The sequence below is a fragment of the Hirundo rustica genome, chromosome W (genome assembly GCF_015227805.2).
Source record: "Hirundo rustica isolate bHirRus1 chromosome W, bHirRus1.pri.v3, whole genome shotgun sequence".
In the NCBI taxonomy this organism is placed as follows: domain Eukaryota; kingdom Metazoa; phylum Chordata; class Aves; order Passeriformes; family Hirundinidae; genus Hirundo; species Hirundo rustica.
In genome coordinates, this window is record NC_053487.1 from 2,687,697 (window position 1) to 2,748,644 (window position 60,948).

Here is a 60,948-nt window from a genome sequence, read left to right on the forward strand (position 1 = left end):
AAACTTACACAAATGCTTTTTCACCTAACAAAACGTCAGCAAAATCTTGTTGCCAAAAGCACACGCTGTTCAAGCTCACACACAGTCTAATTCCCCTACAGCACACAATCTGGATACAATACAAACACTTTAAATCCTTCCGCCCTTGCAAACAGAGGGATCCCTCCGCTGCTCAGGCGGGGAATTCAAAAGGCTTTTACAACTTCAAGCTTGCAAAACTCCTAAAAACACTTACACAGGTTACTAACACACTCCAAAATCACACAAATCAAAACGCTTACACAAACTCCCACAGACCACGATACATACGGTGCACCAATAATTCTTCCACACCTGAAGACACAAACACACAAAACTACGAGACCACAGAACACGGATCCGTTCACACCACACACCCCCCGTGCACTCGGGGCCGCAATCAGGATTTTCCGCGACCCACAACGGGACCCTTCGCGTCCCAGAACGGGCTCGCCACACGGATTACGGATTGTCAAGGTACCTTTGAACCACAAACTGTAACCGGAGCCACCACTGCTCCTAATACACAACAACAACACCGGTTATTTTACTGCCGCCGCTGCCCCCTCACGGGACACGGACTACCAAGTCATCTTTAAACTGCAAGATGACATAACAAAAACCAGCTGCCGCTGTCCCCAGTACGGGACACGGACTACCAAACCACTGATACCAAGCTCCGCAGAGCTGTCACAACTTTTACAAACAAACCCAAGAGGCGTATGTTGTGCACGAGACGTTTCTCAATATCTTACCAACCGCCTATACCAAGGTACCTATTTTCAAATATAAACATACCTTTTGTCCGTAGTTCCAGCAGGTTCTGGTCTTTCCCCGGGTGGTCAGCAGGACCGCAGGAGCCCTCTGCCCGAGAAAATTCCGAGTGGGCGCCCACAGGGGTCCTGGACCCCGCTGGCCCCACGGCCAGAGAGAGCAGTCCTCCTGGCTGGCTCGCCAAAATGACTTATTAAAGAAATATGGGTATTGATCTAATATCGATACCCAACTTCGATGGACAAAAACTCTCTAACAGTTTAAAGTTAGAAAGTGTATGTTTATTACGGCCAGGCAGCACGCGGGATAGTTCCCTAATTCGCACTGCGAAATTCACAGGTAATTACAAAGCCTTTTATTTACAAAAGTGTTGAATATCCAAAATACAAATGCATATTCATACCCCTGTCACCTCCCATTCCTCGCTTCATATGCTAATTGGCAAAAAGGCTATTAAGCATGCGTACTTTGTTTCTTAAAATGAGTCGGGGGTCTATTCTGGGGAGGGGTCACCCAAAATGAGGAAGTAAGATGAGTCTTCCTCGTCCTGACCTTTCTACCTTTTCAATGCATTCGTGACAAATGATTCCTTGGTAGAACTTATAGTTTCCTGCATTGAATGGGTTCTTTAAGCAGGAAATCTGCAGCTATCTTATGTCTTATTTACCACATTTTGTTTTTCATTACAAGGACAACTACATAAACATAAACCTGACAAGAAATGAGTTACAAGATCCGGGGTAGCTTATCTAAGATCCGGCTTCTGTTAACTGCGAACAAAGATTACCTATCTACTTCAGCTAATTCAGCAACTTATTATCTTAACTTTCCTAAAAATCCTTAGTTCCTCAAAATTAACGTCTCAATGGGTTAGCACAATTTTGCTTTCTAGATATAGAGAAATGTAAAATGTTTTTCCCTGCCCTGATTGTAGAGTGGGTTGAGGGGGGGAGGACAAGGACCTATCAAAAAGCTGGCTGAGATATTGGCAGCTAAGTTAACCAATGAGAAGTGTCGATGCGACTTTGGCAGGGACACTTAAAACTAAACTGCTGTTGGCCGCCGACTCTCTCGCTTTGGAAATCAGCAATGAGGTAACATCGTGGGTGGCGAGCGGCCTCGGGTCAGGCCTTGCTGCCCTTTTGGGCGGCCGGGCCGGGCCTGGCCGGGTGTCTGAGGGCCGCTGCCTGCACAGGGAAGGCCTGGGCCGGCTGAGCCCCTTTTTCCCAGCTGCCGGCAGGGGAGAGGGGTGGCTGCAGCTCAGCAGTGTGCGGCCATGTGCTCAGACCACGGCAGAAAGGGCCAAGCCATGGCTCAGCTTAATCACCGCTGGCAGCGGAGAAAGCAAGCCTGCAGCTCCATAACAACTTTGAGCTGGACCACCCTAGATGAGACCGAGGGGTGGGAAAAAAGGACATCTACCAGCTTCCTCTATCAGCACGGCCTTGCATTTTTTCTTCAGCCCTGCAGCCAGGCACGTGCACGTGGCTCTTGCAAGCCCGGGCGGATGTAACCCTTTCTTAGCAACATGGAACTTTTAAAGCACAATTCTTCCTTGAGAGAAAGAAGAGAGAAAACATAAGGGTTGTGAAAAATGCATATTATATGGCTCTACGCAAGATATTTACTATATGTATTATGTTGTATTAATTGTTAATGTTGTATTAATAGTTGGATAGTATGGTAAATGTAGTTTTGTACTTAAAATGTAGGTTTTTTTTTTTTTTTATGTACTAACCACAGGAAAACATAAATCTTTCATCGAAAAAAAAATAAAAAATTACTACTTCCTTTTCAGAAGAGACCAACTCCTCCTGCCTCTCTCAGCCTTGAGGATGCCATAGATTATTAAAAAAAAAAAAATATATATATATATACTAACCAGAGACAATCCTTTGTTTGAATGGACTTTATGCATCATGTATGAAATGTATGAATATTCAACAGGCTATTGCTTTTAAGAGATAATCCTTTCTTAACAAGTGTGCTTCTCCGGAGCCTTTTTGGTCGAGGAGGCACCCAGACGTCTGAAACTTTGTTTTTATTGTCTCGTATTGTCCTAACTCTAATTGTTCAATTTTTTTACTCTAATTTTATTTTTATAACCATCTTATTTACTATTAAACTTTTCAAATTTTAAAAACAAGTGATTGGCGTTTTTCACAATTATGGTAGCAGAGGATGGTTAGAACACCTCACTGCCGGTGCCTCAGTGGAATCAGGGTGAGGACGGCGAGCCCTGCCCAGTTTGGCAGTTTCGCTCTGTGTTCCCCTGCTGTGACTGGCAGATGCAGGTTACGATCATTGGACAAGAGGAGGCAATAAAACAAAGAAAAGGGAAAAGATTCCCTAAAACTGCAGTAGTTAGCCCCTAAGACCAAAGTGTACACAAAGACAAAGACCCAAGGACAAAGGACAAATAAGTATTGGTTTGGACGGGGCGGTTAAGGGGGGGGGGATGAATGTGTGTGAATGAGAGGCAGCTGGTTATCCCAGACCTGCTAAGCGAGTGCGGAGTCTCCTATGCTGTGTTTCCATTCTTTCGCGAGAAAGATGGCCAGTAAAGAGACGAAGCGAGTGATAAGAAGAATGAGAGAATCCCCCCCAGGGAAACTGGGACTGAGTTTTAGAGAAGGGGTGGGACCCCTAGGAAGTAAAAAAGTCTGCTGGATTTAGGGGTTATTGCCCAAGAGCATCCAGGACTGAAACCTGCTGGGTTGAGGGATTAATATCCCAAGAGCACCCAGGGTTCTGCTGGATTGAGGTTATGCCCAAGAGCATCTGGGGTTGAACAACACAGCTGGATTGAGGGGATATCCAAGAGCACCGGGACTGGCCAGTAACACCTAAAATTGTAATAGGTGATTTGAGAGTAAAAGGTACCTTATTGTTGTTTTGTTGTGTGAGAGTGAGTCACACACAAAATCTGCCTAAGTTTCCCCAGGCGGGTGGGGGCTGTGGCAAAAAGTGTGTGTGACCTGCGATTCAGCCCTTTTCCTCCGGGCGTGTGGAGGGGGCAGTGGTAAAATGTGACACGCAATTCAGCCCTTTTCTTCCAGGTGTGTGGAGGGGGGGGCAGTAGTAAAGTGTGACACACGATTCAGCGCTTTTCCTCTGGGCGTCTGGAGGAGGGGGGTCGTAGTAAAAGTGTAAGTGACACGAAAATTAGCCTCATAGGTGGACCAGCACCAGAGGCGACCAGATTCTGGGCCCTCCTCAGAGGCCCAGCTATACTGGAACCCAGAGACCAAACCCAAGGCGAAGGGGGGCCACACAAAGCCACAATTCTCTGGCGACAGGCTTCATGTCCTAAGAGTGTGAAAGAGTGTGTAAAAGTGAAGGAGGAATGAAGTAAGAGTAGATGGAAGAAAGCACATGTAATGTTGACTGTTATATCTCCTTGGAGGGAGGTGTATTGTATTAAATAGTTGTGTAGGATAGAAGGGATTTTTTTGTGTGTGTGCATAGATAGAAGTAAGTGGTCTTTAGGTTGTAAGAGAAAGTGAAAAACAGAGGTGGGGGACAAATAGATAAAATCTTGAAAAATGGGACAGAAAAACAGTAAGTTGGATACAAGGAAGAAAAAAGGGTGTAAAAAAATTACCAACGGAAATACCTCAAGATAGCCTTCTCGGCATTATGTTAGCTAACTAGGATAAAAACCCTTGTACAAGAAGAAAGGAAAAGATAAAGATGATACAATTTTGCATGATAGAATGGGCAGAGAAGGAAATAAGATCTGACTCCGTTTATTGGCCCAGATACGGCTCTTTTGAGAACTGGATTTGTCAGGCTCTAAATGTATTTGTAAATTCAAAGGAACCGTTTAATCCTGAAGAAAGAGAATATGCCACATGTTGGACAGGAGATTTTAGGAGAATAAAAATCTTTAACGTATCAGAAACCCCCGAGACGAAACAAGAAAAGAAAAAGGGAAGGGAACAAGAAGAAAAGAAGGAAAAAGAGTGGGATCGTTTGCAGGCTTTGTCTCGCCCCAGCTGTCCTATCTCCAATTGCTTCCCCCACTGCCCGATCCCCGGCTGCCCTGCCCGTGCCGGCTGCGCTGGGAGCTGCCGCTGCTGCTTTGTCTCTGCCAGGAGCCGCTGACTCAGCTGCCATTAGCCCCGTGCAGGCTGCCCACGCTCCCCTCTGGTATCCCCCGGAACTGCCCCCTCCTCTGCCGGTCCCGGCAGCAAACCCCTCCTACGCTCCGCCCTTGGAGGACCAAGCCTCGGCTCTTTACCCTCCTCTCAACCCCCTTCCTGCCCTGAGCTCCGTTCCCTCGGTAACCACGGCTACTTCTCCCTAGAAATACCTTACCGAATCACTAGAAGTTCACTTAAAAGACAGCCCTCTCTGGATTCTTTCTCAAAACACAGGAAAAAGACAACAGAGGATGAAAACCAAAAATGGGATAAAGAAATTAGTCTATTCCCACTGAGAGGAGTTCCAATGGGGGGGGGGGGGTGTGTGGAACAGGGTTTGTAAATGCCCCTTTGACTTCTTCTGAGGTCAGGAATTTTAAAAAAGAAATCAAAGGAATTTTAGAAGATCCTATCGGCACAGCTGAACAACTAGATCAATTTTTAGGTCCGAATATTTATACTTGGGAAGAGATGCAGTCTATAATGAAAATAATATTTTCTCAGGAAGAAAGGCAATTAATCAGAGCAGCTGGAATAAAAGTTTGGGAAAAAGAGAACCCACAAGGGCCCCCCAGAGAAGACAAAATGCCAACTGCGCCTCCTGAGTGGGGTCAAAATAATGAGGAAGGGAGGAAACACATGAATGAATATCGTAATTTAATAATCAAGGGAATAAAAGAGGAGGCACCCCGAGGGCAAAATGCTAAAAAAGCTTTTGAGGCACAGCAAGAAAAAGAAGAATCTCCAACTGAATGGTTGGACAGACTTGAAACTGGTGTGGGAAAAGCTTTGTTAAGGATTAACTTTGTTACAAATGCCTGGCCAGATATTAGAAAAAAATTAGAAAAATTTGAGGATTGGCATAATAAATCATTAGATGACTTATTAAAGGAGGCTCAAAAAGTTTATGTCCAAAGAGATGAAGAGAGAGCTAAACTGAAAGCAAAACTTATGGCAGTCACCATGCGAGAAAACAATTTCCAAAAAAATCAAAAACATACAGGCACTACTTCTAGAGATAAAATTAATAGAGACAGGGGAAAGGAAAAAATAGAATCCCAATACAAACCAAGTCTCAGCAGCATTCCAGGAATGTCTGCTTTTACTGTGGGGGTGAGGGACATTATAGGAGAAATTGTCCTAAGCAGGTAATAGATCTGAAAATCTTCAAAGAGATGAGCACAGAGGAGGAATAGGGAGGTCAAAGGCTCTATTTTTTAGGGGACAAATACCATCTAGAGCCTGTGATAACTCTAAAAGTGGGTCCCCACGGAGAAGAATTGGAATTTGTAGTAGATACGGGGGCAGAAAGAACCTGCCTGCTAAATGTACCAAAAGGTTATAGTGTGAGTAAAGATACTGCAAAAGTAACAGGGGAAAAAGGAGAAACTTTTACAGTTCCAGTCATTAAAGACGTAGTAATTAAAGGGGAAACTAAAATTTGGGTGGGAGATGTTTTATTGGTCCCAAAGGCAGGTAGCAACTTACTAGGAAGAGACTTACAAGTGAAATTAGGAATAGGGGTTATACCAGAAGATGGGAAAATGACAGCTAAAGTCTTAAAATTAGGCCAAAAGGATGAAGAAAAAATTAACAAGTAAGTTTGGGCTGGGGAAAGAAATGGGGGAGGATTAAATATTGACCCTATAAGTGTTACAATAGAGAGAGAAGATTGTCCCATACATGTATGTCAATACCCCATTTCTTTAGAAGGATGGGAAGGTTTGAAGCCAGTAATAGAAGGACTAATAAAGGATGGGACACTAGAACCTTGCATGTCTCCCCATAATACCCCGATTCTCCCAGTAAAGAAGCCTGATGGGAGTTATAGACTAGTACAAGATTTAAGGGAGGTTAACAAAAGAACTCGGTCTCGTTACCCAGTGGTACCCAATCCCTATATACTTCTAAGTAAAGTTCCACCCCAGCATCAGTGGTTTAGTGTAGTGGATCTTAAAGATGCTTTTTGGGCCTGTCCACTAGCCAAGGAGACCCGAGATATCTTTGCCTTTGAATGGGAGGATGCAAAAACTAGAAGAAAGCAGCAATTAAGATGGACGAAATTACCACAGGGGTTCACAGAGCCTCCAAACTTATTTGGGCAAGCTCTCGAAAAAATACTGCAAGCCTTCTCCACTCCTCCTAGAACACAAACTATCCAATATGTGGATGATATTCTACTATCTGGGGAAGATTAAGTTGAAATTAGAGAAGCTACAGTAAAACTTTTACATTTTCTTGGAGAAAAAGGATTAAGGGTATCAAAAGGGAAACTGCAATTTGTAGAACCAGAGGTAAAATATCTTGGACACTTGATAAGTAAGGGTAGTCGAAGGCTCAGTCCAGAGAGAATTGCAGGAATTTTATCCCTTCCACCTCCCTCTTCAAAGAGGGAAATCAGAAAACTACTCAGATTATTGGGATATTGTAGATTATGGATTGAGGGGTATACACAGGCAGTAAAATTTTTGTATGAGAAATTGACAGTGGGAAATAATATAAAATGGACCAAGGAAGATGATGATAAATTAGAAAAATTGAAGTTAAAACTAGCCTCAATATCAGCTTTAAGCTTACCTTCACTAGAAAAACCCTTTCATCTGTATGTGAATGTAGAAAAGGGGGTAGCTCATGGAGTTCTGGTCCAGGAGTGGGGAGGAGTAAAGAGACCAGTAGCTTATTTATCAAAGATGTTGGACCCAGTGAGCCACGGCTGGCCAGTATGTATTCAAGCTATAGCCGCTACTGCAATCCAGGTAGAAGAAAGTCGTAAACTTACTTTTGGAGGTAAACTAATTGTGTGCACACCTCATGCGGTTCGAAATGTGTTAAATCAGAAAGCTGAAAAATGGTTGACAGACTCTAGAATGTTAAAATATGAAGCAATCTTGATAGATAGTGATGATCTGACATTAGAAGTAAACAGGAGTTTAAATCCAGCTCAATTCCTATATGGAGAACCAGCAGATAACCTAATACATAATTGTTTAGCAATTATCCAATACCAAACAAAAGTTTGGGGGGATCTTGAAGAACAAGCCCTTTCAGAAGGGGAAATAATCTATGTGGATGGTTCCTCCAGATGTCTACAAGGAAAAAGAATGTCAGGGTATGCAGTAGTTGATGGAAAAAACATGCAAACTATTGAAAAAGGAAAATTACCTTCAAACTGGTGTGGTGGTTTCAGGCAGATTTTGGGAGAAACCCTCCCACGGGGCCCCCCTCCCCTCCTCCAACTGGTTCGGGAAAAAAGATTTCCTCAGAGAGAAGTGGAAAAAACCTGTTTATTAAACAGGCAAAGCACTCCCAGCACAATACCCGATGACAAGAGCTTCGTGCCGCTTACGGAGGGATAACAAACTTAAAGAAAGTCTCCTCGAGGGTCGTCACTGTGCTCCACCGCTCCGTCTCCGCTGACGCTGGGAGAAAAGGAGATGTGCAGGGCTGGTCTTGGTGGGGTGGGTCCCCTGTGGAGGCCCCCGGTGCTTCCCCAGGTCCTTAGTCCGGAGAGGTTGGAACAGTTCCGAGGAGAGGGCAAAAAAAGCAAAAAGGAAGGAAAAAAGGACAAAAAAAGAAAAAAGAAAAAAAAAGCAAAAAGCTTCAGCTATTCTACAGCGTCTAACTACGCTAGCACTAAACTAACTAACTAACTGCCGGGGAAAAAACAACAGAGCTTCTTTTGTCTTGCTGTGTTCCAGCTCCCCCGCTTCAAGGTCACTCCGATGAGCAGAGTTTTCCTGGGGAAAAACAAACCGCGCTTGCCCTCCCCCCTGCACCCAACAGACGATTGGGGATACACAGTCACCCCATGACAACTGGTCAGCTCAAACTTGTGAATTATATGCTCTAAAAAAGGCACTGGAATATTTAGCACACAAGAAAGGAACTATATACACTGATTCGAGGTATGCTTTTGGAGTAGTACATACTTTTAGAAAAATTTGGGAAGAAAGAGGATTACTTAACTCAAGAGGAAAAGGATTAGTACATGAGGGACGCATTTTAGAGAATTTAGAGGCACTAAAACTACCTGAAGAAATAGCTATAGTACACATTAAGGGACACCAAAGAGGAGTGACCCCAGAAATAAGAGGAAATAATTTAGCAGATCAGGAAGCTAAGGATGCAGCAGAAAATGGAACTAAAAGAGTTATGTTAATATTAACTCCAAATGAGGAAAAATGGGAAATCCCAAAGTTTAGTGAAACAGTGAAAAAAGTATTAAACAAGATAGGAAGAGAACAGGCTGAATCAGGGAAATGGAAACTTCCTGATGGAAGACAATTACTTAATAAAATACTGGCTAGAAAAATATTAGAAGACATGCATCAGAAAACCCACTGGGCTACTCAGGCCTTGTGTGATCATTTTTTAAGGAACTATGGATGCATTGGGATTTTTGGAGTAGCAAAGCAAGTAACTGAAAAATGTATAACTTGCCAAAGGATAAACAAAAAGGTAATGAGAAAAACAACATTAGGAGGTCGTGAGTTAGCTCTTCGACCATTTCAAAGTATCCAAGTAGATTTTACTGAACTTCCTCAAGTACAAAGATGGAAGTATTTATTAGTTATAACAGACCATTTAACTCATTGGGTAGAAGCAGTTCCCACTACCAAGGCCTCAGCCAACATGGTAAGTAAGACCCTTTTAGAACAGATTATTCCCAGATATAGAATAGTTAATAGAATAGACTCAGACAGAGGAACGCATTTTACGTCAAAAGTGTTACAACAGATAATTCAATCTTTAGGGATAAAATGGGAGTTGCATACCCCATGGCATCCACAGAGTTCTGGTTGTGTAGAAAGGATGAACCAGACTTTAAAGAGAACTTTGACCAAATTAATAGTTGAAACCCAAATGTCATGGGTACAATGCCTACCTTTGGCCTTATTCAGGATCCGAACACAACCCAGGCCAGACCTGGGAGTGTCACCCTATGAAATGATGTTTGGGTTACCCTTTTTTACCACCCAACATGAAAATGCTACCTATGAGGTAGGGGAAATGAGTGTTAAAAGAGATGTTAACACCATTGCGAAACCTCTTGAAAACCTACGTTTGAAAGGAATAATCCCTCAAACCACACCTTTAGACTTTAAAATCCATAATGTTCATCCAGGGGAATGGGTGCTAGTAAAAACCTGGAAAGAACAATCTTTAACTCCTCAATGGGAAGGTCCTTTTCAGGTATTGCTGACGACCGAGACTGCGATCCGGACCAAGGAACGAGGGTGGATCCACGCCAGCAGAATCAAAGGACCTGTGGATGAACCTAAGGAGTGGACGATTACATCTGAAGCGGGTGATACAAAACTGATCCTTAAACGGGGACTGGGTGGTAATGAACTGGGAAGACCCAAATGATCCAAGAAACATACCCAGGATCACACCTAATTGGGAGATAAGGCCAAGCTTATATCAGTGGTTTCAAGTACCACCTGGACAAGCTTTGAGACGCCTCAGATACCCTCCTTGGGGAGGAATACTTCCACTCCAAACAGGAGGATCAGGACTGTTTCGGACAGAGAACTCTTGTATTCACGCCTTAGCCTGTGATTTATACAGGGAGGAAGAGGAGTTGCAACTTCCATCAGTGCCAGACCAAATACCCTGTTTGATCCACCCAAATACCAGACATGCTAGCTAGGTTAAATGTAAGTGTTTAAATTGTGGGACGAATTGGTATTGTCGTTCACACAAGCGACGCTCTCGTTGCAGGAAGTGTCAAGGGCCAAATCGATCTCCTATCCAAGTAGAATTTGAAGAAACTGAAATAATATCTTTGTTTTGTGGATGGGAATTATTAGTGCCTGTTGAATGGGAGACACCTGAAAAACAGTGGGAAATGACAGTTAAGGAGTGTCAAAAACAATTTGTCTGGAAATTAGCTAAGAGGAAGTGACAAGGAAATAGAGGGCAAGACCAGATTGGCCTCTGTATTCGCCACCAAGAAGATCAAATACACCTGCTGTGGGTTGCAACCCCATAGGCATGGGAGGTGGGAGTATAAGCCATACTGGACCTCTGTTACTCCTTTTTCTGTCACTCAATTTTTGTCTTTTCCCTTTTGGGATATCGACAAGGCCATGCTATAGGTGTTACCAAAAGCTGTACATGGAAAGTCACCAAGGTTCTTTTTTCATTTCTCACAGTCATGTCAACAGCCACTGTTATAACCCATCCAAATTGGGCAATTGCATACATAAAGGGAAAAAGTACTGGATTGCAGAGAACTTAGGAACAAGTGGTAGCAGGGTGGGAAGTCAGTGCCCAAAAGAGGAGAGATGGATTTGTTTTACCTACATTACTGGGAAAAAAGCACCGGATTTAGTAAAAAAGCAGTTGATAAGCAAAAAGGCTAAGTCAGTACAACCACCTAAGCCTGTGCCAATTTTGATCAACGATTTGTATACCAAACTTGAACAGCAATTAGAAAAAGAAATAGATATCTCAAGGATGGGTAAAAATCAGTTTGTAGAATTGGGGGAAAGAATAAGTAAGAAACTTAACATAACCAATTGTTGGGTCTGTGGAGGAGCTTTGATGTCAGAAGAATGGCCATGGAAAGGCAGCAGCTTAGGCCCAATTGAGCTTCTAAAATGGAACCAAGCAAGTACAAGTGGAGAAAACAGACCAGAAGGGTGGATTTTAAGCTCACCAGTGATAGGGGAAGAATGTCTCTGGCGCACTGGGAAAAGGTTCCTTCATGAAGTAGGAAAAACACCCTGTAAAAGATATAAGGTTAGTAATGGAACTTCTGTATGGTGGGTCCCAGAAGCACCAACCGTGTATTGGACCCAAGAAAAAGCAAAAATAAGTGAATTGTAAGTATGATAACAAAACAAAACTTTTTCAATGTAATGATACAGGCAAAAATCCTCACTATGGCATCCCAGAAATTTCCAAATTTTGGGAGAATATAGATCAACAAAAATTTAACTATTGGAAAGCTCCAGATGGCTTATTTTGGATATGTGGAAAAAGAGCATACCCAAAACTCCCCTCTCAGTGGAAAGGGAGCTGCACTCTGGGAATTATACAGCCAGGATTTTTTCTTTTACCAGGACCTGATGGGGATCAATTAGGGATACCAGTTTATGAGGATCTAAAGAGAAACAAAAGAGAATTGAATGGAGGATTCCAAAAATGGGGAGATGAGGAATGGCCCCTTGAATGCATACTAGAAACATATGGGCCAGCCACCTGGGCACAAGATGGGAGTTTGGGATATCAAACCCCAATTTATATGCTAAATCATATTATAAGACTTCAAGCCGCTGTAGAGATAATAACAAACAAAACTGGTCAGGCAATGGAATTAATATCAAGGCAACAAACCCAAACAAGAGCGGCTGTGTATCAGAATAGGTTGGCTTTAGACTATCTATTAGCTGAAGAAGGGGGTGTTTGTGGAAAGTTCAATACATCAGATTGTTGTTTAAAAATAGACGACAATGGAGATGCTGTCCTGGACATAGTCAATGATATCAGAAAAATCGCCCACGTACCAGTTCAAAAGTGGGAATCAATGCTAAATACTAGCTGGTGGGATAATGTGTTGGGAGCAGAATGGTGGAAAAAGTTAGGCTTCTTCCTTTTATGTGCTACAGCTGGTTTAATATTTCTTCCTTGTTTGATCCCCTGTTTCATTCGGCTCATCACCAGTGTGGTACAAGGCATGCAATTAGTGAACATTGACCAAAAGTTGCCTACAACACCACCACCACAAAGGATTATGGTGTTAAAGAAACAAAATAATATAGAAGACCCCTTCAAAGAAGCGAGATTGATTTGTGAAAAAAATGAGTGAATAATGAAGGCTAGAAAACAATGAATATTGCTCGAGCCAAATTAATTATAAAAAGAAAGTGGGAGGATTGTGAAAAATGCATATTATATGGCTCTAGGCAAGATATTTACTATATGTATTATGTTGTATTAATAGTTGGATAGTATGGTAAATGTAGTTTTGTAGTTAAAATGTAGGGGGGTTTTTTTATGTACTAACCACAGGAAAACGTAAATCTTTCATAGAAAAAAAAAATAAAAAAAGAATTTACTACTTCTTTATCAGAAGAGACCAACTCCTCCTGCCTCTCTCAGCCTTGAGGATGCCATAGAGATTAAAAAAAAAAAAAAAAAAAAAAAAAAAAAAGTGATACTAACCAGAGACAATCCTTTGTTTGAATGGAATTTATGCATCATGTATGAAATGTATGAATATTCAACAGGCTATTGCTTTTAAGAGATAACTTTGTTAACAAGTGTGCTTCTCCGGAGCCTTTTTGGTCGAGGAGGCACCCAGACGTCTGAAACTTTGTTTTTATTGTCTCGTAGTGTCCTAACTCTAATTGTTCAATTTTTTTACTCTAATTCTATTTTTACAACCATCTTATTTACTATTAAACTTTTCAAATTTTAAAAACAAGTGATTGGTGTTTTTCACAGGGTACATAGAACAGACACTGCATGAAGTCAGTTAGATGAGAAGTGAAAGAACTGATAATATTGGAATAGGATTGAAGAAGTGGACATTTTTAACCGGACTTTTCTAAGGTAAATTATGAAGAAATGAACTGTTCTTTGCAGCATCTTAGTATTATTTGGGTAGAATGCTATTCTAATCAAAATTAAGGACTGATGTAATAGAGATTTATTTGGGAACTTTGAAGCCCCCGCTCTTGGGTTAAAAAAGAGGTCTCAGCCTTTGAGACAAACATGATTTTGGACTAGAAGAAGTATTCGTAAATAATACCCCAGATACACTGAGAAGCTTTGCTGATGGAACATCACAGTCTGCGAAAACTCCGGGCGGCAGCAGATGTGTGACATTAGGAGCACTGGACTATTTTTTCTTGTGGCAAACGTCTTCATAAAAGATCCCAGAAAGACTCTTCTCCTAAGATGATGAGTGGTTATGTCTAAATAGTGAAACTGATTGAAAATCCTAAGTTGTGTCTTTCTGTGTTGTTCAATAAGAAAGTTAATAGTTTGTAGAAGGAAAGAAGCGTGTTTTAAAGCATCATTCTGTTTTAGTTTAAGCTTTCTTTTTCTCATTTTTTTTCTCCTTATTCTTTTAATATATGTTAATAAAACTATTTTTGTTCATTTTTAAGCTTAAGCCTGCTTTGTTTATTTTTCTCCTAATCTCTCCCTCCCACAAAAAAAATTAATACTAAAACCCCTACATTAATTGGTGTTTCTGCTTGGTTTTATTAAATTAAAACCATTACACAAGGCTACCACCTCTCCATCCCACTGGCCAGGCGAGAAGTCCATCAGTTGACTATCATCAGAAAGGAATGTGGAAAAACAAGATGTTTACATCAGGAAACTGTGGGAAAATTCAGTCAGAGTTGTAAACATCTCACAGAAGCTCACATAATATGGCAACATACAGCCTTGCAGCCCAGAGCAGAGAGCACATGGCCCCTGCAGACCTGGGAAGATTTAACCCTTTCCTAACAACATGGAGCTTCTAAAGCACAACCCTTCCTTGAGAGAGAGAAGAAAGAAAACAGAGGGTACGTAGAACATACACCAAATGAAGTCAGTGGATTAGAAGTAAAAGAACTGATAATATTATTGGAATAGGATTGAAGAAGTGGACATTTTTAACCGGACTTCTCTGGGGTAAACTATGGAAAAATGGACTGTTCTTTGTAGCATCTTGGTGTTGTTAGGGAAAATGCTAATTCTAATCCAAATTGAGGACTGATGTGATTGAGATTTAATTGAGAACTTTAAAGCCCCCGCTCCTGGGTCAAAAGGAGGTCTCAGCCTTTGAGATGAAGATGATTTTAGACTAGAAGAATTATTCGTAAACAGTACCCCAGATACACAGAGAGGCCTTGCTGATAGAACATCACAGTCTGCAAAAACTCCGGGTGGTTGCAGATGTGTGCCATTGGGAGCCACTGGACTATTTTGTCTTGTGGCAAACATTTCCATTAAACTCTAGAGAGACTCTTCTCCTAAAGTAATGAATGATTATGTTTAAATAGCGAAACTGACTGAAAATCACAAGTTGTGTCTATGTTGTTTTATGAGAAAGTTAATAGTTTGTGGAGGGAGGGAAGAGTGTTTTGAAGTTTCATTCTGTTTTGGTTTGGTTTTTCTTTTTTCTCAACTTTCTTTTTTTTCATTCTTTTAGTGTGCATTAATAAAACTATTTTGTTCATTTTTAAGCTTAAGCCTGCTTTGCTTTTTTCCCTAATCTCTCTCCTGCAGAAAAAAAAAAAAGAATAAACACTAAATTTAGCAACTGGAATTTGGCGAACGTAAAGCCACTACATTAATTGGTGTTTCTGCCTGGTTTCATTAAATTGAAACCATTACACTTATCTGTTTTCTGCACAACTGGTAAGCATGACTCAGGGTTGGGCCCACGATTTGCGTGGGACTTTAGTCCAAAATGTATCCAAAGCTCTTAAGAACAATTACTGGATTTGTACTCAATTGCCACCTATAGATGGGAGTATTAACTCACCACTGATTGGCATTTTAATGGAAGCAAACTGTACCGAAAGGTGGGAACGAATCAATACCCTATACCTATATACCTGCCTCCTATATCCCTGAGTGGCCTAATTGATCACGGGAATTATACGGTTCCCTGTGCAATTGTAAATGCCACAGGAAAAGCCATTCTTCCTTCATATTGCCATAAGACCAAATTAATGGAAAGAAAAAGCCCAAAAATTGTGATAAAAATGTGTAGCAATAAGAAATGAAGACACATGGATCTGTCTTGGCAGTCACAGAGAGAAATCACTTATTGCAAAAATCCAGGCCATTTTATGCTGTATTCAGATGCTGAGTTCTTATCTGTTTACATTCTTGTGAAAAGACAAGTGTGCATTGGCTGCCTGCCACTGCAGGTGTTGCTGTTCATATGTTCCTTTACCCAATCAGACCTTTGATCATGCAGTATTCACGCTGCCCTGATTTGAAAGACAGGTGTCTGTTAAGGAAGGCAGGAGCCTCCCTTGGAATGAAAAAAATGACTCCCTCCCCTCCAAATTATTTTAATTTTAAAATTAAGGGGCTTTCAGGCAAAGATATGAAAAAAGGAATAACAGTTCTTTACTAGTGTGTGTATGCATAATGAGGCATGCAACAAAAATGGTAACAACATGATGCTTTGGAAGGCTGACCTGAAACAGACACTGGACAGAGCTAGAGAATAAAGTAGGTATCTATTGAAAGGCCTCCAGGATCCACCTTGGGCAGGACAGGAGCCCGACCAAAGTTGCACCTAAGGTGGACTAAGAATGGTCACAAAAATGACCGGTTACAAGATCTTACATTTTTATAAGTTTTGGTCCATTTGCATATTGGGATTTAATTGTCCAATTACAGCTTCAGGTTGTGAGGTCTCATCCTTCTTGTTTTCTCCCTTCAATCCACCATTGTTTATGCTGTTGAGCTGAAAGTTGTCCTTGGTCCTCAGCAGGAAAAAGGTTTGTTTTGTCTACCTACTCTGTGAAGAGAGCTTACTGGCACTTAATATAAGGCTCAGAACTACATCCCTAGGCAGCACAGAATCTGCAAATATGAAAGCTAAAGCTTAAGGCATTGAACAAAAACCAGAAAACCCAATAAACAGTATTTTTCCTCTATTTAAGCACTTTCCCTTTTGGTGTAGTTACGGCTGCAGTCGGCAGGGGCGCTGATGGCTCCCCAGTCGGGCAGGGTGGGTGCACTGATTCCCCCACGGCTGCAAGGAGCGCTGTGGCACGAGTTTTGGCTGTCTCCCTCTAACTTGGGTGATGGCAGGTGCAGCTGGCGGAAGGGATGGAAAAGGGGTTTCCTTTATGATTTTCTCACTGATGCTGGCTGGCCCTTCCAATCCGGGCTGTGCGGAGGGTGGGGGCAGCCCCCTGGCGCGAAAGGAGGGCGGTCCTGGGTCCTGGCAGGGCATGCACTGGCTCTGGGCTTCCCGACAGCAGAGCAGCAAAAGAAGCCTAGCCGGCAAGCTCAATCACGGTGCTGAAGCAAAGAAAATCAAAAAGAAGCAGACAAAACCCACAGAAACAGCAGGATCCCCGGTCAGAGATACCGGCCGTGTGTGTCCAGTGGAACAGCCCGCGCCGGAAGAGGGAGGCTACCTCTCCTCCTGCCCCCTACTCCCCCCTGGAAACCCTGGCTCGGCTCCCATTCATTGCACCCTGGAGCCAAGGAGGATGGGGGGTGAGGTGGGGACAGACACCACCCCTGGGCACAAAACAAAAAAAGACAGATCAAAAGCCCCCAAAATGGGATGGGATAATAAATCATCCCCAAGACACATACATACCCTTGACCAATCAGAACCCAAACCATGAGGTGACCATACACTGGTTATACAACTTGTTTTCTAGGTTATGTAACTTGTTTTTTGTTATCCTGTTAGCTGAACCTTTCCCAGAGTGCTTTCTGGTGAGAGAAGTGACAGAAATGAACAGAAGTAGACAGAGGCCTATAAGACCCTTATTTTATAAGATTTTTCTTATCTGCTACAAAAGTGGAATGGACATCATAGAGACTAGTTCAACCACTCAGGACAGGGTGGTATATGTGAAAATAAGGCCTAGAAAATCCTGTCCATAGACAAAGATCAGGCCTGTGCCCTTGGGGCTGTAATTCCAAACATAACAATATTTGATCATATTGAAAATCCAAATGGGAGGAGGAAAAGATCTATTAATTCCCTTGTTGAATGTCCCACACTTCTCCATAGTATAATCAGAGCTCTCAATCCCTGTTTCAGAATAATCAAGCTGGAGAGGGCAGTTGTAAACATCTTAGCCATTATTGAACATATTGAACAGCAGACTACAGATGCAATTTCGGCCTTACAGGAAGAAGTCCATGGTCTGTCTTGTATGGTTTTGCAGAACAGAATGGCTCTCAATTTCCTACTGGCTGCACAAGGATCTATCATTAACACTACTTGTTTTTATGTGGACCAAAGCAGAAGAATTAGGAAGGATTTCACTGAAATTCAGAAGCAGACTCAAATTTTACATGAAGTAGCTCTCAGAAATAACACCTTGAACTTTGACTGTTGTAGTTTTCCCCACGAGACTAGACAGCCGCCGATGGCAAAAGTAAGAGTCTGCTCTCTGGCACCGGGTGGAATTTTACAGCTTTTATTCTCAAGTCCTGCTCTGCTTTGCTGGAGACCTTTCCCAATGACTTGGCCATGCCAGAGAGCCCTGGCCCCTCCCCCATCGTGGCTTTTTCCCCCATGGGGCAGGGCCCAAAGGCAGGGCCCAGAGGCACCACCCAATCAGGGATAAGTGGGAGGGAACAGAGGTTACATTTCACTGTGGGGGATGGGCACTGCTGGGCAAGGACAGATCACATGATACATAGAAAAAACATTACAAATCCGATGAAATATAAACCCAATTAATGCATTACAACAGACTGTGTCTTCAGCACCCCCACTTCATGGTTACCAAACTGGGCCTGCATAAAAGAAGTGTTCATAGTAGCTGTAATCATAGTTGGCATCTGTGTGATAGCCAATGCGACAGCCAGTTGTGTAAACCAGTGCTGTGGTTAAATGTGGAGTAGAGAGTAGACAAGGTAGAGTCTTGTTAGTCTCTAAAAAGGGAGGGAAATTCTGCTGAATTGATTTTTGCCTTTTTTCTTTTATATAGTCTCTGTATTCTTTACACATATATTTGTAGCTCTATTATTATATTCTAGCTAGCTCCAGCACTTTTCCTTGCCCTACCCAATAGGCAGAAAGACAGAACACATTCCAAAAGGTTACAAGCTGAGAGTCCGAGGATCCTTTCCTATCTTGGTTTTTCCTGGCAACCCAGGTTGAGATCAGCTCTTCAAGACATATTTTTATAAACAAAGTTTAGTTCCTATCTGAGGGGAGAGGATTTAGAAGGTACTAGAACCAGGGTGGAAATAAATCACCAATTATAATTCTAACTGGTGATTCTTGTCAGATATGCTTATTTGCAAAACCTATAAAAATTGTATATGTGTTATGCAGTGTGTGCATCTTTGGCACTTACCACCTGGTGAATCGTGCACCTAAGGATCCTTATAAAGGTAACCCCTTTTTATCACCCTAACTGTGTCTGGCTTGTGATTTTAGGATCAGTGAAAAAGGCATCAACCCAAAACTTTAAAGAAATCCAGAGACTGCAGGGAGTTTTCTCCCTGATTCAAGTATTGCTGGTATATCACAGTGCTGTATTTTTTGCTGCATCATGAGGTGGAATTTCTGAAATTCTGGCTGATTTGACCCCACTAACAGCTGTGGTACCTAATATTGCAAACCTAATAGTCACACTACAAGCAGCTGCGTGCTTGGGCATTCATGGGGCAGTGACAGTTTTGGATAAAAGAGGTATTATCACTTGATCATGCTCCTCTTATAACTCTCATGTCTGGCTGGTGAAAGAGCCAAACAGACAGCCCCTTTCCTCCGGCTGCTAGCGGGAGAAAGGGGGTGCTGTAGCTCGGCAGTGCTGGCCACATGCCCGGGGCTGCGGCGGAGGGGGACAAGCCATGGCCAGGCTTAGTAGCAGCTGGCAGCAGAGAAAGAAAGCCTGCAGCTTCATAGCAACTCTGAGCTGAGCCACCCTAAATAAGACCAAGGGGTGGAAGGGAAAACATCCACCAGCCTCCTCCATCAGCACGGCTTTGTGTCTCTACAGCCCTGCAACTAGAGCTGCAGCTCAGCAGAAATCATGTGACCACCGCAAGCCTGAGCAAATTTACCTCTTTCCTGACACAGATGAAGCTTTTAAAGTTCTAATCTTTCTCAGAGAAAGAGAGAAAAGGCCAAATTTGAGATATGTAAAGAGACGATATAAAGATATCTAAGTCAGTGAAAGAAGAGTGACCCCTGAGGTGGAAGAGATGACAAGTTGCCTTAGTTCTAGGCTGAAATTTCCTACAAGTTGTGGTAACAAACTGTAATATGAATATGCTAAAGTATTCCTTTAAATCATGGATAATATGAATTGGGGAGATGATTTGTAGATTTCTTTTGAGCAAAGGTATCTGTGATTTACTGAGTGAATATTAAACTAGAAGCTGTAATTTAGTGATCTTATAAGATGTTTCAACAGAGAAAGATGAGAAGCCCTCTGTGCTAGTGAAGAATTGAAAAAATATCTGTTCTTTGAAATGAAAAATCCTTTGCCTTTGAGTTGTGCATCTTTAAAATGTGACACCCCAATATGTGTAAGTATACGGCCTATATGTAGTCACGGGAAAGGCTACGTGATATAGGCAGTCCACAGCTGCAGAAGTTCCTGGGCAGGCTGCTTTTGTGAGAAGTAAAGGCCACAAGCAGACTGTTTCTCTTGTGAAAAGTTACCAGAACAAATAAGGAAAAACTTCTCTAACTCAAAAGACTAAATGAAAGACTATTTTATAAGTAGTACTGACCTAGAGTTCTAAGTTTTGCCTCTTTGCATTGTTTGTAAAAAAGTTAACAGTTTGTAAGAGAAGGGAAAGGTATTTTGAAGGTTTAATTTGATTCTTGGGTTTTTTTAGTGTGTTAATAAACCTGTCTTTATACCCCTTAAGTTTGAGCCTGCTTTGCTTCTCTCCTAATCATATCTCAGAGTAAAAAAAGAGAATAAATAATTCTAATAAACATTAAAACCACTACAACTCTAATTGCAGAAAACCCCCTGAAAAAGGTGAGGAAAGCAACAACAATAGTGCTGCAAGCACTCTATGAATTAGAAGTTGATATTCTACCTGAGGAATGTCAAGGCCAAACTGGCCCTGACAGACCAAAGAGATCTTTATTATTCAGCTTGACTACATTTAAAAAGAGAACAAAGACACTCTGAGTGGGAAAAAGGACTTTTGTCATTAGTCTGTGTAGCAGGACATCTCGCCCTCAGAAGGGCATATCTGTTGCTTGCTAGCTGATGACATAACTCAGGCCATCTCGCTCCTCACATGAGTCTTATATGAGCCTTGATGAAATAACTCAATCAGGACAGCTTGTCTTGTAGTAAGTTATTTTGGCACCATGGAATTAATGCTTTGTTCTGACAATAAACATCTTGCTGCATAAGCTGGAATTTCTGACTGACAGACACTTCACTTTACAAACTATAAAAGCTACACCAAACTTTCATAAAGCAGAAATCCTCTGCACATTTTCCTGAAAATGTGCAGGACCTTCTCCTCAGAGTTTGGGATGCTGACTTTTGTGGTTACTTTCCTGGGGTTTGAGTGAAGGGAGTCTGTGTACACTATCATCATTTTGGTGGTAAATTATATTTTACTCCTAATCTATACTATATTTTTGCTAGCTATAACATAGGTACCTTGATATGGTGTACTGTTTTATGTAATCTACTTGTAGGTTTTTGTGGTTTTTTTATACTGTGTAGTAAGTAACTCGGTTGAAGGCCTTTTGTAAATCCCCTGTTATAAAATAAATGTCATTCATAGTAGACCTGATCTGCCATTCTTAAGAACTTGCAGGCCAGAGCGATTTTGGGTGTGGGCCATCTAAATTTAAGCTGCTGTCAAAAATCTGAGCTTAAGGCAGGGCTTGTCTGAAGCTCCCCTTCGATCCGTAACAGTTGGAACTGCTAAACAACTTGAACCACTAAAGGGTAGCCTGTCCAGAAAAACCTCATCAAGACTTGCATTATTTTCTCTTTCCAGGAATGACACTGGGAATGATGCCAGCACACCCCAACTGGGGACCCTATGACTTTTGTCATTCCCTTCAACCACAAGCATCTATGAATCTTGGGTGTTCCCTTCCCCTTAAGGGTTGGTGGTCACATCAATTGTTATTAGCAGAATATTGGCTCTCCTTACAAGACACTGTGCCTGGATCATGCTAGGAAGTAGGCACAAATGCTGCATCTAAATAGCAGGAAAGAGGACTCACAGGGAACATAGTGGTGTATTGTTAGTGCCTCATGATTTCAAGTACTTTCAACTAGGCTGCAAATCAGAGTTGTTGCAATATGTTGCACTAAGAATCCCTGTGATGGCTAACAGCTGGCCTGAAGGCCTCACAGACACAAGTAACCCTGACCTTGACTTGATCAGCCTGTACTTATGAGAAAAGGAAATAAACAACTTTAAGGAAGAAGGCACTGAAAAGTGGAATGACTTAACTGCAAGGAATGGATGCTGGCCAATCTTTGGCAAGCACATACGCAGGCAGCTATTGGCCAATGAAGTGGGTGGTAACAAGTTGCTAGCCAATTGGGATCAAACGCATGATTTTTGAAAACCATATAAATGTGAGTTGTGAACAATGAAGTTTGCTATTGCTGCTTGAACCTTGGAGTGTTGTGTCATGTCAATCTCTACTGCGACAAATCCTCACATACAAAATTTGTTTCTGGGGCCAAATGTGACAACAAACTGTAGAGTTGTTTTGTATAAATTGCCCAAGGTTTGGCTGCATCTTCTTCTCTTACTTTGATAAAACACTGATATGATGTTAACAAATGATAAATTTACCAGGAAAAGGATATGCACTTAAGAGAGATTGCCTAGTCCTAATCCTTAAAAAGAATAGAAGCCCTAGAACATTTCAGGATGTTTTACATGTAAGGTCTGGATCCTTTAAGCAGTTGTGCACATGCTCACCTTCCTTTCTGCCAAGTGTTAGGAACTTAATGGATGAACTTAAATGTGTGTGTAGAATTTGACCACTGCTCTTAAAAATCTGAAGCAAGTGTAGCAAACAAAGCCAAATATAGAAAGATTAACATTTATTCTGACCAGGATAATATAAATTTGGTTGTACTACAATGACAGAAAAATAAATTGTGTAAAAGTCTTCAACAAAATTTAGTAAATGTCGTTAAAGCCCTATGTAGTTTTTAACAATGCAAATGTCATCCTTCTGGAGAAGAGGGAACACAGATGATGTGAGGACACTTCAATTTCTAGGATGTTGTGCTACTTATTTTGCATAATACATAATACTGAAAAAAATGTCCTAATGGCCTCTTCTTTTGTTAATGTTTCTTTGTTATTTCTTGAAACCCCATAAATTGAACATATACTTGATAAATGAAGCCATTTCCTATAAATCATCATATCCAGGCTTAGTTGCTCTCTTTACCTCTCTCTGCAGTTTGTTAAAGGATTAATGCTAAGAGATATATGAAATAATCTTAAAGATCAAGTAGAGAATTAACAATCTGAACTTTAATAAAACTCATATTTATATGTTTTTATGTCAATACATGTAATTACACTTCATTTAATAAAACATAGTCCTCAGCCCAACAGAAAAAAAAAAACAGTTGGAATTTAAGAAGTTTTTACTACTATAAATTATTTTTTAAAACATTGACAGAAATTGTACACTCACAGTGAGATTAAGATTTTAGTACTGAATCATGATTTTAAAGAGTTAAGATTTTAGCTAAGGGTTAGAAGTAATTTATATTGATCAAGATGTAAGTTAGATCAGTAAATGGTAGGTTAATGATTATTAGATGCCTAAGCTAGAGCTAATTGTTATATTATGGGCATGTTTATAGAAGAAAGTGGAGTAAGTGAACCATTATAAGAACAGATTGAAACCAGTAAGAACAATGGTGTAGTGGTTTCACATTTGCCAAATTCTGGTTGCCAAATTTAGTGTAGTAGTCCTAGTGTTTATTCTCTTTTTGTGGGAGAAAGATTAGGGGAAAAGCAAAGCAGGCTCAAGCTTAAAAATTAACAAAGAGTTTTATTAACACACACTAAAAAAATGGAAGAAGAAAGCTGGGGGAAAAAACTAAAACAAAACAGAATGAAACTCCAAAAACACACTTCCCACCCCCTACAAACTGTTAACTTTCCTAGAAAACAACATAAAGAGACAAAACCTGTGGTTTTCAGTCAGTTTCACCATTTGAAAATAGTCTTTCATCAATTCTTTAGGAGAAGAGTCTCTCTTAGAGTCATGGATCCTACTGATAACCTAAAACAGTTCTCTTGTGGGTTTTTTAACTGTCACAAAAACAGCCGCCCGGAGAAACCTGCTTTCATGACCCCTCCCAGTAGCAGTTTCCCAAGCTGCTTATGGGTCATGGGTCTTAGACTCTTGCATACTGGGGTGTCACCGTTTAAAGATGAATAACTCCAAAAGAAAAGGATTCTTCTCTCAAGGTACAGAGATATCTTCTCACTTCTTCACTGGCGCAGAGGACTTCTCATCTCTATCTCTGTTCAAATATCTTATGGGATTAATATCACTTAGTCCATCGCAAATACCTTTGCTCAAATCCACAAACAAATCTAAGCAATCATCTCCCCAAATGCATATCTTTCCCATGATTTAAAGGGATAATCTACATATAAAGTTCATTTCCATGGCTCAATAAGGATGGAATGACAAACTCCTCAACCCCCTGTCCCAATAGTCTTTTCACTCTCACTCCACTGACTTCATGCTGTGTCTTTTCTATGTTCACTCTGTCCCCTTCTTTTCCCTCTCAGGGAAGGGTTAGGCCTTGGAAGCTTCATGTTGCCAGGAAAGGGTTAAATCTGCTCAGAGTCTTTTTCTCTCTCGCTGCAGCTCATGGTGTTAAGATTTTCAAGGCCACGCTGGTGAGGCGGGGGAAGAACTCACGCAGAAAGATCAGACATCAGAGCACCCGGGCAGTCCGGAATCAAAAAAAAACCAGGCAGGATCATAAATGCCTGTCCTGGTTGCGGGACAAATTTGGGAGAAAACCCCTGAATAGGATCCCTCCAGGAAGCAAACCCAAGTGGCCCCTCCCTCCAACTGGTCCGGTAAAAAAAACCCTCTTTGGAGAAAAGTGGAAAAAACTTTTACTTGGCAAACAAAGTGCATACAAGTATAAAGAATGAATAATATGAAACAATAAAACCCCTCGTTCTGGGGTGAGATGGCAAATTGAGAAAGTTCTTGCTGTGGATATAGCTCGGCTCTCTCTCAGTCTTTTATCAGTCCCAGTCCCTTCGGCGCTGCTGGAAAATGCCGAGGTCCAGGCCTCGGTGGGCTGCAGGTGCAGCCCCCAGTGCTCCCCTGGGTTTTCTGTCCAGAGCAGGTTTAAACAGTTCCAAGAAAAAAGGAAAAAAAAAAAAAAAACAGTCCAGGGAACTTCTCTGCCCTGGCTAGCTGAAACTAACTAAAAGTAAAAAAAAAATCTCTGTCCTGCAGTCTCTCCAAGCCTCCGCTGAACACCCGGTCCGGAGAAGAATGTGGAGGAGTCAGGCAGTTTTCTCAAAACAAACTCCGCACTTCTCCTTGCTCTTAGAACCAGTCTTAAAGGCACAGGACTCAATATACAGTCCAAACAGAACAGACTATTGGAGATACAAGCATCATAAAAGTTACCCTAGGACAATGTCATTTTTGCCCAACCCTCGGTTTAAATCGGGGAGGGCCCTGGCCCAGCCAGGCCCGTTATTGGTATCAGGGGCCTGACCGGCGGGCCTGCCCGGCTCCCCTTGCTGGCAGCAGATGGGGCCCAGAGACACAGCCCAGCCAGGCCTGCTCCTTTAGGCCCGGGTAAGCCCAGCCCCAGCCGCCCGGCCAGGGCAGCAGGGCCTGGCCAACCCTCGACTGCCGCATGATGTTACTTTTCTCTCTCTGGCCAAAGGGAAAAAAGGGCTGACCTGCAGGAACTCAGGGTTTTATATGGGTACTTCCCAAAGTCGCATTTGACATTCTCAGTGGTCAAAACAGATGCCAATATCCCAAACTAGCCTTCTGATAGGTCCCTGTCCTTTCTAAAGCAATTCTAAGGTCCTGACCCGGAAAAACAGTCCACATTCCTCTATAACTAAAAAAACCAAACTGTGCCAACCCATGACAAATGGCCAGCATGTGGACTTCATATCAATCAGTCACGAAGTAGGGGAGCTTGGATCATGCCAGAGGGTCACAGAGACCTGATGAAGACTCTCCTGACTTCATCCTTTGAGGCCACTGACCCAATTCGAGACCACCGACCCAATTCAAGTGAAGAACTGTACACGCGTGAAGGACTAATAGCCTCATTTTAATACCGAACGGGAATGGGAGGTGCTAGGGTTATGCATATGTATCATATGTAAGATGTTGGAAAATAAATAGAGGGCAAAGAACCTTGTTCAGGGCGGCCATGCCTTTTGGAGATGACTTCCGTGCCACCCGCCGGTGAATAAACATACCACTTTCTAACTTTAATTAGTTAGACAATCTTCATTATTGATTATATCGGTTTTTAATGACTCAGCACCATCCTGATTGGTGAAGGCACTGTGAATGTCTTACCCCCTAAGATGGATGGAGCAAAAGTATGATGCTATGCCTACTGATATCATGTACGTATTGTTCATGTCACAGGCATGTGTTGGTGTTTTTGAAGGGTTGTTACTGGGTTACTCCCCCTCTTCTTTGCTCAGTCATATTACATCTGAAAATGTTTCAGGATCTGTTTACAGAATGACAGTCACAAGGTTGGAAGAGACCTTCAAGATCATCGAGTCCAACCCATACCCTAATACCTCAACTAAACTATGGCACAGAGTGCCACATCCAATATTTTTTTAAACATATCTAGGGATGGTGACTCCACCACCTCCCCGGGCAGACAGTTCCAGTGCTTTATCACTCTTTACGTAAAAAACTTTTTCCTAATATCCAGACTAAATTTCTCTTGGCACAGCTTAAGACTGTCTCTTCTTGTTCTGTCAGTTAATTAGTTAGAGGGTCTTTGTCCGTGATTATATTGGTTTTAATGACTCAGTACTTCCCTGCAGCTTTGCTGAAACCTAAGCAATCAGAAAATAACAGCTACTCATTTTAAAACAGTAAGGTGCCTGAGAATTTCCTTATTAAAAAGAGTAATAAATAAATAAAATAACTGAACTTTGTGAAACTTTCACTGAAGTCATTCATGATTCAGTTTTATCTTCTGTCTTCCAAATGACATAGAAGTTAGCTGAAAAAAAACCCAGCTAAGTGGCTGCTATTCCCCTAGCTTGTTACATGTCTGTGTAAAATCACATTTTCTTCCTATAAAGTGCCACTTAGATCTATGTAAAAAAAATCCATTTAAAAATGCACAGAACAGAGCAATTGATGAAGGCACAGTCAAATCCTACTAGTTGGTTCTTAGCTGCAGCTTCTTAGTTGAAGCAGTGATGGTGTGACTTCCTGGCATGACATGGGCAGTGGCTGGAAACTTGTGGAGACCCAGTGGTGGCAAAAGTCTGAAGAAAACATATCCCCTGGCTTCAAAAAAACCCCAAAAAGCCCCGGTGGTTGCTATAACAACAACAGCAGACAGCCTGAGTTACCCACTTTCCCAAGGTTATTGAGAATCTAGAGAAAACAAGAGACACCTCGTTGCATGCCCATTCCCTGTTTTTATAGGGACCCAGTATGCCTCCCCTTCCGTGAACTGAGGTCAAACACAGAGGCTCTGCTTCTGACTTTGGGTTTTAAAGAGACAGTAAACAAACTGCATGGATTGACATAAAGAAGATATGGAATACATGATATTTTGTGTCACCTAGGGCAACAGTCTGCAGTTGTTACTCCTGACAATTCAGAATATTAATCTCCCTCTGATGGGTCTTCCTGTGCAAGGACCAGTAGTTTCCGCTTCACTGGAACACCCTAAGAAACAGCATATTGTGGCTAAATTAGCCACTGCGTTTCAGTTAAAAAAAAAAAAAAAAAAAGTCAGATTTGGGTGCATGTATACTTCATTATATATCACCCTGGTTTTTCTGAGTTTTTTAAAGCCTTTTGATTGTTCATAAAATGGAGTCAGACTTTTTAGCTACTGTACAATATAAGGAGCAGTTTTCACTTTTTCTCACACATGTAACATAAACAAATCCTTTGTTTTTCATTCTCTGTCCTTTGTTTGCATATTTCTAACCTCAAAACAATTGTAACTGACAGTTGGTCTGGCCATTCGGCTGAGGGGTGATAACTCCAGAAGCCAATCTTCAGCCAGACCCACAAATGTATAAAAAGTAAGAAATAAACAGGCAGAGGGTTCTCCACCTTGGTTCTTGGCCTTAGCTCTCTCGGAGGAACAACTCTGCCCTGTGAAATTTCTCATCTACGTGTGATTGCTTTGCGTATCCCAGTCACAATTATACATTTATTTTTCAGTGTTTTTCAGAGTGTGCAGTTTCAGTATCATGAAACAAAACTTACTACTTTATATCCATGGTAAGCAATCAGTTTCTTGAAAACATATGCCTACAAAAAAATGTGTTACTAATACCATCTGATTGATCAGCAGTTTCCAAAACCACTTTAATGCCAGAACAAAATGGAACTTCTTGTGACCATGTTACTGAACAGGTTATTTTTTCTGTCAGAAGCCTATCCTGCAGTGGGAGAAGATGTTGGAAAATTCTTTTAACTATAGCACATAATGTATGATCCCTATGAGACATGGGCTTAGGAATTAGCGGGGTATTGGTTAGAAACAGATATTTAGATGATGTATATTGCATAATATTTGCTGCATTTTACTGTGCTAACTGCCTGTAAAGGAAGACAGGGTGTACATGCAGCAATATGAAAGAATGCAAGGATGTGTGATAAGGGAAGGATTATGTTCACCAAAAACAGGACAAAGTATGCCAAACTTACAAGGCTACTGAGATAACAAGGCTCCTCAGACCCCCGGAACCAGATTAGACCAGCCTCATGGTTTGGACTGTGACCAAAGGATCAGTAAGCATGCACAAGGAGATGAGGTGAAAAGGTCAACTTTGATGAAGACCACTTACTTCATCCCCTGTGACCCCCAAGGCGACCACCAGAGACAAGTACGCAGGCCCAAGGGACCGATAAGTGAATTAGCATACGAGTCTTTCCACGTATCACCTATATTCATGGTTAATGCCTCGTTTTGTACCATACAGTGCTTAGTGTAAATACCAGATTAATGTGGCCTGGTGTTAACTCCCTACATCTGTGACTAATAAGTCTTGTGTCAGTGAATGCTTCCTTATTTACTTATATTAGTGATTAATATGTATTACCTGATAGTTTTGAGAACAAGGATTGTGTCAGAGCAAAGAATGACAAGAGAAGTACATTATGACTCGACAGCCTATTTGACATATTCTCAAGGAGGAAAGATTCATCAGAAGATCCAGAACCATATCCAAATAAGTCCATGTAAACAATTAGCATATATGATTCTATTCAGGAAATGTGATGAATATGTATTAGTTTCAGGAATATAACCTAGTCGGTTAGGTTACTGAGCATGCATTCTGTTAGGAGAATTCCCCATGCATCCAGCACTGCTAATAAAGTGTTACCTCCGCTAAGGCGTAGCGACCTGGTTCAGGAACGACACGGCAGCCACACCCAGGCTGCTCGGTCCATCAGCTCACAGACACCAGTGTGGTGGACGGCTAATGGTGTTTATTAACTGGTTACATGGAGTTATAAAACCTCTGTTTGCTACATCACTTCCGTCTGCTTACGTTACAAGTTAGGTATTGCTTACCTTATCAAGGACACTAACCAACTAAGAGTTGAGGGAGGGGTTCTGTCTGCCCGTACAACGCGATATCTTCCGACCGCCTGTCCCTAATCTCCCACATTTCCCCCCCCTCTCATGACTAAATAAAAAAGTATAAAAGTATAAAAGTATAAATGTTATAAAAATACAAAAGCTGTTAAAGTTAGTATAATAGGATACAAAAATGGTATAAAATGTTAGTAACAAGTGCACTTCACGGTAATTGCATGCGTTCGACAAATAGGATGTCGACTTTCTCTAAACGTCTTCTAACAAACGACACTAACTTGTTCAAAATGCAAGGCCCAAAAATCAATGTCAGGAGTATCATGGTGAGAGGGCCTATTAATGTGGGAACAAGGGTGGCTAGCCATGGTGACTGATTGAACCATGACTCGAACCATCCTTGTTGGGCCTCTCTCTCTCTCTTTCTCTGGGCCAGTCTTTCTCTCAGCTCAGCCATGGAGTCTCGCACGACTCCGGTATGGTCTGCATAAAAACAGCATTCTTCCCTCAAGGCAGCACACAGGCCTCCTTGCTGCATGAGCAAGAGGTCCAGTCCTCGCCTGTTCTGCAGGACGACTTCCGAAAGCGAGGAGATAGATCTTTCCAGAGAGGAGATGGATTTTTCAATTCTCAGTAAGTCTTCGTCAATTGTCATTTGCAGCTGAGAAAGTCTTTGATGTTGGGTCACGAGAGCTGAAACACCTGTGGCTGTGCCAGTGGCTCCTAGGCCAAGGAGCATTGCAATGGTTATACCTGTTATTACTTCTCTTTTGCGGAGCAGGATGGTTTCTTCTAAAAAGCGATACATTTCTTCTTCTTGGTGATACAGGACTCTAGGAACAATCAGAACTTGGACACAAAAGTCAGCAAGGTTATTGAGTTTGCTAAGGTACACACAGGGAGTTATTCCGATTTGTTGACAGACCCACATTCCTGATAGGAACGGAACTGCCCACTTATCAGTCTTTTGACTAGGTTGGATGAACTCAGTACAGATATTTCCCATCTGCTTTGCTACGGTTACACTGCCAAAGCATTTGCCTCGGCCTGTGACTTGACTCAGGGTAATTTTCCTCTGGGGGGTGTCCCACTTACAGTTGTGTGGATTGTTTGCTGCAGAATATTCGAAAGGAGCATCAAGGGCGACACCCTCATAAAAAGGAGGTTCTGCATTATAACATAACCAGCATGATTTTGTAAAGTTCTGATTGGATTGGTTCAATGACAAAAAGGTAGCATTTAACACACTAAGAAACAGATTGTAAGGATCTGACTTAGGTTTTTGGTAAATAGCTAAAGGACTGAATGAGGAGGAGGTGCCAGATGTGGCTTCCCTCTTGTGTCTGCGTGCTGCGAGATTCTGATAGGGTTTGAATGACTGGGGCACTGAAGGTGGGAGTCTGATAATTTGCACGTTTGCCCAATTTAAATGCCTGGCTGCATTTAAAGCATGCCATTTTTATCTTCTTCCAGTCTGTGAGGGGAGTTTGTTCTGACTTCCCCTCAGCCCAAGTAGAAACATTGTTGTTACTGATTTTATATACTGTTACTTCTTCTTTGTCAGAGCCGGAGTCAGAGCCGGCAGCAGAGGACCGGCTGTCCCAGTCCCAGCTAGAGTCCGGTTCAGAGCCGGAAGTCGACTGACTGGCTGCTTCCGGGCTCTGGAGCCTTTTGGTCGGGCTCTGACCCCGCCCCTTTCCCTCCGGGCTGGGCCGCCCTTTCCCTCTTGGCCCCCGCCCCTTTCCCTCAGGGCTGGGCCACTCCTTCCCCCTGGGCCTCCTGCACCTGCGCTCCCCCCGCCTCCTACTGTGGGAGCTTCTTGCCTTAGAAAAACGCGCTTTTTGGCAAAGATTAGCTTCAGCTCTCTCTTTGCGCTCTCCTCCCTTTTTCTGCTCGCGCGCCCCCGCATTAGCAAACGAGCTCTCTTTGTTTTCGTTGGCAACGAGCCCACTATTTAAACGAATTTCTTTGTTTTCTGCAGTATAGTTGCTGCTTTCCCTCTCGGATTCAACGCTATCTTGAAGCGCATACGGTGGAGGTCCCTCCCCCGCTTTTTCAGCATTCCTAGCTTCTTCAGCTAGACCATTGTAAAATGACTGCATCTGTTTTATCTCTTCAGTGAGCGACCTTGAGCCCGGAGGCCTCGAAGCAAGCTCTTGACCTTCTGAGCCCGAGCCCATGCATTCAGCCAAACCGACTTCATCAACACTCTGAGCATTATCACTAACATTCAGAGTACATTCTTTTACACTCTGAAAATTCTCAACAACAGTTCCCTCTGAGAAAGTTTGCGTTGCTGCTGCGATACCTAATTGGGGGGAAACTTTTAAACAATTTCGCGCAGCTCTCCAGGTGTCCTGTTCCTGCAAAGCCTTCTGTAAAGATTTTACAACCCTTCCCCATGCTTTAAGATTTTTCCCTGAGCTGGAAGACATTGTGTCTTCGGCAAGAGCTTTAGTACATTGATCCCAAACATCTGGGTGGAGGATATCCACCGGTCTATCAATAATACTAAGTTGCAAAAGCCTCGTCACTGCGAGGGTAAAATCTTTTGCTTTACAATCAATTCCCCACTGCTTATGAATCTGAGAAACGACCTTCACGAGAGCTTCACCCGTCCAGGCGACTCCCGTTCTCCCGGGCGACTTCCGGGGCTTCGGCACCACTTGTTACCTCCGCTGAGGCGTAGCGACCTGGTTCAGGAACGACACGGCAGCCACACCCAGGCTGCTCGGTCCATCAGCTCACAGACACCAGTGTGGTGGACGGCTAATGGTGTTTATTAACTGGTTACATGGAGTTATAAAACCTCTGTTTGCTACATCACATCCGTCTGCTTACGTTACAAGTTAGGTATTGCTTACCTTATCAAGGACACTAACCAACTAAGAGTTGAGGGAGGGGTTCTGTCTGCCCGTACAACGCGATATCTTCCGACCGCCTGTCCCTAATCTCCCACAATAAAGTAATGTCAGCTTTCTAACCTAACAAATTGGTTGGAGAATTTATTTCCCAGTTTTTGGTGACAGCCATAGCCAAGCTTCAGCTATTCACACACACCCCTTATCAAAGCTAGAATGCATATAAATATCTAAATATATTTGTGTGTAGAGCACATCTGGCATCACACGCTGTGAAAAACTACTGCAACGTATCTAAAGAACTTGTTCCTGAAAGCTCTTTTAGTAAAGCAACTGTCTAATCAAATTAGTTATGTGCTACACAGTAAGGTATTCAGTATAATGCTGTTGTGAGTGTTTAAGAACCAGGAAGTACAAAGAATAAATTTTGCCACAGACCTATGGATTTTCAAGTTAAAGCTCATATTCTCTTTAGTAACCTGCCAAAAGTGAACTTTGCCTAATTTTTAATGAAAATGAGACGTTAATTTTGAGGAACTAAGGATTTTTAGGAAAGTTAAGATAAGAAGTTGCTGAATTAGCTGAAGTAGATAGGTAATCTTTGTTCACAGTTAACAGAAGCCGGATCTTAGATAAGCTACCCCGGATTTAGTAACTCATTGCTTGTCAGCTTTATGTTTATGCAGCTGTGCCTGTAACGAAAAAACAAGATGCGGTAAATAAGATATAAGATAACTGCAGACTTCCTGCTTAAAGAACCCATTCAACGCAGGAAACTATAAGTTTTACCAAGGATTCTATGTCACAAATGCATTGAAAAGGTAGAAAGGTCAGGATGAGGAAGACTCATCTTACTTCCTCATTTTGGGTGACCCTGTCACCCTGGTTTTTCTGAGTTTTTTAAAGCCTTTTGATTGTTCAAAAAATGGAGTCAGACTTTTTAGCTACTGTACAATATTAGGAGCAGTTTTCACTTTTTCTCACACATGTAACATAAACAAATCCTTTGTTTTTCATTCTCTGTCCTTTGTTTGCATATTTCTAAACTGAAAACAATTGTAACTGACAGTTGGTCTGGCCATTCGGCTGGGAGGTGATAACTCCAAAAGCCAATCCACTGCCAGACCCACAAATGTATAAAAAGTAAGAAATAAACAGGCAGAGGGCTCTCCGCCTTGTTCTCCGCCTTGGTTCAGCCTTGAGCACTCTCGGAGGAACCCTCTGCCCTGCGAAAATCTCTTGACTCTGTGTGATTGCTTTGCATATCCCAGTCACATGACCCCTCCCCAGAATAGACCCCCGACTCATTTTAAGAAACAAACTATGCATGCTTAATAGCCTTTTTGCCAATTAGCATACGAAGCGAGGAATGGGAGGTGACAGGGGTATGAATATGCATTTGTATTTTGGGTATTCAACACTTTTGTAAATAAAAGGCTTTGTAATTACCTGTGATTTTTGCAGTGCAAATTAGGGAAATATCCCGCATACTGATCAGCCGTAATAAACGTGCACTTTCTAACTTTAAACTGTTAGAGAGTTTTTGTCCGTCACAGTTGGGTATTGATACTAGATCAATACCCATACTTCTTTAATAAGTCATTTTGGCGAGCCAGCCAGAAGACTGCTCTCTCTGGCCGTGGGGCCAGCGGGGTCCAGGACCCCTCTGGGCACCCACCCGGAATTTTCTGGGAAGAGGGCTCCTGCAGTCCTGCTGACTACCCGGGGAAAGACCAGAACCTGCTGGAACTATGGACAAAAGGTATGTTTATATTTGAAAAGCGGTACCTTGGTATAGGTGGTTGGTAAGACACTGAGAGACGTCTCGTGCACAACGTATGCCTCTTGCGTTTGTTTTTAAAAGTTGTGACAGCTCTGCGGAGCCTGGTATCAGTGGTTTGGTAGTCCGTGTCCCGTAGTGGGGACAGCGGCAGACGGTTTTTGTTGTGTCATTGTGCAATTTAAAGATGACTTGGTAGTCCGTGTCCCGTAGTGGGGGCAGTGGCGGCAGTAAAATAACCGTTGTTGTTGTTGTGTATTAGGAGCAGTGGTGGCTCCGGTTACAGTTTGTGGTTTAAAGGTACCTTGACAATCCATAATCCGTGTGGCGAGCCCGTTCTGGAATGCGAAGGGTACCGTTGTGGGTCGCGGAAAATCCCGATTGCGGCCCCAGCCCGCCGGGTGTGTGTGGTATGAACGGCTCCGTGTTTTGTGGTCTTGTGTGTTTGTGTCTTCAGGTGTGGAAGAGTTATTGGTGCACCGTATGTATCGTGGTCTGTGAGAGTTTGTGTAAGCGTTTTGATTTGTGTGATTTTGGAGTGTGTTAGTAACCTGTGTAAGCGTTTTTAGGAGTTTTGCAAGCTTGAAGTTGTAAAAGCCTTTTGAATTCCCCGCCTGAGCAGCGGAGGGATCCCTCTGTTTGCAAGGGCGGAAGGATTTAAAGTGTTTGTATTGTATCAAGATTGTGTGCTGTAGGGGAATTAGACTGTGTGTGAGCTTGAACAGCGTGTGCTTTTGGCAACAAGATTTTGCTGACGTTTTGTTAGGTGAAAAAATCATTTGTGTAAGTTTAAATTGTTTATTTTTTGAGCTAAAAGGAGCAATCGGCGTAAGGAGGTTTGAAACCTGAGCCAGCCCCAGCAATTGGGAGGGAGTGGTTTGTTTCTCTGGTAACCGCAGGGGAATCCAGGCTCTGCAGCCTCGGGTCGCGTCTCTAAACTCCCTGTAAAACCTTAAGAATTTCTTTTGGCGAGTGAGTGTTTTAGTTAAAGGGAAAAAAAAAGTTTTTTGCTTGTTTGTGAGGCTTGCAGTTGCTAGAGTGTGTGGTAATATTTTAGAGTCCTGGTGGTGTAGTCCCTAACCACAGAGGAGTGGAGAGGAAGCGTGGGATCAGGGTTACCCCCTCACGTCCTTCTCACAGAGGGATTTGCGTGTCGTGTCCCAGCCGAAATCCGTAGGAATTTTTTTGGCGAGACCTTGTTGAAACTTCTGGTGGAGTGTGTTTGGGGTCGTGAGGGACCCCTGGCTATTTTCTTTGCGAACCTAAAACGGTTAATGTTTGGAGTTGGGTCTCTCTAAGAAAAGGCTTTGATTGTTTGCAGAAAGCAGAGAGCCAGAACCTATGCCCAGAGCTAGCAGAAATAGCCGAGAAACTTTGGTGCTAAGATATGCTATTGAAGTAGTCTACTTTGTGTTTTGTAACATCTTGGACCAAAAGGGGGCAGGGGGGTCTGGGACCCCAGCCTAGAGCTCAGAGAGACATTGGCTTTGATTTCAGTCTATGGGAAAAACTTCCTACACTGAGAGAAGGTTTACAGGCCACGAAAATGTGAAAAATAGTAGTTTAGCTTATCGCAGGGTGAGAAAATAGTAGTTTTAGGTTCCTAGCATTGAAGTGAATGGGGACAAGATGGAGAACCTGGGGCGTTGTCTCCTTCTTCTCCTTCTCCTTCCCTCACTCCATTGCTGCATTGACGTGGCACAAAGTAGTTAGTGAGGATTGGGTCAAAGTAAAGATGACCTTTTTAGTAATAGTGATAGACATTGGTAAAAAATAGTAAACAAAAAATACATAGTAATTAGTATAAAAGATAAGGACAACCCAGCTCGGGGGGAGACGTGAGGAATCCATGCAGCTGCGAACATCCTGTCGGACTCTGAGAAAATTGTAAGATAAGAAACAATAAATGAAGTATGCAACATTGAAAAATCTAAACCTGAGAACTCCGTCTCTTCCTTCAGCTTGGCTCAGAGCTGTGCAGGGGAGCAAAGGACCCTGAAACCAAAGGAATGCCCTGGGTTTCACGAGGCTTACCATCCACCCATGAAACTCATCAGGGTTAGTCCTGAATGCTGTGATAAATGCTTGAGTACATGTCTAGAGTTTAGGCTCAAAATAGAAGGGTGTGCGATAAGAGGGTATGACATTGACTTTAACATCACTCAGGTATGTACTGAGTACCATAAGAACCAGACCAAGATCACTCCACCAGTGTCAAGAAAGGCTGTGATCACCAAGATGCCAGCTATTCCAGAAGTGGAGGAACAAATAACTCCTGTAGTTACCAAAATTGGGCCATATGCTATTAAGAAGACAGGAGTTCAGAAGCTGATAGTTAACCCAAAGTGGTCTTTAAAATGAGTAGAAATGGGAGTACAGGTAAATGCTTCACACGTTCGGCCAGAATGTGTCCCATTTCTCAGGAACTCCTTTATGGACTGGACTACTTGGCTTCAAAATGTATGCCTCCCAATTTTAGGAACAAGAGGGATCTCACTGGATTGCTAGGAACAGGACTGGGAGTGCTGAACACAATAGATTCAGAAGTGTTACTGAATAAATTAACCACAATAGGGAGCGATTTAGTCAAACTACAACAACCTTTGCAATCCTCTCTACTAGCACTAGGTAACAATCACTGGAAATTGACCAAGATATTACCAGAATGGGAAGACACAGAGGAGCGAGATCATGAAGTAATAATTAACGCACTAGGCACAGCTAGTGAAAACATCTCATTGGCCCTAGGGTGTACTCAGGCGCAACTGTGGATGCAATCAGTAGCTGCCGCAGTTATCAAGGAAGGTGGAGAGGGAATAGTCCCTGCTGAAATTCACAAAATTGTCTGGGATAATGCCTCTGATATGGAGAGGGAACTTCAGTCCTGGTGGGTGTTGGTCAATTTCACCTATAACCCTGTGACTAGTGTAGTGACAGCCTTTGTTTTAACTATCCACGATGCCTCAGTGGACTTAATACACCCAGTAGTCCCCTTAGGATTAAACCATGAGGGAACTGTATTGTACCCTTCTGAACACAGAATGTGGGCACGAGAAATTAAAGGAAAGTGGCAAACTATTAATCTAGAGCCCTGTACTGTGAGGAGACAATTAGGATACATATGTGAAGGGACATTAGAGGGTGACAAAGACACTTGTTTGGACACAGACCAAAGTATTTGTCACTTTGAAACACATCCAGGCAAACAGACAACTTCACTTGTGTATATAGGACAAGGTTGTGTCTGTCTTAGGACAGCATGCCCCATCATAAAGATAGACAACCAAATCGTGAATGAGACTCAATTCAATTTGTGTGTTTGCAATTTTGTTAGAATTAAGGGATGTGATTTTTCCTATCGGGTACCCGTAATATCACATCAATATGTAAAGGCCAACCTAGCCACTGTGCAGAAGATACTGCCTGTGCCCACAGGAATGAATTTGACTTTAGTTGCTCAATTGTTGAAACATCATGAATTGAGAGAAATCTCAAAAGAAATTAGAGATCAAGGGAAAAAGACATTAATTACTATACACCATGACACAGAGACCATCAAAGGGGTTTTGAAAAGGCTTGAGGAACATTTGTCTCATCATTGGTGGGATGTGCTTTTTGGGTGGTCACCAACAGCAACCGGAATATTGAATACCTTAATCCACCCTATAGTTGTGTTGCTTATTTTGGTCAGCATAAGTTTAGTGTTATCCGTTGTAATACTTGTTTGGAATTGGAGGATGCTACGACGAGTGGCAGCTTTAACATCACTGTCAAAGGCGTATGGCTTGGTCTTGAGAGACACTAGCTGTACAGCTTGGATAGATGAGGAAGACTGTATACTGAGTAAAAGATTTTACTCATTTCAAAGAAGAAGTGGGGAATGAGATGTTAATTTTGAGGAACTAAGGATTTTTAGGAAAGTTAAGATAATAAGTTGCTGAATTAGCTGAAGTAGATAGGTAATCTTTGTTCACAGTTAACAGAAGCCGGATCTTAGATAAGCTACCCCAGATTTAGTAACTCATTGCTTGTCAACTTTATGTTTATGTAGCTGTGCCTGTAACGAAAAAACAAGATGCGGTAAATAAGATATAAGATAACTGCAGACTTCCTGCTTAAAGAACCCATTCAACGTAGGAAACTATAAGTTTTACCAAGGATTCTGTGTCACGAATGCATTGAAAAGGTAGAAAGGTCAGGACGAGGAAGACTCATCTTACTTCCTCATTTTGGGTGACCCCTCCCCAGAATAGACCCCCGACTCATTTTAGGAAACAAACTATGCATGCTTAATAGCCTTTTTGCCAATTAGCATATGAAGCGAGGAATGGGAGGTGACAGGGGTATGAATATGCATTTGTATTTTGGGTATTCAACACTTTTGTAAATAAAAGGCTTTGTAATTACCTGTGAATTTCGCAGTGCGAATTAGGGAACTATCCCGCCGTGCTGCCCAGCCGTAATAAACATACACTTTCTAACTTTAAGCTGTTAGAGAGTTTTTGTCTGTCACAGTTGGGTATTGTGATATATGTCCTAAAGTTAATTCGTGTTAATCGAATATAAAATGTAATACAAACTATATAAGTTCTGTATAAACTAGCATGTTGGAAGTTAAGTTTTGTTTAAAATAGCATTTTGTGAGTTAACTCAGGGGAAGGCAGCTTAATAAAATACAAGAATTTCTCTAGCCTGAAAAGGCATGGGAGAGACACGAGGAAAGCTTGATTGGAATTACCAGAAAAGAGGACAGAAAACTGTCACTGCCAGGAATCGTTGAAAAGAAACAAAAGGCAACGGAAAACGGGGATGATAGCCTGGAGGACCCGATGATTGTATCAGATCCGTATCTAGATGGTCTCCGTCTGGAATTAACATCTCCACACCACACCTGGACCCAACCATTAACAGCATTGTCCTCCTCCGCTGATCCATTCAGACTCTTAGAACTGAAACCTGCATGTTTAATGAAGATGCCTCAGAGGGAGGACCGTCGACATCCCGAGCCTCTCTCCACGATCCAGTGTATAAAAAGAGACTGCTGCAAACTAAAAGTGTGAACTTGGGGGGTAACAAACTGACAGAGTGTGTTACCATTGTTCACCCAGCGGCAACCCCGGGCTCAACGCTGTCCTTTTAATTGTGGCTGTCCGAGACTGTTATTCTGTCTCACAATAAAAATTCCAAATTTTGATTTATCGAATTTGGTCAATTTCATTTATAACAGGTATCAATACTAGATCAATACCCATATTTCTTTAATAAGTCAATAGTATAAAAAAAAATCATTGCTTTCAAAACCTAAATTGATCAAACTCTCTGAAGTAATTTGGCCAATTTATGAATTAGACGAGACGTGGCCTGAATTTGGCAATTTAGATAAGGAATTAACATTGAATTTGATGTCTCACATATGCCAAGACTGGTTGTTTTTTGTTTGTTTTTTTTTTTTCTTTTGAGAATTAGAGTACGCTAGGCTTTTTATGTTTTTATCGTGTAAGGAAAGGCTACTAGGACCTAAGAAAGAACATCATCCGATGCTTTTAAGGAAAGGGGAAAAGGATGAAAACAAAGAGCCCGCTCTCAGCCCACCGTGTGGGAGGCGGGGAGGAGGTGGAAACGGATTTGGTGGCCCCTGCTCCGAGGGCGGGGCCGCCTGTAGTTCCACCCCGCCGCCGCCTTTGGAGGTGGACCGGGGTGGTAGTGTGGCTTTAGCGATACCCTCGCGGATAAAAGAAGCGGGGGAGCAAAAAGGGGATATCTCGGGAGACGGCGGCGCTAGCGAAAGCGGATCCACCGGCTTCGCTCTGGCCGCCGCTTCCCCCTTCCCCTCCCTCCCCTCCTCCCGCGGTGGTTCCTGGGTCTGGGGGGAGGGGGGCCGGAAGGGCGGCTCCTGTGGCCAAAGATGGCGCCGGCGGAAGTGGACGTGCGTGCGTCCTTCTAGCCGTTCTACCCTTTTCCCCTTCTCCTTCCCCCCTCTCCTCCGATTCTTCCCGAGTCGGGAGGAGCGGAGGGGGGGTGGACAGCCAGCCAGTGCAGCCAACGGCAACGGCACCGCCCCTAGAGGTGAAGCTGGAGGGCAGAGCTTCCCATCGAACGGGCGGAGAGGGGCCTCCCACCAAGGGGGCGGCACCTCTGCCACTCTCAGAGGTAAATACGCGCACTCGAGTTTCCATGGCAACACCGTTCTACTGGGGACGGGCTCAGGAGATGACGTCTCGCCCGGCCGAGCCAGGCGAGCTGAGGCTGACTGGTTTCCACAGCGTAGCAGGTCCTGTCCAGCAGAAACGGACAGTAGTATTGATTCAGGTTGTAGCAGCGTGGCAGGATCGTGAAATGCTGCTACCTTCTCGAAGTGTCTCCTTCAGAAGCCGCTCAGAGCAGGCCACAGGAACAGCCATTTCAAGTCCATGCACACATACATGCCTCAGCAGAGGAAAGACAGGAAGGGCCTCATGTATGATATTTTCCAGCAAGGTTTATTTCAGCATGCCAAAGGGATCATGGGCAGAAGAGACAGACCATGTGCTGCTCAGGGGTTAAGTATGGGGTCGGTGGCCAATGATCTGAGGGTACAGGGGCGGTACAAAGGGCAAGGCAATCTATAGAGGGGTATGAAGGATGAACAATTGGGGAGGGCAGGGTTAAGTGACCAATGAAGGAAGCAATCCAGGGTAGATTGGCAGTAGTTTTGCAAGACACCATGAAGGAAGTCTTCTCTTTCAGCCTAGGCAGGGAACTCTATGGTAAATCTTTCTAGGGCAAAGCCTGGAAGTTTCCCTGAGGGGATTTTTAAGGTTACCACACAGGTAGATCCTCTAGAGAGGAGGATGGGGGAACAGCTGTTTTGATCAGACAGACAAGGGGAAGAATAGCACAAAGGGCCATAAGAGCCAGCCGCACCAGATCTAAAAGGGATGAACCAGTTTTACAAGCCCCTTTGAGACAGGCAGTCGGTAACCAAGGGCCTATACATATAAAAGTCCCACACTCTCTTGTAGAGTTAGATCACTGGAAGTCCCCTGTCAGAAAATATAAAGAAAATCCAGATAGAGTAGCCAATTTAGTAGCAAGGGTAATTAAGACACAGAACCCTGTTATAGATGAGTAATGAAATGATTTAGTCTTGCAATTAAAGGATGAATATTGTGTGTATGTTAAGAAAAGATTTGTTGATGTATAGTTATGTTATTGTAGTTCGTTGTTTAAATGGCCTCTGTTCTCCCCGTAGTCCCCTTTCCCCTCTGTATTGTTGCAACAGGACAGCCTGGGTTGTCCGAGATGTGGAGAGAAGGCATGTACCTGTGCCTCTTACACAGGGCAGTTGAAAATGGGAAAAGCTTGTTGCATGACAACACCTGACCTCCAATCAGGTTGCAAGAAAGTAGCCTCCACCAATGGATGGCAAAGAGGAGTTGACTGACAGACTTTAGGCAACCCCCAGGGGTATTAAAGGTGGAGCAGCCAGTTTGTAAACCAGCTTGTGGCTGCCAGGTCATCTATTCATAGCGCGTGCTGTCCTTTTTCCTTATTCAGTCCTTTGTTGTATTTTGTTAAGGTTTTTAATAAACCTTTAAAATTTTTAAAAGTGAGTGTCGTTTCTCACAATCCTGACTAGAGTGATTTGAAATCTATGATGGACACATTGCTTGATCTCACTGAGAGATGGTTGATTAATAAAGCTATTATAGCTTCTGTAGAGGCACAAATTGCAGGTTGATCTATTCAGGGCAAAGTTACGGAGGTTTTCCCATTGGATGAATCAGGGTGGGACCCTAATGTGCCAGAACAGATGGCAAGGCTAAAACAATACCAGAATTTCATGGTGTATGGGTTAAGACATGGTGTCCTTAAAGCTCTAAATTGGTCAAAGCTTTACAAGATAAAGCAAAATCAAGATGAATCTGCCACTGATTTTTTAAATAGGCTGAGAAAAGGTGCAATCACATATACAAACCTAGATCCTGATTGAACTGAAGGGAGATCTCATCTAACTCTCCTGTTTACAGGTCAATCTACAAATGATAAAAGAAGAAAACTGCAAAAGTTAGACGGGGTTCAGGACATGAGTAAATTGCTAGAGGTCACCTGGAGGGTGTATCAGGACAGAGACCCAAATGTCAAATCTAGACGCCAACATATTAAAAAGGTTATTCAGGAGAAGTGACCCAAGAGAACTTCCCTTCTGGACAAAGATCAGTGTGCCTGTTGAAAGAAAAAGGGACATTGGAAGAATGTCCAATGTTTAAGAAGTAATTCGCAGTTCCCCAACTGACTGTGGGACAGGACTCAGAGTGATGGGGACCAAAGGCATCTCCCCCAGCAGAGCCTTTGGTTATAGCTGAGCTGAGCTGAGGAAAGATGACACTGAATTTGTGGAAGATACCAGAGCAGCGTATTCTGTGTTAAATACTTTAGAGGGTGTGAAAAACGCCAATCACTTGTTTTAAAATTTTAAAAGTTTAATAGTAAATAAGATGGTTATAAAAATAGAATTAGAGTAAAAAAATTGAACAATTAGAGTTAGGACACTACGAGACAATAAAAAACAAAGTTACAGACGTCTGGGTGCCTCCCCGAGCAAAAAGCTCCGAAGAAGGACCCCTGCTAACAAAGGACCATCTCTTAAAAGCAATAGCCTGTTGAATATTTGTATATTTCATACATGATGCATAAACTCTATTTAAACAAAGAACCGTCTCTGGTTAGTATCACTTTTTTTTCCTTTAATCTCCGTGGCATTCTCAAGGCTGAGAGAGGCAGGAGGAGTTGGTTTCTTCTGATAAGGAAGTAGTAAATTCCTTTTTTCTCTGAAAGATTTACATTTTCCTGTGGTTGGTACATAAAATCTACATTTTAACTACAAAACTACATTTACCATACTATCAAAATATTAATACAACATTAACAATCAATACAACATAATACATATAGTAAATATCTTGCCTAGAGCCATATAATATGCACTTTTCACAATCCTCCCTCTTTCTTTTTATAATTAATTTGGCTCGAGCAATATTCATTGTTTTCTAGCCTTCATTATTCGCTCATTTTTTTTTTAATCACAAATCAATTTCGCTTCTTTGAAGGGGTCTTCTATATTATTTTGTTTCTTTAACACCATAATCCTTTGTGGTGGTGGTGTTGTAGGCAACTTTTGGTCAATGTTCACTAATTGCATGCCTTGTACCACACTGGTGATGAGCCGAATGAAACAGGGGATCAAACAAGGAAGAAATATTAAACCAGCTGTAGCACATAAAAGGAAGAAGCCTAACTTTTTCCACCATTCTGCTCCCAACACATTATCCCACCAGCTAGTATTTAGCATTGATTCCCACTTTTGAACTGGTACGTGGGCGATTTTTCTGATATCATTGACTATGTCCAGGACAGCATCTCCATTGTCGTCTATTTTTAAACAACAATCTGATGTATTGAACTTTCCACAAACACCCCCTTCTTCAGCTAATAGATAGTCTAAAGCCAACCTATTCTGATACACAGCCGCTCTTGTTTGGGTTTGTTGCCTTGATATTAATTCCATTGCCTGACCAGTTTTGTTTGTTATTATCTCTACAGCGGCTTGAAGTCTTATAATATGATTTAGCATATAAATTGGGGTTTGATATCCCAAACTCCCATCTTGTGCCCAGGTGGCTGGCCCATATGTTTCTAGTATGTGTTCAGGGGGCCATTCCTCATCTCCCCATTTTTGGAATCCTCCAATCAATTCTCTTTTGTTTCTCTTTAGATCCTCATAAACTGGTATCCCTAATTGATCCCCATCAGGTCCTGGTAAAAGAAAAAATCCTGGCTGTATAATTCCCAGAGTGCAGCTCCCTTTCCACTGGGAGGGGAGTTTTGGGTATGCTCTTTTTCCACATATCCAAAATAAGCCATCTGGAGCTTTCCAATAGTTAAATTTTTGTTGATCTATATTCTCCCAAAATTTGGAAATTTCTGGGATGCCATAGTGAGGATTTTTGCCTGTATCATTACATTGAAAAAGTTTTGTTTTGTTATCATACTTACAATTCACTTATTTTTGCTTTTTCTTGGGTCCAATACACGGTTGGTGCTTCTGGGACCCACCATACAGAAGTTCCATTACTAACCTTATATCTTTTACAGGGTGTTTTTCCTACTTCATGAAGGAACCTTTTCCCAGTGCGCCAGAGACATTCTTCCCCTATCACTGGTGAGCTTAAAATCCACCCTTCTGGTCTGTTTTCTCCACTTGTACTTGCTTGGTTCCATTTTAGAAGCTCAATTGGGCCTAAGCTGCTGCCTTTCCATGGCCATTCTTCTGACACCAAAGCCCCTCCACAGACCCAACAATTGGTTATGTTAAGTTCCTTACTTATTCTTTCCCCCAATTCTACAAACTGATTTTTACCCATCCTTGAGATATCTATTTCTTTTTCTAATTGCTGTTCAAGTTTGGTATACAAATCATTGATCGAAATTGGCACAGGCTTAGGTGGTTGTACTGACTTAGCCTTTTTGCTTATCTACTGCTTTTTTACTAAATCCGGTGCTTTTTTCCCAGTAATGTAGGTAAAACAAATCCATCTCTCCTCTTTTGGGCACTGACTTCCCATCCTGCTACCACTTGTTCCTAAGTTCTCTGCAATCCAGTACTTTTTCCCTTTATGTATGCAATTGCCCAATTTGGATGGGTTATAACAGTGGCTGTTGACATGAGTGTGAGAAATGAAAAAAGTACCTTGGTGACTTTCCATGTACAGCTTTTGGTAACATTTGTAGCATGGCCTTGTCGATATCCCAAAAGGGAAAAGACAAAAATTGAGTGACAGAAAAAGGAGTAACAGAGGTCCAGTATGGCTTATACTCCCACCTCCCATGCCTATGGGGTTGCAACCCACAGCAGGTGTATTTGATCTTCTTGGTGGCGAATACAGAGGCCAATCTGGTCTTGCCCTCTATTTCCTTGTCACTTCCTCTTAGCTAATTTCCAGACAAATCATTTCTGACACTCCTTAACTGTCGTTTCCCACTGTTCTTCAGGTATCTCCCATTCAACAGGCACTAATAATTCCCATCCACAAAACAAAGTTATTATTTCAGTTTCTTCGAATTCTACTTGGATAGGAGATCGATTTGGCCCTTGACACTTCCTGCAACGAGAGCGTCGCTTGTGTGAACTACAATACCAATTCTTCCCACAATTTAAACATTTACATTTAACCCAGCTAGCATGTCTGGTATTTGGGTGGATCAAACAGGGTATTTGGTCTGGCACTGATGGAAGTTGCAACTCCTCTTCCTCCTTGTATAAATCACAGGCTAAGGCGTGAATACAAGAGTTCTCTGTCCGAAACAGTCCTGATCCTCCTGTTTGGAGTGGAAGTATTCCTCCCCAAGGAGGGTATCTGAGGCGTCTCAAAGCTTGTCCAGGTGGTACTTGAAACTACTGATATAAGCTTGGCCTTATCTCCCAATTAGGTGTGATCCTGGGTATGTTTCTTGGATCATTTGGGTCTTCCCAGTTCATTACCACCCAGTCCCCGTTTAAGAGTCAGTTTTGTATCACCCGGTTCAGATGTAATCGTCCACTCCTTAGGTTCATCCACAGGTCCTTTGATTCTGCTGGTGTGGATCCACCCTCGTTCCTTGGTCCGGATCGCGGCCTCGGTCATCAGCAATACCTGAAAAGGACCGTCCCATTGAGGAGTTAAAGACTGTTCTTTCCAGGTTTTTACTAGCACCCATTCCCCTGGATGAACATTATGGATTTTAAAGTCTAAAGGTGTGGTTTGAGGGATTATTCCTTTCAACCGTAAGTTTTCAAGAGTTTTTGCAATGGTGTTAACGTATCTTTTAACGCTCATTTCCCCTACCTCATAGGTAGCATTTTCATGTTGGGTGGTTAAAAAGGGTAACCCAAACATCATTTCATAGGGTGACACTCCCAGGTCTGACTTGGGTTGTGTTTGAATCTTCAATAAGGCCAAAGGTAGGCATTGTACCCATGACATTTGGGTTTCAACTATTAATTTGGTCAAAGTTCTCTTTAAAGTCTGGTTCATCCTTTCTACACAACCAGAACTCTGTGGATGCCATTGGGTTTGGAGCTCCCATTTTATCCCTAAAGATTGGATTATTTGTTGTAACCCTTTTGACGTAAAATGCGTTCTTCTGTCTGAGTCTATTCTATTAACTATTCTATATCTGGGAATAATCTGTTCTAAAAGGGTCTTACTTACTATGTTGGCTGAGGCCTTGGTAGTGGGAACTGCTTCTACCCAATGAGTTAAATGGTCTGTTATTGCTAATAAATACTTCCATCTTTGTACTTGAGGAAGTTCAGTAAAATCTACTTGGATACTTTGAAATGGTTGAAGAGCTAACTCACGACTTCCTAAGGTTGTTTTTTTCATTACCTTTTTGTTTATCCTTTGGCAAGTTATACATTTTTCAGTTACTTGCTTTGCTACTCCAAAAATCTCAATGCACCCATAGTTCCTTAAAAATTGATCACACAAAGCCTGAGTACCCCAGTGGGTTTTCTGATGCATGTCTTCTAATATTTTTCTAGCCAGTATTTTATTAAGTAATTGTCTTCCATCAGGAAGTTTCCATTTCTCTGATTCAGCCTGTTCTCCTCCTATCTTGTTTAATTCTTTTTTCTCTGCTTCACTAAACTTTGGGATTTCCAATTTTTCCTCATTTGGAATTAATATTAACATAACTCTTTTAGTTCCATTTTCTGCTGCATCCTTAGCCTCCTGATCTGCTAAATTATTTCCTCTTATTTCTGGGGTCACTCCTCTTTGGTGTCCCTTAATGTGTACTATAGCTATTTCTTCAAGTAGTTTTAATGCCTCTAAAATCTCTAAAATGAGTCCCTCATGTACTAATCCTTTTCCTCTTGAGTTAAGTAATCCTCTTTCTTCCCAAATTTTTCCAAAAGTATGTACTACTCCAAAAGCATACCTCGAATCAGTATATATAGTTCCTTTCTTGTGTGCTAAATATTCCAGTGCCTTTTTTAGAGCATATAATTCACAAGTTTGAGCTGACCAGTTTGAAGGTAATTTTCCTTTTTCAATAGTTTGCATGTTTTTTCCATCAACTACTGCATAACCTGACATTCTTTTTCCTTGTAGACATCTGGAGGAACCATCCACATAGATTATTTCCCCTTCTGAAAGGGCTTGTTCTTCAAGATCCCCCCAAACTTTTGTTTGGTATTGGATAATTGCTAAACAATTATGTATTAGGTTATCTGCTGGTTCTCCATATAGGAATTGAGCTGGATTTAAACTCCTGTTTACTTCTAATGTCAGATCATCACTATCTATCAAGATTGCTTCATATTTTAACATTCTAGAGTCTGTCAACCATTTTTCTGATTTAACACATTTCGAACCGCATGAGGTGTGCACACAATTAGTTTACCTCCAAAAGTAAGTTTACGACTTTCTTCTACCTGGATTGCAGTAGCGGCTATAGCTTGAATACATACTGGCCAGCCGTGGCTCACTGGGTCCAACATCTTTGATAAATAAGCTACTGGTCTCTTTACTCCTCCCCACTCCTGGACCAGAACTCCATGAGCTACCCCCTTTTCTACATTCACATACAGATGAAAGGGTTTTTCTAGTGAAGGTAAGCTTAAAGCTGATATTGAGGCTAGTTTTAACTTCAATTTTTCTAATTTATCATCATCTTCCTTGGTCCATTTTATATTATTTCCCACTGTCAATTTCTCATACAAAAATTTTACTGCCTGTGTATACCCCTCAATCCATAATCTACAATATCCCAATAATCTGAGTAGTTTTCTGATTTCCCTCTTTGAAGAGGGAGGTGGAAGGGATAAAATTCCTGCAATTCTCTCTGGACTGAGCCTTCGACTACCCTTACTTATCAAGTGTCCAAGATATTTTACCTCTGGTTCTACAAATTGCAGTTTCCCTTTTGATACCCTTAATCCTTTTTCTCCAAGAAAATGTAAAAGTTTTACTGTAGCTTCTCTAATTTCAACTTAATCTTCCCCAGATAGTAGAATATCATCCACATATTGGATAGTTTGTGTTCTAGGAGGAGTGGAGAAGGCTTGCAGTATTTTTTCGAGAGCTTGCCCAAATAAGTTTGGAGACTCTGTGAACCCCTGTGGTAATTTCATCCATCTTAATTGCTGCTTTCTTCTAGTTTTTGGATCCTCCCATTCAAAGGCAAAGATATCTCGGGTCTCCTTGGCTAGTGGACAGGCCCAAAAAGCATCTTTAAGATCCACTACACTAAACCACTGATGCTGGGGTGGAACTTTACTTAGAAGTATATAGGGATTGGGTACCACTGGGTAACGAGACCGAGTTCTTTTGTTAACCTCCCTTAAATCTTGTACTAGTCTATAACTCCCATCAGGCTTCTTTACTGGGAGAATCGGGGTATTATGGGGAGACATGCAAGGTTCTAGTGTCCCGTCCTTTATTAGTCCTTCTATTACTGGCTTCAAACCTTCCCATCCTTCTAAAGATATGGGGTATTGACATACATGTATGGGACAATCTTCTCTCTCTATTGTAACACTTATAGGGTCAATATTTAATCCTCCCCCATTTCTTTCCCCAGCCCAAACTTCCTTGTTATTTTTTTCTTCATCCTCTTGGCCCTATTTTAAGACTTTAGCTGTCATTTTCCCATCTTCTGGTATAACCCCTATTCCTAATTTCACTTGTAAGTCTCTTCCTAGTAAGTTGCTACCTGCCTTTGGGACCAATAAAACATCTCCCACCCAAATTTTAGTTTCCCCTTTAATTACTACGTCTTAATGACTGGAACTGTAAAAGTTTCTCCTTTTTCCCCTGTTACTTTTGCAGTATCTTTACTCACACTATAACCTTTTGGTACATTTAGCAGGCAGGTTCTTTCTGCCCCTGTATCTACCACAAATTCCAATTCTTCTTCTTCTTGGGGACTTACTTTTAGAGTTATCGCAGGCTCTAGATGGTATTTGTCCCCTAAAAAATAGAGCCTTTGACCTCCCTATTCCTCCTCTGTGCTCATTTCTTTGAAGATTTTCAGATCTATTACTTGCTTAGGACAATTTCTCCTATAATGTCCCTCACCCCCACAGTAAAAGCAGACATTCCTGGAATGCTGCTGAGACTTGGTTTGTATTGGGATTCTATTTTTTTTCTTTCTCCTGTCTCTGAGCAGTAGCTGTGGTTACCGAGGGAACGGAGCTCAGGGCAGGAAGGGCGGTGAGGGGAGGGCAAAGCGCCGAGGCTTGGTCCTCCAAGGGCGAAGCATTAGCGGGTTTGCTGCCGGGACCGGCAGAGGAGGGGGCAGTTCTGGGGGACACCAGAGGGGAGCGTGGGCAGCCTGCACGGGGCTGGTGGCGGCTGAGTCAGCGGCTCCCGGCAGAGACAAAGCAGCAGCGGCGGCAGCGCCCAGCGCAGCCGGCACGGGCAGGGCAGCCGGGGATCGGGCAGTGGGGGAAGCGATGGGAGATAGGACGGCTGGGACCGACGGGACCCCCGGCACGGTCGGGGCGGTGGTCTTAGACCACGCGTCAGGAGGGACCCCCGGCACGGCCCTTAGGGCAGCCGCGGACCACGCGGCCGGGGCAGACAAATTCACCGGCGGGGCCGGGGCTGGGGTGTATGCGGGGACCGGCGCAGCTGCTGCTGGCTGCGAACCGGCACTCGGGACGGGAACCGAGGCAGGCGGGGCTGCTGTGGGCTGCGAGCCCGCACGCCGGAAGGGAACCAGGGCAGGCGAGGCTGAAGCGGGACCCAGGACAGGGGGCTCGGCCGCGAACGGCGGGAGCGCGAGCGGGAACGGAGGGGGCAAAGCCTGCAAAGGATCCCACTCTTTTTTCTTCTTTTCTTCTTGTTCCCTTCCCTTTTTCTTTTCTTGTTTCGTCTCGGGGGTTTCTGATACGTTAAAGATTTTTATTCTCCTAAAATCTCCTGTCCAACATGTGGCATATTCTCTTTCTTCAGGATTAAACGGTTCCTTTGAATTTACAAATACATTTAGAGCCTGACAAATCCAGTTCTCAAAAGAGCCGTATCTGGGCCAATAAACATGGTCAGATCTTATTTCCTTCTCTGCCCATTCTATCATGCAAACTTGTATCATCTTTACCTTTTCCTTTTTTTTTTTTTTTTTTTTTTTTGTACAAGGGTTTTTATCCTAGTTAGCTAACATAATGCCGAGAGGGCTATCTTGAGGTATTTCCGTTGGTAATTTTTTTACACTCTTTTTTTCCTTGTATCCAACTTACTGTTTTTCTGCCCCATTTTTCAAGATTTTATCTATTCGTCCCCCACCTCTGTTTTTCACTTTCTCTTACAACCTAAAGACCACTTACTTCTATTTATGCACACACACAAAAAAATCCCTTCTATCCTACACAACTATTTAATACAATACACCTCCCTCCAAAGAGATATAACAGCCAACATTACATGTGCTTTCTTCCATCTACTCTTACTTCATTCCTCCTTCACTTTTACACACTCTCACACTCTTAGGACATGAAGCCTGTTGCCAGAGAATCGTGGCTTTGTGTGTCCTCCCCCTCGCCTTGGGTTTGGTCTCTGGGTTCCAGTATAGCTGGGCCTCTGAGGAGGGCCCAGAATCTGGTCGCCTCTGGTGCTGATCCACCTATGAGGCTAATTTGCGTGTCACTTACACTTTTACTACAACCCCCCCTCCACACGCCCAGAGGAAAAAGGGCTGAATTGCGTGTCACACTTTACCACTGCCCCCCCTCCACACGCCCAGAGGAAAAGGGCTGAATCGCAGGTCACACACACGTTTTGCCACAGCCCCCACCCGCCCGGGGAAACTGAGGCAGATTTTGTGTGTGACTCACTCTCACACAACAAAACAACAATAAGGTACCTTTTACTTTCAAATCACCTATTACAATTTTAGGTGTTACTGGCCAGTCCCGGTGCTCTTGGATATCCCTTCAATCCAGCTGTGTTGTCCAACCCTAGATGCTCTTGGGCAGTTTATCCCTCAATCTAGCTGCGTTGTCCAACTCCAGATGCTCTTGGGCATAACCTCAATCCGGCAGAACCCTGGGTGCTCTTGGGATATTAATCCCTCAACCCAGCAAAAGTTTTAGCCCTAGATGCTCTTGGGCAGTTTATCCCTCAATCTAGCTGCGTTGTCCAACTCCAGATGCTCTTGGGCATAACCTCAATCCGGCAGAACCCTGGGTGCTCTTGGGATATTAATCCCTCAACCCAGCAAAAGTTTTAGTCCTGGATGCTCTTGGGCACTCACCCCTCAATCCAGCAGACTTTTTTACTTCCTAGGGGTCCCACCCCTTCTCTAAAACTCAGTCCCAGTTTCCCTGGGGGGGATTCTCTCACTCTTCTTATCACTCGCTTCGTCTCTTTACTGGCTGTCTTTCTCATGAAAGAACGGAAACGCAGCATAGGAGACTCCGCACTCGCTTAGCAGGTCTGGGATAACCAGCTGCCTCTTATTCACACACGTTCATTCCCCCCCCCCCCCCCCCCCCCCCCCCCTTAACCGCCCCGTCCAAACTAGTACTTACCTGTCCTTTGTCCTTGGGTCTTTGTCTTCATGTACACTTTAGTCTTAGGGGCTAACTACCGCGGTTTTAGGGAATCTTTTCCCTTTTCTTTGTTTTATTGCCTCCTTTTGTCCATTGATCGTAACCTGCATCTGCCGGTCACAGCAGGGGAACACAGAGCGAAGCTGCCAAACTGGGCAGGGCTCGCCGTCCTCACCCTGATTCCACTGAGGCACCAGCAGTGAGGTGTTTTAATCATCCTCTGCTACCATAATTGTGAAAAACGCCAATCACTTGTTTTTAAAATTTGAAAAGTTTAATAGTAAATAAGATGGTTATAAAAATAGAATTAGAGTAAAAAAATTGAACAATTAGAGTTAGGACAATACGAGACAATAAAAAAGTTTCAGATGTCTGGGTGCCTCCCCGAGCAAAAAGCTTCAAAGAAGGACCCCTGCTAACAAAGGACCATCTCTTAAAAGCAATAGCTTGTTGAATATTTGTATATTTCATACATGATGCATAAACTCTATTTAAACAAAGAACCGTCTCTGGTTAGTATCACTTTTTTTCCTTTAATCTCCGTGGCATTCTCAAGGCTGAGAGAGGCAGGAGGAGTTGGTTTCTTCTGATAAGGAAGTAGGAAATTCTTTTTTTCTCTGAAAGATTTATGTTTTCCTGTGGTTGGCATACAAAAACTACACTTTAATTACAAAACTATATTTACTATACTATCAAAACATTAATACAACATTAACAATTAATACAACATAATACATATAGTAAATATCTTGCGTAGAGCCATATAATATGCATTTTTCACAGAGAGGAAACTGAGTCAAGATACTGTACATGTTGTTGGGGTGACAGGGATAACTGAAACATGTCCTTTCTTCCAAACTTTAAAATTCAAACTGGGTAACTCATCAATTCCTTCATATGCCTAACTCCCCTAAACCATTGCAGAGGAAGGATTTACTGGAGAAATTGGTAGCAGAAATTAAATTTAGAAAGGGAAAGGGTGTACGAGTTGTAAATCCTGAATCTAAATTTGTCAAAGTTGCTGTATTTTTTATACAGGCTAAATGTGGTGAAACCCCCATTTTCAACTTCAGAAAATGTTTTCAACCCAATAGAGTGGGCCAGTGATATTGTAGGAAGATCCAAACAAACAAAACCAGTGAGTATTGCACTCAAACCAAGAGCCCTACTAGTAAGGCAAAACCAATACCCTTTGAAATGAAAAAGTCATAGGAGATTGGCATCTATAATTGAAAAATTCCTCCAACATGGGTTATTAGTGCAGTGTAAGTCTGGGCGTAAAACACCCATCCTTTAAATAAAGAAAGCTGATGGTAAGAGTTATTGATTAGTGCACGATTTAAGAGCAATTAACAAAATTACAGAGGACATACACCCAGTTGTAGCTAACCCCTACACCTTTTTGACCACACTGACAGACGAATTAGGATGGTTTACTGTCGTAGACCTAAAGGATGCCTTTTTCTGCCTTCCTGTGCATGAAAACAGCCAAGAGCTCTTTGCTTTTGAGTGGGAAAATCCCGAAACAGGGAGAAAAAGTCAACTTACTTGGACAGTCCTACTCCAGGGTTTCAAGAATAGCCCAACAATATTTGGAAACCAGATAGCAAAAAGAGTGGAAGATTGGAGGAGGGAAGAGCCAGGAGGGGTTAGACTTCAACATGTTGATGACATCTTGATTGCAGCTAAAACACGAGATGACTGCATCCAACGTACTGTAAGTTTGTTAAACTTTTTGGGACTGAGTGGGTACAGAGTTTCCAAAGACAAGGCACAGATTGCCAAGGAAGCAGTTGTGGTGGTGCAGAACTGTTTTATTAGGTTTTTATAAGAAGTTTATGTTATGGTTCATTTCACTGTATCCCCAATGTTGTAACCCTTTGTCCTAGGGTAACTTTATGATGCCTGTATCCCCAATCGTCTGTTCTGTTTGTGCTGTACATTAAGTCCTGTGCCTTTAAGACTGGTTCTAAGAGCAAGGAGAAGCGCGGAGTTTGTTTTGAGAAAACTGCCTGACTCCTCCACATTCTTCTGTGGACAGCGTGTTCGGCGGAGGCTTGGAGAGACGGCAGGACAGAGATCTTGTTTTGCTTTTAGTTAGTTTCAGCTAGCTAGGGCAGAGAAGTTCCCTGGACTGTTTTTTTTCCTTTTTCTTGGAACTGTTTAAACCTGCTCTGGACTGAAAACCCAGGGGAGCACTGGGGGCTGCACCTGCGGCCCACCGGGGCCTGGACCTCGGCATTTTCCAGCAGCGCCGGAGAGACTGGGACTGAGGAGAGTCCGAGAGAGAGCCGAGCTACACCCACGGCAAGGACTTTCTCAATTTGCCATCTCACTTCAGAAGGAGAGGTTTTATTGTTTCATATTATTCATTCTTTATACTTGTATGCACTTCATTTGTTTAGTAAAATAGTTTTTTCCACTTTTCTCCAAAGGTTGTTTTTTTTTTACCGGACCGGTTGGAGGGAGGGGCCACTTGGGCTTGCTTCCTTAGAGGGATCCTATACAGGGGTTTTCTCCCAAATTTGTCCCAAACCAGGACACCCTTTTTGTGTTTTCTGTATAACAAGGTGTTTTGTGTCAGTCCTCCCACCCTCCTCGCTCTGGGGCAGCCTGTCTATCACTTTGAGGAGCCCTCCTGGATTGCGAAATCTCAGGGAGAGGGCTTCAGGTGATAGGTCCCCTGGGGGGAATTCCTTTAGCTCTGGATTTTAGTGGTCCAGGGCTTGGGGGTGGGCACACCTTGTTACCCCCTGAATCCCCTGATTTGTTGTCTTGTTGTAATCCCCCTGGAACCCCTCCCCTGCTTATAAGGTGGAGGAGGGAGATTCAAATTCTCTCAGCTCGGAGCTCTCAGTCTCTCTGCTCCTCAGCTCTTCAGCTAATAAACATCTTTTAACCTGCTAAGCTGAGAGCCAGCCTTTTCTCTTCTGCTGCCATTGCTGTCATGACACTATTGGGTCCAGCTGCTAAGCTGAGAAGCCGAAATGAACTGGGACTTTCTGTGGCTGTGTTGACCCGAGCTAGCCAGAGGTCAGCTCCCGCCCGGTGCGGGGACGGAACCAGACACAAGCAGTAGTTTATTTGGGACTTGAGATCTTTTGTGGACACCGACAGCTCAGCAAAGAATGGAAAGAAACCATCTGCCATCTTCCAGAGCCCCACACCATACAAAAGATGCAAGCTTTCCTGGGAATGATAGGTTGGTGTTGTTTATAGATAGCAAATTATGGACTGCTAGTAAAACCCCTATATGGAGCATTAAAAGCAGCCAAAAAGGGGATCATTATGTGGACTGAGAACACAAGGGCTGCATTTAAAAAGCTGAAACACTCTCTAATGCCAGCTCCAGCACTAGGATTGCCAGACTTTACCTTTTGAACTCTAAACATGAGAGACTAAATGTTGCTTTGGGAGTACTAGCGCAGCACCTCGGAAACCAATGGAGGGCTGTTGCCTACTTTTCCAAACAGCTGAACTGTGTTAGCCAACACTGGCTGGGGTGTTTGAAGGCCATGGCAGCTACCGTCATCTTGATTCAAGAGGCCTGGAAACTCACCCTTGGGCAACACATTGTAGTGTATGTACCCTATGCTGTAGCAACTGTTCTCAAACAAAAGGGAGGACATTGGCTGTCCAGCAACCAGATGCTTAAATACCAATCACTGTTGTTGGAACAGGATGATGTTACCCTGAAAACAACTTCTGTTGTTAACCCTGCCATGTTTCTGTCCTCCACCTTAATTGACTATATGTCTGAGCATGATTGTTTCCAGACAATCAAGGAGGTCTATTGCAGCAGACCAGACCTGAAGGACATGCTCCTCTAAAATCCAGATTGGGAGCTGTTTACAGATGGTAGAAGATTAATGAGAAATGGTAAGCGAATGACAGGTTATGCAGTAACAACCCAGGACAAGGTGACTGAGGCAAAGGCCCTGCCAGCAGATGTCATCGCAGAAAGCCAAACTGATTGTACTGATGAGGGCCCTAGACCTGAGTGAAGGAAAGAAGATAAATATATGGAGTGACTCCAAATATGCATTTAGAGTTGTCCACGCCCATGGAACCATCTGGAAGGAGAGAGGACTGCTGAATGCTCAAGGTAATCAAATCAAACATGCTGAATACTTGCCCTCTTGGAGAGCATCAGAAAACCCACAGAAGTAGCTATCATGCATTGTAAGGGCCATCAGAAAGGGAAAACCACCCCAGAATTAGGAAATCACTTTGCTGATGAAGCAGCAAGAGGAGTTGTAGGAAAGGGTATTCTTGCAGTAATTTCACAAAAAGAGATTGATCTGTCAGGGCTCACCCCAAAGTATGATCAGGCGGACCACAAGCTAATTAAGTTCCTTAAGGCTAAGATCACAGAAAGTGGATAGGCTGTTACACCAGTGAACCAGGTTGTAGTCCCATCCCATATCTTTTGGGAGCTAGCTCAGGGAGAACATGAAAGCACAGATTTCAGGGTTGAAAATCTTTTGAAACATCTAAAAAAGGCAGTAATAGGAAAGGGAATGGCAGATATTGTTCAATCAGTCATGAGCAAATGTGAAATCAGCTGTAAAAACAACCCTGATACGAAGAAAAGGGTTGTGTTAGGAGTAACAAAGGCAGGGGATCTTCCTGGAGATTACTGGCAAATAGATTTTGTGGAATTACCATGCAAAGAGGGATACCAGTACATATTGATATTAGTTGACACCTTCAGTGGATGACCTGAAGCTTACCCCTGTCGCACTAATACAGCTAAGGAAGTGGTAAAAGTTTTGCTCAGTCATATAATACCAAGGTTTGGGGTTTCTTTGGGGATGTCATCAGACAGGACCACATTTTGTTGCAACAGTGATTAAGGAGGTCAGTCGGATTCTGGGAATTACCTGGGATCTTGTCCTAGGGTGACTTTATGATGCTTGTATCTCCAATTGTCTGTCCTGTTTATCCTGGATATTAAGTTCTGCACCTTTAAGACTGGTTCTGAGAGCAAAGGGGGGGAAAAAGAAGTGCACAGTTTGTTTTCAGAAACTGCACTCACTCCTCTGCATTCCTGCTCATAGACTGTGTTGTCTGCAGCACGGACATGTGGGAGAGGGCTCTCCCTTGCTTTTAGTTAGTTTTTTAGCTAGCTGAGGCAGAGAAGTTCCCCGGACTATGGTTTTTCTTTTTCTTGGAACTGTTCAAACCTACTCTGGACTGAAAACCCAGAAAAAACACCGGGAGCTCACACCTGTGGCCCACCGGGGCCCAGAACGCTGCATTCCAGTGCAGGAGGGACTGTTAAGAGCCTGAGTGAACTGAGCTACAACCCACAACAAGGACTTTCTGAATTTGCCATCTCTTCAGAACAGTGAGAGGTTTTATTGCTTAATATTATTAATTTTTCATGCTTGTGAATACTTTGCTTGTTAAATAAAACAGTTTTTCCTACTTTTCTCGAAGGAAATCTTCTCCTGAACTAGCTGGGGGAGGGGCTGCTTGAATTTGCTTTCTAGAGGGATCCCATTCGGGGATTTCCTCCCAAATTTGCCCTAAACCAGGACAGATCTGCATACACCTTACAGATCCCAAGCAAGTGGTAAAGTTGAATGTATGAATAGAACCCTTAAAACACAAATTAACAAAATTTCTCAAGAGACATCCATGACATGGGTTCAGGCCTTGCCTATAGCTTTACTGAGAATCTGCATACAACCAAGGCGGAGGAATAACATCAGTCCCTTTGAAATATTGTATGGCAGGTCATATCAAATTCCGCATGTTCCAGGACTGTAATGGTCTTAATTTAATGAAACTGGGCAGAAACACTAATTAATGTAGGGGTTTTAGTATTTATTCTTTTTCTGTGGGAGGGAGAGATTAGGAGAAAAAGCAAAGCAGGCCTAAGCTTAAAAAATGAACAAAAATAGTTTTATTAACACACACTAAAAGAATGAAAAAAAAGTTAAACTAAAAAAAAGAAAACTTAAACTAAAACAGAATGAAAGTTTAAAACACTTTTTTCTCCCCCTACAAACTATTAACTTTCTTATTAAACAACATAAAAAGACACAACTTGTGATTTTCAGTTAGTTCTGTTATTTAGACATAATCACTCATTACTTTAGGAGAAGAGTCTCTCTAGGGTTTTCATGAAGACGCTTGGTACAAGACAAAATAGTCCAGTGGCTCTTAAATGTCACGCATCTGCTGCCGCCCGGAGTTTTTGCAGACTGTGATGTTCTATTAGCAAGGCTTCTCAGTGTATCTGGTGTACTATTTACAAATACTTCTTTTAGTCTAAAATCATCTTTGTCTTAAAGGCTGAGACCTCCTTTTAACTCAGGAGCGGGGGCTTTAAAGTTCTCAATTAAATCTCAATTACATCAGTCCTCAATTTTGATCAGAATTAGCATTCTCCCCAACAACACTAAGATGCTACAAAGAACAGTCCATTTCTCCACAGTTTACCTTAGAGAACTCCGGTTAAAAATGTCCACTTCTTCAATCCTATTCCAATATTATTAGCTCTTTCACTTCTAATCCACTGACTTCATGCAGTGTCTGTTCTACTGTCCTAGGGTAACTTTATGATGCTTGTATCCCCAATCGTCTGTTCTGTTTGTGCTGTATATTGAGTCCTGTGCCTTTAAGACTGGTTCTAAGAGCAAGGAGAAGCGCGGAGTTTGTTTTGAGAAAACTGCCTGACTCCTCCACATTCTTCTGTGGACAGCGTGTTCGGCGGAGGCTTGGAGAGACGGCAGGACAGAGATCTTTTTTTTTTTTTTGCTTTTAGTTAGTTTCAGCTAGCTAGGGCAGAGAAGTTCCCTGGACTGTTTTTTTTCCCTTTTTCTTGGAACTGTTTAAACCTGCTCTGGACTGAAAACCCAGGGGAGCACTGGGGGCTGCACCTGCGGCCCACCGGGGCCTGGACCTCGGCATTTTCCAGCAGCGCCGGAGAGACTGGGACTGAGGAGAGTCCGAGAGAGAGCCGAGCTACACCCACGGCAAGGACTTTCTCAATTTGCCATCTCACTTCAGAAGGAGAGGTTTTATTGTTTCATATTATTCATTCTTTATACTTGTATGCACTTCATTTGTTTAGTAAAATAGTTTTTTCCACTTTTCTCCAAAGGTTGTTTTTTTTTTACCGGACCGGTTGGAGGGAGGGGCCACTTGGGCTTGCTTCCTTAGAGGGATCCTATACAGGGGTTTTCTCCCAAATTTGTCCCAAACCAGGACATCTACGTACCCTCAGTTTTCTTTCTTCTTTCTCTCAAGGAAGAGTTGTGCTTTAAAAGCTCTATGTTGCTAGGAAAGGGTTAAATCCGCCCAGGCCTGCAAGGGCCACGTGCACGGCTGGGCTGCAGGGCTGAAGAAAATGCAAAGCTGTGCCGATGGGGAAGGCTGGTATATGTCCTTTTTTCCACCCCTTGGTCTCATCCAGGGCAGCCCGGCTCAGAGTTGTTATGAAGCTGCAGGCTTTCCTTCTCTGCTGCCAGTGGCGATTAAGCTGGGCCATGGCTTAGCCCCTTCTGCCACAGCCCTGAGCACGGGGTCAGCACTGCCGAACTGCAGCTGCCCTTCTCCCCCACTGGCAGCCAGGGAGAAAGGGGCTCAGCTGGCCCAGGCCGCTTCCTGTGCAGGCAACGGCCCCCAGAGGCCTGGCTGGGCCCGACCCAGGCCCACCTGCCGCCTACGATGCTACCTCATGGCTGATTCCGAAGCAAAAGAACTATCTGCGGAAGATGAGAGTTTTAAATGTCCTTTCCAAAGTCGCATTGGCATCCTTATTGGTTGTTATAAATAAAATCGACCAGATTCGATTTATCAGAAATTTAGAATTTTATTGTGAGACAAAATATCAGTCTCAGAAAGCCACAATTAAAAGGACAGCGTCGAGCCCGGGGTCGGCGCCGGGTGAACAACGATAACACTCTCTGCCAGTCTGTTATCCCCCAAGTTCACATCTGGGGTTTGCAGCAGCCTCTTTTTATACACTGGATCGCGGAGAGAGGCCTGAGATGATGTAAGTCCTCCATCTGAAGCAGCTTCGTTAAGTATGCAAGTTTCGGTTCTAAGAGTCTGAATGGATCAGCGGAGGAGGACAATGCTGTCGATGGTCGGTTCCAGGTGTGGTGTAGAGATGCAGATTTTGGCCGGAGACCATCTAGATACAGATCTGAAACCATCATCGGGTTCTCCGGGCTATCATCTCTGTGTTCCGTTGCCCTTTGTTTCCTTTCAGCGATTCCTGGCAGTGACAGTCTTCTGTCCTCCTTTCTGGTAATTCCAATCAAGCTCTTTCCGTGTCCCTCCCAAACCTTTTCAGGCTAGGGATATTTTGTATTCTGTTGAATCCCCTTCTTCCCAAGTTAACCCACAAAATGCTAAAACAAAACCTAACTTCTAACATGCTACTTTATACAGGACTTATAATCATACATTCAGTATCACAATTTCTATTCTATTAACATGAAGTAACTTCAGAGCAGATGTTACATTCCTTTTTAACGCTTTGTAGCCAAAGCATGTTTGTGTCTCTCTCCTGGTAGCTAATGCATGTTTGTGTCTCCCTCCTGGTAATTCTTAATCATGTTATGTCTCGTGCTTCCCCCTCCCTTGTCCTTTCAAGCGAGAGAAATTCCTGCACCTTTTCTGAGCTGCTTTCCTCTGAGTTGACTCATAGTTTGTTGGATTAAGATAAAACTTACATTTATTTAGATGATTTTAAATTTTATCTATCAACACGAATTAACTTTAGGACATATATCACATTGGTCAAACTAGCTGCCAATATCTTGGCCAGCTTTCTGGTAGGTCCCTGTTCTCCCCGTCCAAAACCACTCCACAGTCCTGGCAGGTAAAAACATTTCACATTTCTCTATAACCAGAAAACAAAACTGTGCCAACCCATGATGAGGACAAATTTATATGAGGGGGGAAATTGATTTACAGATATCTAATGGCTTTAGGTTCCACTTTGCAGAACTTCCAGACTTACATCATGTTATCCAGTCCCATAGGACTGTACACACCTGCACCACCCTTCCAACCTGGAGACTGGGTCTATATTAAGTGGTGGGACAGTGATCCTTTACAGGCCAAGTGGAGACGACCATTCCAAGTCCTGCTGACTACCCTCACCACAGTCAAAGTCACTGGTAAAGGACCCTGGATTCACTACTACAGAGTTAAGAAGGCTTCTGCTCCTGAAATCACTGGGGAAACAGACTGATACAAATGAGGATGATGTGATTTAAATGGTTCTGTGCTTAAGAACTGCTCATAGTAGTTGTAATCATAATTCCTGCTTCCATGATAGCCAGCTGTGTAAAAT

At 42.7% G+C, this 60,948-nt stretch overlaps 1 long non-coding RNA gene across 1 annotated transcript; it reads left to right on the plus strand.

The window, feature by feature from the left end:
- Window positions 1-39,957: 39,957 nt before the first annotated feature.
- LOC131378747 (uncharacterized) lies at window positions 39,958-53,920 on the plus strand. Its single transcript, XR_009208594.1, has 3 exons — window positions 39,958-40,204; window positions 44,189-44,255; window positions 53,519-53,920. It is a non-coding gene; the product is annotated as an uncharacterized LOC131378747 (long non-coding RNA).
- The last annotated feature ends 7,028 nt before the right edge of the window (window positions 53,921-60,948 follow it).